The sequence below is a fragment of a genome, unplaced genomic scaffold, assembly GCF_019419815.1.
Source record: "Pyrus x bretschneideri cultivar Hongxiangsu unplaced genomic scaffold, Pyrus_bretschneideri_v1 Contig69, whole genome shotgun sequence".
In the NCBI taxonomy this organism is placed as follows: domain Eukaryota; kingdom Viridiplantae; phylum Streptophyta; class Magnoliopsida; order Rosales; family Rosaceae; genus Pyrus; species Pyrus x bretschneideri.
The window spans coordinates 1,817,392-1,889,480 of NW_025999808.1; the positions used below are offsets into that span (position 1 = coordinate 1,817,392).

At 38.1% G+C, this 72,089-nt stretch overlaps 1 protein-coding gene across 1 annotated transcript; it reads left to right on the forward strand.

Annotated features, from left to right (window-relative positions):
* Positions 1 to 35,866: 35,866 nt before the first annotated feature.
* On the forward strand, positions 35,867 to 50,631 carry LOC125472284. Its single transcript, XM_048573512.1, has 5 exons — positions 35,867 to 36,161; positions 48,677 to 48,939; positions 49,110 to 49,307; positions 49,454 to 49,669; positions 49,962 to 50,631. Exons 1-5 carry the CDS (start codon positions 35,867 to 35,869, stop codon positions 50,220 to 50,222), a joined length of 1,233 nt encoding a protein of 410 aa, XP_048429469.1. The 3' UTR covers positions 50,223 to 50,631.
* The last annotated feature ends 21,458 nt before the right edge of the window (positions 50,632 to 72,089 follow it).

The following is a 72,089-nucleotide window of genomic DNA, read 5'->3' on the forward strand; positions in this document are numbered from 1 at the left end:
ATGGCTGGTGGGGAAAAATCACTGTTGGGCTGTAGTCTTCCCTAGTTGGGCCTAGAGCCCACCTCAGCTATAAGCCTGGAACCATCGCTGGTATGGGTTGGATGGGTGTGGATCTTATATATTCTTAAGGTTTAGGACATTAGATTTCGGCGTAAGGGTTTACAAGTTTTGAAAAGGTGATTGTGCCAATATATTAAAGGGAACTTTAATGTAAAGCTCCCGATACTGTTTACTTTAAAGACAAATCATATTTTTACACTAAAAAATTAATTCTGTTACTATTCACTTTACCCTTTATTTTGTCCTTATCGTTAAAACTCAAAGTTTTCAAGTCCTTTTCATTAGTTTTCCTTATATTAAATTGAGTGAACTTACCTAAATTGTCAAGAAAGGCACCCTAATTGAAAGAAGTTTCATTGCAATATTTAATCGAAACTATAGGAATATATGAACCAGGGGTGCTTTTTTTAATGGAATTTCCAATTCTACCATTAAATCTTTTTATTAGAACCCGAAAATTTCTGAGTCCAAAAGTTTTCAAAAAAAAAAAAAAAATTGTAAAATTGCAATATATTTAAAAATTTCGAGAATTCTGAATTTTCAATCTAATTTTTTTTTGAAGTGTTCTGAATTTTTTCTGAGATTTTTTTTTTCAAAATATTCTAATTGTTTTATGGTTATTCTTATTTTGTAATCATCTTTTATAATTTGTTGTTAGTTTTGGATATATTTATTTGTGTTTTTATATTAATCATACACTTATATATTAAAAATGTAAACATATATACCACAAATAATGCGAAATTAAATGGGACTTTACATGGGATGGATTTGTGGCACCACTTTTTGTACACGACTTTTTTTGGGGCCCACTTTGTAATGTATTTAAATGATCAAAACTATCTATCTTTTAAATCTTTCCCAAAGATCATGTCTACCAAAAATCACACAAATCTGAAACCAGATGACCATTGGATTAACGGTTTAGGATTTCTTTGTAGAACTGTATTTGACACATCCCGACCTAGAAAGTCCACTTGGACCTTGAATCGAGCTGTGCTGGCCGACACCTGGAAGGTGACGAAGCCATAAAATGTGATAGTGCATAAAAAGTGAATAAATTTGAATCTAAAAGTGTCTAAGTACCAGAGTGCGCTACGAGTGGGAGCGAACCCATTTCACACGCAATGTCAGAGCATAAGTAAGGTACAGTAGTGTGGGTAAGAATCATACCCTTAAAAGTAGCCACCAATACTAAGATTAGCTATATATCCTCGTCGATACGAACCCAGCAGTTAAAACCTGAAGGGGTACAAAACAGAAAGTGTGAGTAAGCAGTAAAACCAAGCTTCCCAAAAATATTACCTTTCTAATAGTAATAACCCCTCACTGTAATTCCTTTATCGTTTTCTATAGGACAGTACAACATATATACATATATCCAAACCATACTTAGAAATGACCAAAACCACGGTTTGCCATCAACTCTATCATACATTAATAAGTAGGCCAAATGAATTTAATCAATACAAAGTGATATATCAGTCAGAGTCATCTAAAATGACATGTACAACTTATCCATATCTCATCAATCATGGCTAGCATATAAGTTGGAGTCACCTATAGTGACCTGTACGACTTATCCATATCTCATCAATCCTGGCTAGCATATAAGTCGGAGTCACCTATAGTGACCTGTACAACTTATCCATATCTCATCAATCCTGGCTAGCAAATAGCTCAATAAGTATACATGCACACGAGTCGGAACCACCTAAAGTGGTCTGTACGACAGGATTGGATGTAAATAAATACGCTCAAGTGCTACGATCACGTGAAGACTGTGCGAATAATCGCAGGTCACCTACGAGTCGGAACCACCTAAAGTGGTCTGTACGACAGGACTGTGCACCTACCTTGGATCTAAAGTGAGCGTAAGGTGTGGGAGGTGAACATCACGTGAAGGACTGTGCCTTGGCCACATGCGGGAGCACTAACACCGGGGTGCAGGTTTATGAGCTCTCAATGCATCTCAATATAACATGTGGAACTCATGGCAACCAGTACGACAGTATCGAAGTTGCCTAACACATAACTGTAGTCATGCTATAACTCAATCGATTCAACTAATACCATAGACTCACCTGAACTTACCTGGGTGTCCTAAGTTCACCTTTGCACTTGAAAGCATTCCCAATAATTATATGCAAGTAATATACATATGGATATATCATGATGCAATCTAATACTCAACCATGTCGTAGCATTTTCAATTATAAACAATACGGTGAGAAGTGTACAATCAATAACGCCCTACTCCCAAACTACTTATTTTCAGGGATAATTATCCATGACAACCCAATTAACACTAATTTAGCTAACTAATTCATAAAACTAAAACTTGCCTTTACCAATTTCCTTCGCATTACTCAATTTCCCAAACAAGGCTTTTGTCTCAAATATTTTATGGCTGCATCTAACGTCTCGTTAGACTGCCTACGTACCCTAAACAAGGATCAAGCCATTCGTAGTTCATATAGTACTTCAAGCATTCGTAATAATTATATATGAAAGTAATATGCCTAATCAATTTAAAAGTGTCGATAGAACTCTCAATAATATGTACGATAAAAAGGAAAAGATGCACTCACCTGGAGTCCACGCTATGATTCTCTAGCGCACGCATCGAGGCGTCCTGAATGATTGGTCCCTATGACCAATTATCAAATCACATCTCAGAACTCTTATCCGTAGAATATGTAATTCACATAAAACACAACCTCAACGACATTCTAAAATAGTTTGAGACCCATTGACCACAAGTTAACAGTCGATCAAAGATCGACGATAGGGTTTACAAACCTGTATAACTTGACCCAGACGATCCGCATATCAGATTTCCAATCCGCAACTCCCAACGATCCACAATATGTTTCTAGAATAACATATTAAAATTTCATTACGATCCAACGGTTGGATCTCCGCCATTTGCCCAAAACCAAGTGGACGTGAACATTTATTTTACTAACTTAAAAATTCAATTCGGGAAGATCCGTACATCGGATTCTCGATCCATAAATTCCTATGATCTTTAAATATTACGTATTATAATGTACCCAAGTTTGGTGACGATCCAACGGTCGGATCGTCGATTCACATTTTCATCAAGCAATGTATCGTAATGAATTTAGGTTCCAACAATCAACCTGTCATTCAAATAAAAAAACTGTATTCAAGACATTCGACATAACCTAAAAATAGCATTGGCGGCCCACTGGTCACACGCCGCCGAGGGTGGCGGTCGGCCGCCCCGACTCGCTGGAAAATCCAACTATTTCCAAAAATTCTCAAACTTCACAGAAATGAAGATCTCAGTGAGTGGAGCAACTTTCATACCTGCCACGAAGTCCAAAAGTGGACGGAAGATGGTCAATTTTTCCCACAAAGCCGGTGGGTGCCTAAAACTTCCCGACGTCGATTCGTCGTCTACGGTGGTCCAACAGGGTCAAGGTTGGTTGGGTTTTGCTCCTGGGATTATGGGCTACAAAGCCCAAGTGGTGGCATCGGCCATCGCTTTGCCGATTTGCCGGAAAATCGAAAAGGGTGGCCGGAGCACCATTGATTTTCGTCAACTTTCGTGGCCTCAAACCGCCACTTACCATGGTTAATCAAGGTGGTTCTTCGGTGGGTTTTGTAGAGGGGAATGAGAGCTTCAAGATGGTGGTGGTAGCATCGAAAAACTCCACCGGAGTTGGCCGGAATCGGCCTTGGAAAATGAGAACTCGTGGTGGGTGCGGTGGACGGGAAGCCACTTTCTTTTTTCTTTTTTTTTTTTTTTTTTTTTTTTTTCTTTCTTTTACCTTAAATAACCAATTTCTGATTGGGGATTTAATTTAATTAACACTAAACCTTGAATAACCAATTTCGAACGTCCGTAACTATACCGTTATAATCCGGACTCGCAAACGGCTTTCGTGCTTTTGGTGAGGATGGGAGAGCCAACGAGCAGGTGGCCCTTGCCTTCGACCTTCAAACAAAAGTAAGTGTCCTCCATATGTTCACTATGCTTCTTTTCTCATGACTGAATCATCCTCCTTACTTGATATGCTCATTGTTCTTTGGTTCTTTTTGCAGGCTATGTTGGCCCATTACTGAGCACGCAACACCTACTAGAAATTATTATTTGCCCACGAATCTTTTCTCAACGAATGCCATTTCGTCGGGCCAAATATCTTTACCCAACGGAATACAAATGTTTGTCGGGCAAAAATGGTCAACGTTTTGGTTTCTTCAGAGGCTGTGCCTTGACGAAAGTAGTTCGATTGGTAAAGAGTCCTTCGTTGGGTAAAATTTTTGCAACGAACCATCTAGGTTTTATCACATAAAGGTATATTTTATGATTTAAGCATTTAGGATTTGTAATTTGTAGGGAATATAACTATTCATCAGCCAAAGGTGAGGGACATGATTGGCATATCAAATTCCTTCGATGGTTTTTGCAGTCTACAAAATTAATTTCAACAATCCAACCGTCAAACTTGTTTGCATATACTCCGATATTGCATACGCCAAAAACCACTAAAGCAAACTTTTGGCCATTAGGTAACAGGACAAAATCCTTTGATAATTACAAATGAAAAATCACAATTTAACGGTTATTTTAGCTTCGATTTTGATGATTTTTACAACTACACTCTTCCATCCTAAAAGAATACAATGAATGAACCTAATCATCAATATAAAATATTTACACTAGTGGTTACCATAAAATGTACATCCTAATTAATGGAAGTAAAGAATAAACTCTAAGTGTTTGTTAAATCTATTGTTTTGACGGGATATACAGTCTATAAAACTAATTTGAATAATCAAACTGTCAAACTTGTTTGTATATACCCCAAGATCATATATACCAAAAATAAACTTTTAGGGATTAGATAATGGGACGAAATCCTTTGACGGTTACAAACGAAAATCAAGATTTAACGGTCATTTTAGCTCTGATTTTGATGATTTTTTATAACTACACTCCCTGACCCTAAAAGAATATAATGAATGAATATGATCACATTTTAAAATATTTACAATGGTTACCACAAAATTTACGTTCTACTTAATGAAAGTATATAATAAACTCTATATGTTTGTTAAAATATTGTTTTGACGGGATACGCATTCTATGAAACTAGTTTCAATGATCCAACCGTCATATCTATTTGTATATACTCCAAGATCGCATACACAAAAAATCACCTGAAACAAACGTTAGGAGATTAGGTCATGGGACTAAATCCTTTGAGGGTTACAAACCAAAATCATGATTTAACGGTTATATGGCCTATGGTTTTGATGATTTTTTTTTAAGGATGGTAATTGAAAGTAAAATCACACACTGAATTGACCTAACCATCAGATTCGATGATCTTTTACTTGTTTGAAATTAAATTTAAAAAGTAAAGGACTAATAAATTTCATCCGCCGACCAAACATACAACGATTTGACAGGCCTCACTTCTAAATTCATCTGGGAAACCTAAAAATTACCCCTTCCCCCCGTCCACCCAAAAAACATTTTTTTTGCCGAAAATTAAATTTGCCACTAGAATTAAAGTTTACCTAACGAATTCGTCGTTAAACTTCATTTCCCACCAATTTTTCCGTCAAAATTAAACTGTTTCAAGAAACCTTTGCCTGATGAAAACTTTTGTCGGACAAAGGTTAAAATGTTATAACCCCCTAGAACCTTCTTCTTCTTCCTCATCACGGTGCAAGTTGCAGACTCTCTCTCCTATATGTCTTTCTCTTTTTGCTCTCTCATCCTCCAAAGGTATGTGCTTTCTCTCTTGTGAATTTATAGTTTTAATTCGACCAAGTGTTATTGAAATGGTTGTCAAATACTATATTACATTATCACTTCTAAATAGTTGTCAAATACTATATTACATTATCAATAAGGAAGCACCCATATTATTGAAATGGTTTGTTAGCAGAGATGCTTCCAAAGGCGCCGCTGTACCTCAGTTTCGTGTCAGAGTGACCATTTGGCCCCCCAAAGGCACCCAAACAGCTACTGACGAGTCAGTGGGCGGCTCTAGTACTTATGCTCCATTGGGTAGGGTAGCCCAAACTGCCAGGCGCCTCACAATCCCAAACGGCATAAGCCTATGGCAACCCTAACCCAAACCCACCCTATTGGTGTTGTGGAGGGTGATTCGGCAGCCATCCAACAAATTGGAGACGGAGAACTCCCCACCAGGCCGAGGACCAAAGTTTGGAGCATCTGTAAAGGGTGGGTGAGCAACCAGATCACCAAATATCGCAGGCTCAAATCCGAGTCCTTACAACTAGGGCTGGGCACGGGTCGGGGAAAGAATAATCTTCCATAAAATATATATATAATTTTTTTTTTCAGTAAGTAGGAAGGGTAGAAACTTCTGCTTTAAGTACTTAATAGTCTCAAAAAGGAAGGGTAGAAACTTCTGCTGTTGTGAACTGGAACTGGAACTAACAAACATATTGCCACTCAAATCAACATCAGTGACCTCAGATAGCATAAAAAATTCCAGATCGATATGCCCATTAAGCATGTTCCTATGCAAGTCAAGCATATCGAGACTTGAAATTAACTCAAACCCTTATTTTATTGATAAAGCCATTCAAAAATTCCAGATCGATATGCGGCATGCCCATTGAGCAGGTTATGTACATGTTTCATAACCTGCCAATTTCCATGAAATGCTCCACTGATCTAATTTGCATGAAACATTCAAATCCAATTTACATTCAAATCCAGTTTACATAATCTAATTAAAAATACCCAACAAAATATTTGAAATTGGAACATAATAAAAGTCAAGATTCAAGAACCCCACAAAATCCCTAAATCCTAATTTAATTTTCAATCCTAAATCCCTAAAACATAATACCTTGAAACTGAAAAAGACCGTCAGCAGAGCTGGGCTTCCATGCAAATCTGAGTCAGACAGAGGAGATGATTGATTCATCGTTTCCAGTTGTTCGTCCCTTCGAGTTCGACAGAGAGAGACCGACTCCATTGTCTATCCCTTCGAGTTCAACAGACAGAGACAGTTTGGGCCCAAAATAATATTATTGGGATGAGCCTAGATTTGTGTTCGATCCAATGATCTTCTGGGAATACTATAGGCTAGCCAGGTTGTCATAAGCCACCAATCAGGTCGGCCAAGTCCTATTGCAGGAATGAGTGATTTGGATAAATACAAGGGTTGAATCTTTATATTACCAGGAGTGTTAATGCTGAAGGCACTAGGAGTCAAAGAATGAATCTGGTTCATTATGAAAATGGGTTCAAAGTCCCAATTGAATTAGGAATAGCTTAGTCCTAGTTCGATCAGGATAAAGAGTCCAAGTCCGGGTGTGGTTCTAATTCGGCTAGGTACAGGTTCATTACTATAAATAGAAAAGGAAGCGCACCATTCAAGCATCCCTCCAATTTAACACACAAACTGCCATGCGCAAACTCTCGCTCTACGTGAAACCTCTCAACAACCTTGAGATTTTTATTTTCTTTTGTCCGCCAACACATCTTCAGTTTGGATAAACAGCATTGTGAAGGCAACCGGCGAACATCTTCAGTTTGGATAAACAGCACTGTTGTCATAGAATCAGCCAACCGCGGAGCACCTTCAGTTTGGATAAACAGCACTGCATCGAGGCCCACTGATTGCCTATCCAAGTCTTGGTCGAGAAGGATTTTCGAATCCTTATTAGCAGAGGTTATCTCATTAGCCTTCTCGGTGAAGTGAGCTGTTACAGGTTACTACATTTGGGATACTGAAAGTCAAATTTAATATTAAACTTCACAGAACTAGCAGCTGATGCGAGAATTATACGCACACAAATTAAACCCTCTTTTTATCAATTGTAGTGAAGAATGTAAGTAGGGATCGTCCTGGACCGGGGATTAGGAGGGATTGTTAATCACTTGGATTTGACTCAAAAACGTAAAAACACAATATAAAACACCATACTAGACTCAAAGAACGCAAAACTAAACTTTAAAACACTAAAACAAATCAAAAGACTCAAAACAGCCCCAAAACACTCAAAACTGCCTTAAAAACACTTTCTGGGCAGTTTTGAGCACTTTGGTGAATCTGGACGAATTTGTGTAACAAATTGAATCAAAACACTTATAAACACAAACTAAGACACTTTCTAACTAAATTGGACACTAAAGTAAAGGGGCATTGAGGTTTTGACGAAATTAAACTAAATGCACAGATTGTAATTAAAGGCAGATTGTAAAAACGAATTTGATGGAATTGAATGGATGGGAAGCTAGCTAAGGGGTTCATCTCCACACATGTTATACTTGGATATAAAACGATTTCCAATTGCTTTTCAATAAACCATGAATTCTCAACGCCCCAGATTAACCGTGAATTGCACTAATTAACCCTCAGATTTTCCTAACGTTATTGAATTGGATGATTGCATACGACAACCCAAAACATTCCCCACAAGTCCCCTACATGATTGCATAATAGAGATACAAGCAAGAATCATTAAGTTCTATGAAAACCATAAGCATTGACGAAGCACTTGTTACTATGATTGCATGAAACTTATGCCAAGAATTTACTTAACGCGATTGAGATCATCAACCTTTACTACTTGTGAATATAATTCCATAACGATTAGGTGAAATTTCCTTATATCCTAGCATCCAATTTATGCATGATAATTAAGCGTGCACTCTCAACCAACACACACAAATCAATGTAATTCACATAGATAAGTAAATTGAATTCACAACTTATGAAACGCAATTAGAAGTAATCAAATCATATCGCAAGCATAAACATGTATTTCGAATCCCCCCCTAGCCAAGGGGGGGTTTAGTTCCTCATACGCACAAAACAAAGAGAATTGAAATTAAACATTGAAATCAAAGGAAAAGAAACACCTAAAAATTCCAACAACTCAAACTTGAATTGTATGAACGTTTAGGCCCTCTTATCTTCCTCTTTGTTGCGGCACAAGGTCTAAGGATAGGTTTTGGGGTGGTATTTGTATGGAGGAATGGATGTGTGATGGTAGGGTAGTGTTTTGGAGGGATGGGGATTGGTTGGAGTGGCTGCAATGGAGGAGAAAAGTGTTTGGTGGCTGCGGCAAGGGTGTGGGGAGGTTTGGACGAATTTCTGGAATGAATGAATGTGTATGAGAGGTGATCCTTGATCTAGGGGTTAATATGAGTATATATAGGCACTAAAAACCCTAGGGTAATCAGATATGGACTTGAATTAATTAATGGGAAAGAGTGGGAGTGACAGCTAGGGTGAATGATTAAAGGGGTTCTGCTAGGTTGGAAATGCATGTGGAATGGCTGGAATGAAGGGGGAAGCACGGCACAAAGAAAGGAGAAGATTGAATGTGGTTGAATGGTTGATTTAATTAATGGGAGAGCATGAGAGTGACAACTAGGGTGAATGATTAAAGGGGTGCTGCTAGGTTGGAAATGCATGTGGAATGGCTGGAATTGATGGAATAATGCACGGCAGAGAAGGGAGAGCATGTGGCTAGGTTGGAAAGAAAGGGAATGTCTTTTATTTCTGAATTTAGGCAAGGATTTAGGAATATAAAAGGGTATGTGAGTTATGGCTGAAATAGGTATGAGAAAGGAAGGTGTTTAAGTGTTTAAAATAGGGAACAAAGCCCTTCCTTGCACGGCAAGGAAGGGAGACACAAGGAAACACACGGCATTGTCCTAAGGTTGCAAGGAATGTTGTTTTTGTGACCTAGAATAGATAGGAGCCTTTGATCTTGCTGAAATATGGAGTCTTAAAGGATTAGGAAAGATTAAACCAAAATAAGAAACCTTGGCTTAACTTTCCTACTTCAAGTAGGAAACCTTCTTTGACTAGGATTCCTCATTTGATTAGGAATCCTCTTGTGATTATGAATCCTAACTTCATTAGGTCTTCAATTTCGTCCATTCCTTTTGCTCCAAAATGCTCCAAAATGCACTTCTTTGCTCCTTAAGCCCTTAGAACCTGAAAACACACAAAAGAAGCATAAAGGACTAAAATAACTAAAGAAACACAACGTAAATGCACGAGAACAAGCCAATTAAGTCGCATAAATATGCTCCTATCAAATTCCCCCACACTTAGCTTTTGCTAGTCCTCGAGCAAAACAAATAACCTAAACAAAACGAAACGAAACAAAACAAACCAAAGACAATCTAAACCTTCCCACGTTGCCTCAAGGATTTCCAATGCACATGACATGTTAAAAATCATCATTCCCACAGATTTTGGTTATCTTTACACTTAAGTACATACTTAATCATAGTCACCACATACTAGTTCACAATTAAGCATTTAAAACCATGTTTTGAATGTAGTAACATGCCTTAGAGAATTTGCTCAATTCCTTACAAGATATGCACTCATTTTTCACTCAGATTTTCTAACTACACACCCTAATCTAGTTACATGTGAGAAGATTGATGTAAACATGAAAACGAACACTCACATATATGTATCACAAAGGAAGCAATTTCTGGAGTTATTAAGCATGTTTAGGTATGATCTCATGAATGGAATGCTACTACTTAGATGTGAGAACCAGTGACACCATATGCTCATACCAAGTTCAAACTCCACAAATTGAAACACATAACACTCAAGATTGAAGTCACGGGTTGTAATGGGGCTTGGGGTGTTTGGATAACAAAGAAGGGATATGGAAAACAAAGGTTCTTAAAGAAATAGTGAGCAAAGCACTTGAATCAACTTAGAATTCACTTTTGAATGAAAACTCAACTTTTGAACAAAAAGGGAGAATTTAGACAATTTAGGGCCAGATTTGGTGTTTTGGACCCTTTCTTCAACATTCAACACTTAATCACTCATTCTTTCATCTTTTCAAGCTCTTTTCCCTTTCTTTCTTTCTTTTCTTTTTTTTTTCTTTTTTCATACGTTTTTCACAACTTTTTCTTTTCTTTTGAATCTCAAAACATACATAAACACTTGAGAACAAACATTCTCTCCCCTACACTTATTTTCTTTCATAATGTAACTCAAAAGGAATTCATTTAAGTCATGCTCACTATCTTTTAAGAACAAGGGTGTGGACTGTCCTAAACTAGGCTAGGTGAGGATAATGTGGGTTAACAAAGAATAAAGGCTAAACAAGGCTCAACGGGGTTAACTTAAACATATAATGAAGTGGGATACACGGCAATTTGGCTTTGGTGGTGGTCACTACACAACTTCTTCTTCAATATGTGTTATGCAAATCAATAACATGCTTCGAATGAAATGGGCATGAGTTCTAGCATTTGGAACTATATGATGAAACGCCTTCTAAGTAGTAACGAAGCAAAGAATAATGAGACCAAGCAACGACTTTTAGAAAACAATAATGCACAGATTTTAACTCTCCAAATAACGTTTAGGCTCAAGTCTCACAAGGTTGTAGCGTTTGTTTGAGTTCCTTCCTTCAAGCATGTTACAAAAACGAATTTTTCTTTTATGATTGCATGTGAAGTCATACATTATAACCATAACCAAGAATATACCAACAGTAAATCAAACTTTTCTCCATGTTTATAACTCTTTTTAACAGTCATGCAATTACAAACCGAATCCTCATCATTGTGTTGGAAGGTACCCTAAGACACAAACACACAAAAATGACTCAAAACACTTTTTTTAGACTTTTCAAAACATGTTTTTCAAATTTTTATGTGATTTTCGGAGTTATAAAACAAAACACCCTAAAACACTCTAAAACAGCTTAAAAACACTTAAAAACAGCAAGGAACAACATTGGAAGTTATGGGTGATAAAATCCCACGAATTTGCCTCAACATACTTAGTTACCCCCCCCCCCCCCACACTTCAATCAAACATTGTCCTCAATGTTTTAAGCATAGATTCACACAAAACATAAGTAAACACATAAACAACAACTAAACATACTAAACATGGCAGAATGTAACTAACAAAGAGAAGACTTTAGGGATGCAAATCTGGTTATGGAGTGTAAATTCCATCTTCTCCTTGGTGATAGCATTGAGGCTTGATGTTGGTGATTCCACAGGCTTAATCTTGAACTGGGCTGGAGGATTCTTTTGTTCAATCTTTCCAATTCGTATTGAAGAGGGTTAGATGATAACTCAGCATATGCAGTTGTTGCGCTTGTCTCCACATGCTTCAATGTATCATTTTCACTTGCCTTAGCTGTTCTCTAAGCAGATGTGGTCCTTTCTCTGGAAGTGTATCAACCGTTGAAGATGACTACTCGAGAGCAACGCTAGGTAAGCAACCAGGGAATAGATTCCAGGTAGTCGGTTCCAGATCGGAAGACTGACTCCAAGTGCCGGCTGATTGCTCTCTTTCACTTTGTTATGCGAGTAAGAACAAGGACAAAGGAAAAGACAGGGAAAAAGCATGATATGAGATACCTTTGATTTCGCCCTTGATGATATGAGATACTTTTGCTTTTGAAGAAGCAGCGAATGAATCAGCACATATATTTGTTGTGCTTGTCTCCACATGCTTCGATCTACCGTTTTCTCCTGCCTCATCTGTACTCCAGGCATCTGGTATCTTCTTTGGGGAAGAAGAAAAATTGAGTATTTCGAGAGGCTTTGCTGGGAGTGCGCCCTCAGAGGTGAGGAAGAGTTGGGCATTTTTTTTTTTTGCAGGTCTGCCTTGCCATAAAAGATGAAGGTCGACGTATATAGGGATTTCCCAATAGCAAGTGGTGGTACTGTTCCTTTACCATTGTCGACAAAAGTTTTGATCCAGCAAATCCGGCTTTTTGAAATTCAAAGAGTCATGACTCTTCGATCCTGGAATAAGCGGCCCAGCTTTTGAGGTTCGGAGGGTGTTACCTCTTTGATTTCTGAACAAACGCTTCTTCGATTTTTGAGCAAGCGTCTCTTCGATTTCTAAACAAACGCTTCTTCGATTTTTGAGCAAGCGTCTCTTCGATTTCTGAAGGAACAACCCTGTTCCTCCTTCTTTTTTTTTTATAGACCTCCACGTGTTTTTAACTTTGTCAGAGATCTTTTGACAAAGTTGCACGTTTTATCTGAAAAGCCGAGATTGTGTCTGAAGAGTGTTGACGAACTTTATGCAGGAAAATCTGGCTTTACGCAGGAAAATCCGGCTTTTTGAATCGGTGGTTGTGTCGGCTCTCCTTTTTATAGAGGTATCGATCACCTCCAACATGCACACTTTGAAGGTTGCCCATTCGTGAAAATCGTCTCCGGCCCTTTTGAGATTTTGCTCCATCCAACCCTTCTCTTTTAACATCTTTGAAAATGGCTAACCCATCTAACATTTGCTTAGATTTGAGTCTCAGCAGTGATCCGGGTGCGCCGCGTCCGGTTAATGTATGGTGCCCGTCTTTCTTATCTTCTAATGGCCCTCTTACAGGTGAAGACTCCGTGATGAAGGATGTAACAACAGCTACGATAGTAGCTAGGAACCTCCTCACTCCTAAAGATAGTAAGCTGTTTTCAGGACGGTCCGATGAGTTGGCCGTTCAAGAGTCCCTAGCTCTCAGTGTTCAGTGTGCGGGCTCTGTGTCCAACATGGGCCAACGCCTACTTGCTAGATCCCGTCAAGTTGAATCATTGATGGCGGAGGTGGAAAATCTTAAACAAGAGATCCAACAGCTTAAGCGCGAGAATAGAGGTCTGCACATGCTTGCAAATAATTATTCGACGAGCATGAAGAGGAAGCTTGATGAGCTGCAAGAATCTGAAGGTCGAATTCAAAGTGACCGTCAAAGGTTTGCGGCTTTCTTCCAGAGGCACATTTTTCCTGCGTCATCTAGCGTTCCACCAAGTATTGAGGCCTCGAATGATCCATCTTCGATGCCTCCCGCTCCTGAAGTTCTGCCAAGTAGTGGGGCTTCACGTAAACAACCTTTGTGAACTCTCCACATTTTTCCTGCGTCATCTAGCGTTCCACCAAGTATTGAGGCCTCGAATGATCCATCTTCGATGCCTCCCGCTCCTGAAGTTCTGCCAAGTAGTGGGGCTTCACGTAAACAACCTTTGTGAACTCTCCACCTTATTCTTTTTTTTTTTTTTTTTTTTTTTTTTTTCGCACTTGTAACTTCTCGGAGATCAATGGACATGCTTTATTTTATTCAGTGTATTGGGTTGCCTCCTAAGTAGCGTTTTCTTTATCGTCTTGCAGCCGGACGATGGTATGCTCATTCCTCACTTAAGGCCCATGGCATGGAGGGGTATGTCCTCCACGACATACTCAACAAAGTTCTCGTAGTACGGCTCAATGAATGGGAGGGGATAGTGATCCTCCCTGATTCTGGCGTTTGGATTCCTAAATTCCTTGTAACTGATCCCACCACCTTGAAATTGATTGGGTACCTGCACCAAAGAAGGTAACAACCTATTAGTTGAAATGGGAATCGGAATTGGGATTGGAGACTTACTAGGATGTTGTGGCAATGCCCCAAGGGCAGCCACCCTCTCGCCAATTTTAGCACAAGGCACTGCCATATTGGATGTTTTTAGGGTAGTGGCATGCTCGTTGTGCTCCAATCCAATTCCTTCCTCGATGGTGATTCTAGATGCATCCTTCTTGATTGGTGTTGAACATTCCTGCCCTATATTTTTCATTGTACCAATGGCAAAACAAGAACGAACATCATTAGTATTCTCAATGGATTCAGAAACTTTAAAGTTAATCGTATCACCACCAAACTCCATAGTTAAGGCTCCCTTGGCCACATCAATCTTGGTGTGGGCTGTTTTCATGAAAGGTTGTCTAAGTAAGAGTGGCGATGGTGGAGAGTGGGTTGAATCCTCCATGTCAAGCACATAGAAATCTGCAGGAAAAATCAAGTGGTCTACCTGCACTAAAACATCTTCCAAAACTCCTCTCGGGTATGCATTAGATCGATCGGCTAATTGAATAATGACACCATCATTTTTAAGCTCTCCTAGATTCATAGATGCATAAACAGAGTATGGCATGACATTAATTGATGCACCTAAATCTAGCATAGCATGTTCGAACCTTTTATTACCAATTACACAAGGGATGGTGAAACTACCTGGATCTTTGCATTTAGGTGGTAACTTTCTTTGCAATATTGCAGAGACATTCTCACTTACATGTACCACCTCTTTCTCCCCAATCCGTTTCCTTGTTGTACAAATCTTCTTCAAAAACTTAGCATACTTTGGAATTTGCTTTATTGCATCAAGGAGTGGGATATTGACATGCACTTTCCTAAACGTCTCCAGGATGTCTTTTTCATCCTCCTCTATCTTGGCTTGCATAAACCTGCTAGGAAAGGGCACGTTTGGTGGAATCACATTAGAAACAATTGAGTTTGGACCTACCTTACATTTGTTGGACGACCTAGGAGCTTGAAGTGGTTGCGGCAAAGGTTGCTCCACCCTTGCCGTGGCTTTGCCCTTGCTCTCTTCCTCTTTCAGCAACCTTTCATCCTCTTCTTGGCTTGATTTTGGTGGTTGTAAGGTGGTTCCAACTTCCTTGCCACTTCTTAAGGTGATTGCATTGGCGGTTTCAAAACCACCCTTTGGATTGACTACCGTAGTGCTTGGTAACTTACCATTTTCACGGAATTGTCCCAAAAAATCGGCCATTTGGCCCATTTGCTTCTTTAGCTCATTAACCTCCTTTGCTTGGTTCTGCATTCCCTGCGCCATTGTGGTTAGTAACTGATATGTTTTATCGTCATTCATAGACGTACCTGAGTTGGTTTGGGATGATTGTGCTTGATAAGGTGGTTGTGGTGCCATTGGCCTTGGAAAGAAACCCGGGGGTTGTCGGAATCCACTTTGTTGGGCATATTGTGGTGCATCTCTCCATCTGAAATTTGGGTGGTCACGCCATCCTTGATTGTAAGTATTGGAGAAAGGATCACCCCTTGGTTGGTTTTGATTCCCATAACCCACGGCATTGGCAGATTCCCACCCTCCGTTCTCAATTAATTAAGGGCATTGATCAGATTGGTGTCCTTGAATGGAGCATACACCACAAATTGTAGCTCCTTGCGCTTTGGGGCCTTCAACAAACTGCGACAACATAGACGTAAGGTTAGCCATTTAGGATTGTAACTCAGAAATAGAACTTACCTCATTTACATGATGTGGCCGTGGGGTGTCTCTTTGCCCAACACCTTCATATTGTTGTGCATTGAGTGCTCGATTAGCAATGAGAGTTTTGGCATCCCTGGGTGTCTTGTCCACCAATGCTCCTCCCGCTGAGGCATCTAGCATTTGACGTTCAATAGGTAGAAGTCCCTCGTAAAAGTATTGTAGAAGTAGTTCCTCCTTCATTTGATGTTGTGGACATGAAGCAACAAGAGATTTAAAACGTTAATAATAAGTAGGAAAGGATTCACCTTCATCTTGTTGAATTCCACTTATCCTTTTTCGTAGGAGGATGACTCGAGAAGTTGGGAAAAACTTCTCCAAGTAAGCTCGTTTCATGCTCTCCCATGATGTGACAGTTCCGGGAGCCAATTCGTACAACCAATCTTTCGCTTTCTCTTGGAGAGAAAAGGGAAAGGCCTTCATCTTCAAGATGCTCTCATCTACGTTCACCGGAGTCATGCTTGAGCAAACGACTTCAAACTCCTTCAAGTGCTTGTTCGGATCTTCCATGGATAGCCCATGGTACTTCGGAATGTGATGTAACAGGCTTGACTTCAATTCGAACTCGGCAGTCTTGTCTTGAGCCGCCCTTAGGTATTGGATGCACAAGGGTGCGGCATTAGCCAATCCCGAAGCGGAAAGCTCCTTGATTGTTCGGTTGTCCGCTGCCATGTCTTCCACTTCTTCAAATTCAGAAACGGACTCGGAACTTGCACTTGATTCACTAGGTTCCAGGTTTTTCCTCTTACGTCTCAACTCACGCTCAAAATCATCGTCAAAGTCTAAAATATGTTCATGAACCGGATTAGAACTCCGAGTCATAAACAAGTACCTAAAACAAGAAACAAAATAACATAAGAATCTGATCTAATAAGAAAACGAAAATAACAATCCAAAGGATTAGCAAAGTTGCTAATCCCCGGCAACGGCGCCAAAATTTGATGTGAGAATTATACGCACACAAATTAAACCCTCTTTTTATCAATTGTAGTGAAGAATGTAAGTAGGGATCGTTCTGGACCGGGGATTAGGAGGGATTGTTAATCACTTGGATTTGACTCAAAAACGTAAAAACACAATATAAAACACCATACTAGACTCAAAGAATGCAAAACTAAACTTTAAAACACTAAAACAAATCAAAAGACTCAAAACAGCCCCAAAACACTCAAAACTGCCTTAAAAGCACTTTCTGGGCAGTTTTGAGCACTTTGGTGAATCTGGACGAATTTGTGTAACAAATTGAATCAAAACACTTATAAACACAAACTAAGACACTTTCTAACTAAATTGGACACTAAAGTAAAGGGGGATTGAGGTTTTGACGAAATTAAACTAAATGCACAGGTTGTAATTAAAGGCAGATTGTAAAAACGAATTTGATGGAATTCAATGTATGGGAAGCTAGCTAAGGGGTTCATCTCCACACATGTTATACTTGCATATAAAACGATTTCCAATTGTTTTTCAATAAACCATGAATTCTCAACGCCCCAGATTAACCGTGAATTGCACTAATTAACCCTCAGATTTTCCTAACGTTATTGAATTGGATGATTGCATACGACAACCCAAAACATTCCCCACAAGTCCCCTACATGATTGCATAATAGAGATACAAGAAAGAATCATTAAGTTCTATGAAAACCATAAGCATTGACGAAGCACTTGTTACTATGATTGCATGAAACTTATGCCAAGAATTTACTTAACGCGATTGAGATCATCAACCTTGACTACTTGTGAATATAATTCCATAACGATTAGGTGAAATTTCCTTATATCCTAGCATCCAATTTATGCATGATAATTAAGCGTGCACTCTCAACCAACACACACAAATCAATGTAATTCACATAGATAAGTAAATTGAATTCACAACTTATGAAACGCAATTAGAAGTAATCAAATCATATCGCAAGCATAAACATGTATTTCGAATCCCCCCCTAGCCAAGGGGGGGTTTAGTTCCTCATACGCACAAAACAAAGAGAATTGAAATTAAACATTGAAATCAAAGGAAAAGAAACACCTAAAAATTCCAACAACTCAAACTTGAATTGTATGAACGTTTAGGCCCTCTTCTCTTCCTGTTTGTTGCGGCACAAGGTCAAAGGATAGGTTTTGGGGTGGTATTTGTATGGAGGAATGGATGTGTGATGGTAGGGTAGTGTTTTGGAGGGATGGGGAGTGGTTGGAGTGGCTGCAATGGAGGAGAAAAGTGTTTGGTGGCTGCAGCAATGGTGTGGGGAGGTTTGGACGAATTTCTGGAATGAATGAATGTGTATGAGAGGTGATCCTTGATCTAGGGGTTAATATGAGTATATATAGGCACTAAAAACCCTAGGGTAATCAGATATGGACTTGAATTAATTAATGGGAAAGAGTGGGAGTGACAGCTAGGGTGAATGATTAAAGGGGTGCTGCTAGGTTGGAAATGCATGTGGAATGGCTGGAATGAAGGGGGAAGCACGGCACAAAGAAGGGAGAAGATTGAATGTGGTTGAATGGTTGATTTAATTAATGGGAGAGCATGGGAGTGACAGCTAGGGTGAATGATTAAAGGGGTGCTGCTAGGTTGGAAATGCATGTGGAATGGCTGGAATTGATGGAATAATGCACGGCAGAGAAGGGAGAGCATGTGGCTAGGTTGGAAAGAAAGGGAATGTCTTTTATTTCTGAATTTAGGCAAGGATTTAGGAATATAAAAGGGTATGTGAGTTATGGCTGAAATAGGTATGAGAAATGAAGGTGTTTAAGTGTTTAAAATAGGGAACAAAGCCCTTCCTTGCACGGCAAGGAAGGGAGACACAAGGAAACACACGGCATTGTCCTAAGGTTGCAAGGAATGTTGTTTTTGTGACCTAGAATAGATAAGAGCCTTTGATCTTGCTGAAATATGGAGTCTTTAAGGATTAGGAAAGATTAAACCAAAATAAGAAACCTTGGCTTAACTTTCCTACTTCAAGTAGGAAACCTTCTTTCACTAGGATTCCTCATTTGATTAGGAATCCTCTTGTGATTATGAATCCTAACTTCATTAGGTCTTCAATTTCGTCAATTCCTTTTGCTCCAAACATAAGCTATCCATTCCAAGTCCAATTTTGCTCCAAAATGCTCCAAAATGCACTTCTTTGCTCCTTAAGCCCTTAGAACCTGAAAACACACAAAAGAAGCATAAAGGACTAAAATAACTAAAGAAACACAACGTAAATGCACGAGAACAAGCCAATTAAGTCGCATAAATATGCTCCTATCAGCAGCCTTATCTTCAGGCTTTAGAACCCGAAGGCCGAGATGTGTTCCTTCCTCGGCTGCAGTCGCAAGATCAAGAAGTCAGCAGCCCGTCTAACGTGACATCAACACATTTTACTCCTCAGCCGAGCTTGGCCGATGAGTTGTCACGCCTCGCACACAACCGAATGACGTAGTTAGCTTATTAATTACTCGGCATGCGTGCCACGTAGGCTTGGTAGTTTTTAGGGTCAACATTTTGGCACACCCAGTGGGACACAGTGCTAAAGCTATGAAGTTCATGACCATTGAGACACAATCAATAAAAATGAAAATAGGGATAGGTAAATCAACAACTAACCTTCCAACTATGGTCCGAAACCCAGATCATGATGGCTTGTCACAACCTTAGAATTTTCCTGCTACCATCACACCTGAAGCCATAAGTGCAACATGCCAAGAAAAGGAAGTTAGTTTCGGCGGATAGGCTCGTGATGTGGAGAACACCACCAGAGCGACAAAAAGTAATTTTTGTTAAAGGAATAATCGAGGACTACGAAAAGGATGGTGGCGAAGGTTCTGATCCACCGACTAGATCGTTTCTCCAGAGAAGACTTGAAGAGCAATCTCAGAATTTCAGTCCAGAAATAAAAAGCATACTTGAGGTAATACGCAGTAATGGCGAGTCACACAACAAATTGCTTGAACTATTGGGTAGTAAAGTTTACAAAAGTGGACATGTTGATCGTTCTCGACAACTTCCACTTAAGAGTAATCTGTTATTAATGATAAAAGCCGAGACAGGATCTGCTCGGCTCAAAATGATCGACTTGGAAAAAAGAGGAGGATTAAACAGTAGATCAGATGGATTCGACCAGAGAGAAGAAACAACATCCGTTGATATGATCGAGGTCCAAAGAATGATCGATTCGGCCTTGACAAAAGGGCCGAAGTTTATGAAATTCATCCATCCATACCCAACTTATGTAGAGAAGTTCAAATCTCCTAAAGGCTTTAAGATCCTAAATTTCAGCCTTTTAGCTAGAGAATTATCCTTGTCCTCATTAGAACATGTAGCTTGGTTCACTGCACAATGCGGAGATGTTAATAGTGACTTCCATAAACTGCGACTATTCAACTTCTCATTGATAGGCTCAGCATTCGCGTGGTACATCAACCTCACACCTAACTCCATCCAAAGTTAGGAGGAACTGGTCGAAAAATTTCATGAGCAATTTTATTGGCCGGGGATGGTAATGTCAGTTTCTTCATTAGCCAGGATGGCTCAAGAATCTGATGAGTCACCGATGGATTATCTTACAAGGTTTAAATTGGCTAGAAATTGGTGCCGAGTACCTCTCCCTGAAGTAGAATTTGTTAGGCTCGCTTTGAACGGGTTAGATGTGGAGTACAAGAAGAAATTCCTGGGGAAAACTTCTGTGACATGTGCGAACTAGCTCAACATGTCGAGCAGTACGATTATTTACTCTGAGAAGAGAAGGCTTCGAAGTCTCTGTCTAGAGGAACAATTTACAAAAACCCCATGGTCAGTTATGCGTTGGCCGAAGCTGAAGAATATGCCAATATAGACGCGGCTGAAATAATAATCGACAAACCATATATATGCAAGGCGTTGGCTCATGCCAATCCCAAAGATGCCAAGACTTGCTCAACCCTTGAAAAGTCTCCCGTTAAAATAGCGAAAGTTTATACTTTCGACATTACTAAGGCCAACGCTATCTTCGATCAATTGCTACTTGCCAAAATTATCAAACTTCGGCCTGGGCATAATATCCCCAAAGCCAAAGAATTGAAAGGAAATACGTATTGCAAGTATCATAACTAGAACAAGCACACAATGAACAACAACATCGTGTTTTGAGATGTCATCCAAAGTTGGATTGACAATGGTAAACTCAAGTTTCCAGAAAAGAAAATGGGTGTCGACATCAACCCATTTCCTACGGCGATAATAAACGTGGTAAATGCTCATTTTCCTAAAGACAAAGGCAAATGAAATGCCGAGTTCGTTCCAACGCAACACGTCCCAAAGCAGAACTCCCCACCATGGCTCAAGATTGATTTATTTTCAAATAAGCCGCCTAGAGATTTTTCAGGACCAGCTATCGTCGAGCCTATGTCAGACTCCATCGCAGAAAAAGCGGATGGACCAGTAATTTTATTTAGTCGGTGTAAAGCAAATGTCATCTTCACCGAGCCAAAAGAGAAACCACATCTAGTTATAATACAACGGCTGTCTCCTACGGCCATAACGACACCTCAAAAGGTGCTCGGTGTAAGACAATGCCAGAGAGTTTTCAATAGGCTCGGCCCTCAAACATAGATCGATGAGCAACCGTCGGCCAGACGGCGCCTTGATTTTGACACACCGTTTTATAACAAAGACTATTATGCACTCAACTCTAGTAGCTCGAGTTTTTCCATGAGCCAAAAGACCTTCAAGCCTCCTAAGCCACGCGACCAACGATGGTATAGTTACAATTCTCCTACTGGCATGTATACCACACTCTCCAAATCGCAGAAACACCAACGCCAACAAATAGACTGCATGGCCTATCGACAAATGGCTTAGGCTACCTCGACTACCAAATGGCAGCCGAAAGAAATAATAGACAACGAAGATGATTGATAGCCTTCAGCAATCATGGCTGAATTACTTCACGGAAAGAAGGTGATCAATCACAATTTTAGGACCACGATTAAAGAGTTTGAGATGCGCATCAAACTCCTTCTCCGGCCTGGGGAAATGAAGGCTCGTTTCGAACATCCCAGGAAGGAAACGGAAAGCAAACTTCCTCCATTGCCTTCACAAGAGACATTAATAAAGGTCCGACGAAATCAACACCCCCTAATTCTCGGCAAAGCCTTAGAGTACATGCGGGAATTTCATAAGAAGTATTCTGCTAATGACTTGTATGGCTTACCAAAAGCGTGTCAATAAGTTCTCGACCTAGCATTAACTTGCCCTGATGTTGAGCAGATTATTCAAAAGACTACTGATCTAGGAATGAAGGCCAGGTTCTAGGCTCGAGTTCTCGACTTCGAGGTCGATCCATATACTGATATAGATATTACCGAGCTTCCTTTCTCCCTCGAAGACCTCCATTATTTACGATACCATTTTGAAGTTTTCTCAGCCATATCTCTTTTCAGCCTGACGGTTGATGAGAAAGAGCGCGTGGCACAGCTAAATATTTACCTAGACACAAGGGATGCCCGAATTGCCTATCAGGTACATGCCCGTAAGGTGTCACAAGGACGAGGCCGGTCTCCAACGTCGAGCAAACTAAGGGATAGCAATCAGAATGAAACGGGAATGCTGGATGCACCACAGGAACAATTACTTGAAAAGAAAAATGATCAGGTCGAGGACACTTTAAAACAGGACACTTTGCTCGATAGTCTAGAAGACGACAACCATAACCCAATGAGCCCTTCAGCTCTCGACAACATAGAAATTAGCATGGTCCACGTTCTACCTACTGAATTTTAGCTAACCACGTCCCAACCAAATTTCTTGGATGGTGATGTGGTTGCCGAAGAAGCAACGTAAGTCGACTTAGTTATCATGGAAGAAGACGAGCAAATAAGCAAAGAAGACAAACTCAAAGTAGCTCTTACTGAGTTGTTTCCCCATTCTTCCTCAACCAATCTCCATCATTTAAAGTTGTTGTATGCCATAACTCACATCAAATGATATCCAATCTCCAAAATCTTCGTCAACTGCAGAGCAATGGTCAACATCATGCTCGTCTCCATCATGAAAGCACTACGTCACTCTAACGACGAACTTATCCCATCAGGAGTCACCATGAGTAGCTTTGTCGGAGACAAATCCCAGACCAAGAGGGTACTTTTGTTAGAAGTCAATATCGCAGGTCGCAATCACATAACTGCATTCTTCATCGTCGACTCGAAGACTAAATATAAAACATTGCTTGGTCGGGATTGGATCCATCAAAAAGTCTGTATCCCTTCATCGTTGTATCAAGTCCTTATATTCTGAGACGGCAAATCGGTCATGGTTCATCCGGCAGGAAGTCAGCCAGTCGAAGCTAACATAATCCAAGCACGTTACTACAACAACCACGTCTACTGCATCACCTTGCACGGTCTCAACGATGAAAGACGCCCGACTCAGATTTCGATTCAAAAAACCATTGAGGTTAGCGCTGAGACTGTTCAACAGGATTCGACGAGACTCGGGTTGGCTGGCCTCATTATCGATCCTAATGTTTGATACCAAACACGCTAAACGCCGGGCTGCGGTTTCATCTATTATAGAACGACTATTGGCCCACTGGTACATTATTTCTAAACAGCCGAATTTGGACGTAAACCTCGTGAAGTTTCTCGCCGAAACAAATAATGATCTTATCTTATCCCTTGATAAAGTTCAAGCTGTCCCGGCCGAGCTCAAAGACAGTCGACCCCAAGTTAAAGACCTATTAGAGGAAATAAATGTTGGAACAGCCGATGACCCTCGACCGTTATTTGGTAGTACATTGTTACCCCAATCCATGAAAACTGAACTTTGTTAATTACTCAACGAGTTTAAAGATTGTTTTTCTGATGCCTGGTCTAGATCGAAACCTTGTCGAGCATAAATTACATATCAAAATTGGTTATAAGCCTTTTCGCCAACCCCATCGGCGATTCTCGATCGAAGTAAAACTTGGCATAAAAGACAAGCTAGTTCGGCTTTTAAAAGTCGACTTTATTCGGACAGCTCAATATGTTGAATGGTTAATAAATATTGTACCAGTGTTAAAGAATAGCGGTGCTCTACGCATTTGCATCGATTTTTGTAATTTGAATCTGGCAACCCCCAAAGACGAATATCCAATGCCAATTTCAGATTTGTTAATTGACGTCGCAGCCAATCATGAAATGTTTTCCTTCATGGACGGCCATGATGGCTACAATCAGATCTTTATCACCGAAGCCAATGTTCACAAAACTGCCCTTCATTGTTCGGGGGCACTCGGGATATACGAATGGGTAGTCATGCCATTTGACCTTAAAAACGCTGGTACCACGTACCAACGTGCCATGAATACCATCTTCCATGATCTGATCGGTACAATCATAGAGGTATATATCGACGACGTAGTCGTCAAATCGAAACACCATCGAACCCATTTAGATGACCTTCGTCAAGCTTTCCTTCGTATGTGCCAGCTTGGCCTTAAAATGAACCCAGCCAAATGTGCCTTCGGCGTATCAGCCGCCAATTTCTTAGGTTTCCTTGCATCATCGTGGCATAGAGGTGGACGAAAACAAAGCTCACACAATCATCGACGCTCCACCCCCGACGACCAAAAAGTAACTTTAGTCTTTACTTGGCCAGATAAACTTTCTTCGCTGTTTCATAGCTAATTCAATAGGAAAAATGAAGGCGTTCTCTAGGTTTTTGAAACTCAAGGATTCGGACAAGTTTGAGTAGCGTGAAGAACATCAAGCGACTTTCACACAAATCAAGGTTTCCCTTACAACCCCACCCATCCTTATACCACCTCAACGTGGTAAACCTCTTAAGCTATACATTTCGACAACCGAAGAGTCCATCGGTTGCCTTCTCACACAAGACAACGATGTCTGGCGTGAACATGCCATCTTTTGTCTCAGCCAAAATCTTAACTCACTTGAAATCAATTATTCAACTGCAGAAAAACTCTGCCTAGCACTGTTTTTTGCTGCATTTAAACTCCGGCATTACATTTTCCCTTCTATCACTCAAGTCATCGACCAGACTAATGTTATTCAGTATATGCTCATTTGACCAATGGTCAAAGGCCGAATTAGGAAATGGACAATGGCACTGTTCGAATTCAGTGTGTAATATGTGCCACAAAAAGCCGTCAAAGGGCAAGCACTAGCCGATTTCTTAGCTCAACATCCTTCTCCATATGGTTTTTGGGGCAACGACGTCAAAATCGGCATGGTGGAAACACTTGACAATTATTAGACAATGTATTTTGATGGTTCCAGTACTTCAGCCTCAATTGGTGTTGGAAGCGTCATTCAATCCCAGATCAACACCGCTGGTATTTTTCTCTCAAGCTTGATTTTGATTGTACAAATAATCAGGCCGAATACGAAGCCCTTATCATTAGCCTCAATGTCTTTCATGACTTAAGGGCAGCCCGCGTACTCATCCTTGGTGATTCAAAACTTGTAATTAACCAACTTAATGGAACTTTCTGCTGCATGAGTTGTACTCTGGCGCCCAATCAAATGGTTGCCAGCTATTTAACCGAGTTGTTCGATGATATCATGTTTAAACACATCTCCAGCGTTCAAAATACCGACACAGACGAGTTGGCTCAAATAGCTTTCGGCGCACAACTCTTGGGAGGCAAGCTAGGCCGGGCGATACCTGTAGTACGACGATCACACTCGTTCTTGGTCAATCAACAAGTTCTCCAACACGATCACGTGATCCGTACACGAGTAATGTCCTTACCTTCGTTGTTAGAACGAGGAGATCCTGTAAACGTGTGCGCTGTCGAGACATTACCAGATGATTGGAGAAGGTCAATCATGCGTTATCTCGATAACCTCAATGACAAACACGACCTCAGAATAAGGGCCCATGCTTCAAATTATGTGTTGTATCAAACTAAGTTATACCGAATTGGTGAGGATGGTTTATTGCTATTATGGCTAGGCCCACAAGAAGCTGCTCAAGTAATTGCAGAAGTACATGAAAGAATTTGCGAGGCTCATCAATCTGGGTTCAAGATGCTTTGGCTGCTTCGACGACACGGTTATTTCTGGCCGAGTATATTGAAGGATTGTATCGAGTACACACAATGATGTGTAGAATGTCAAATTCATGGGCCCATACAATGAGTCCCGACATAATTACTTCAGTCGATCACCAAACCTTGGCCGTTCAGAGGATGAGCCATGGACATAATCAGCAAAATTACGCTATCTTTCGAATTAGCTAAGCATGCATGGATACTTGTTGCAATAGATTACTTCACCAAATGGGTCGAAGCAAAGTCATATGCCGAGTTGACGTCTAAAGAGGTTTGTAATTTTGTGGAAGAAATTATCATAACCAGATTCGGAGTACCAAAAACAATCATAACAGACAATGGTACAATCTTTACATCAGACAGGTTTAAAGAGTACACGGCAAGTAATAAAATGTTGATCGGCATTCTTGAAAAAATGATAAAAGAGAAGCCTGGTATGTGGCATTTAAAGTTAAATGAGGTTTTATGGGCATATCAGACTTCACTACGGTTGGCAATAGGGACGACCCCGTTTGCGCTAACTTATGGACACAACGCGATGTTACTGGTCAAGTTAAGTATAAATTTGTTGCGAATAATTGAACAAAGTAGTATGTTCAGCCTTGAATACAATTTGTCTATGAGACAAGAGTTAGAAGACTTGGAGGAAGCTCGGCTCAATGCTTATAATTTGTTGGTGACACAGAAAAAGATTGCCGAACGAGCCTATAACCAACGATTAGACAAAAAACATTCGACGAATGAAAGTTAGTTTGGCAGACCGTGTTGCCTGTAGGAATCAAAGATCCTAGATTCGAGAAATGGTCACCGAATTAGGAATGACCGTTCATCGTCCATAAAGTTCTTGGCAAGGGGGCATACCACCTTAAAGATCGAACCGGTCTAATTCATAAACTACCAATTAATGGGAAATTTTTAAAGAAATATTACCCAGTTACTTGGGAAATGCAAGAGTAAAAGTTCATTTCATTAAGTTCGCGAAAAGTGTGTACAAATAGAGCTGGCCGACCAGTTTACAACTAAACAGTTCTACGGTGATGAAGGAAGAAATGCTTTAAGGGCAGCCTTCAACTCCAACCACCTCACTTTACCCATTGTGACCTCAGCTTGTTGATTTCTCTTATCCATCTTTAACTGCTCGATTTGCTTCATGCTAGCCATGTATTTAGTCAAGCAAGATTTATTTGACTCAAAATCCTTTGCAAGCTCTAAGGCAACTGCCGACCTTCGATTTTGGAGTTCGGCAATTTGACGATCAAGGTCGGCCAGTTGTTCTTTCTTCACCTTTAGTACCTCAACCTTTGGACGAAGAGTTTCTTGAACGACCGTTATAGCCTTCAAATCGTCTTCGGCTCGAATAGCTCTCTCGAAGATACCAAAATAGTCTCGGGTTCATTCTAGGATAGAAGATACTCGGGTGACAGCTTCACTGCTCTGACGGCTGTCGGCTGCAAGGTCATTCAAACATTCTCCTACGAAATTGAGGGCTTTGCGTTCAATGATTTGAGAGACCGAGAAGGATAAAAGCTCTTGTAGCTTGGCAATGGCATTGGTCTCTGCCGAACCTACTGTAGCAGCAGAGGGACCGGCCGTCCCTGAAGAGCTAGCAAGGAGAGCGTCAAGTTCAACTTCCCACGAAGCCTGCATTTAGGATATATGTATGTTTAGAAAAATCAAGCCCAAGGAATGGCAAAAATGGGAAAGTTTGCTCTAAGACTTGCCAAGAAAACACTTCTACCGTGTTTGCCGGTTCATTGCTCGAACCTAGGTTACTTAGTGGTTGAGCCCAATGTTTAAGGGAGCCTTTTATCTCACGCGGTCGATGGAGGATATCCACATTTGACGGCCATTGAGGTAGCAAAGAAAAATAGATAACACCCTTTGGTGCGTAGAATTTTCAGTGAAATGAATAATCAGGCACGTGACATTTAATATTTTTCTCGGTTTAGACCTGTTATAGTAAAATTAACTAGAGAAAGTGATTAAGCCTTACAAAAGCCGAAGTAACTTTTTGAGGAGGAATGCCGAGATTTTGATCTTAAGGATGAACCGGAGTCTTTGTTGTTACTTCCGGTTCAACCAATGGTGCCCTTACAAGATCGGGACCGACTTCGACTGAGGGAGGCTCAACTCGACTAGCCGCTTCGACCACCGGTTGGAGATTAAGAGCAATTTTCTCGGCCGACCGAGGCTTCTTCACCAGCTGGGGACTTTCACTCTCATCACCGTAGATAATAAAAAGGTCAATCATTAGACAAGGAGTTTCAAATAGAAGAACATTATAAATTTTATGCCTCTTCTTCTAGGATAACCGCCGTAGTTTTCTTTAGGTCAGGGAAGGAGTTTTTCTCAGCCAAGGGAGTCCTTTCCTCTCTAGGGTGGCAGCCATCAGGCCGGTTTTGGCGTGAGCAGCTACCGGTGCTGAAGTCACAAGCCGCTTGACAACTAAATTGACGGCCGACTCAATTTTTGGGTCTAGTTGTACCGCGATCGAAGCCTCAACGACAGAAAAAATGAGAGAATCGTTAGGGGCAATTGTTCTTGTAGCTTGACTAGAGATAACATGAATCTACTACTCCCCTTTCTTAGCCAATTTCTTGACGCGTTTTTTAGGTCAGGGAGCGTCTCCCGCCTTTTCGGCTTCCGGGTAGGACATTTACTCGGCGAAGTAGGCACAGCATCTGCCACCTTTTTTGGATGAGGGGCAAGTTTCTTCTTAGCTACGGCCATCATGACTACCTCAGCATTCTTGATGGTATGGCTACCTGGAAACATTGAATCCAGGTTAAGTTAAAGCTCGAAGGAAAATAAATGAACGAGGAAAGTAGAAGGTATATGCCTTGGGCCATTTCTTTGGATTTTGGAGCAAGAACCTTCTTTGGGCGACCGTCAAAAAGTTTTTTCAAGATTTCTTCGACCGGTGTGTGAAATAAGTCCTTGGTGTAAGCTTTCTACCACTCGGCGAAGGTGTCAGCACACCGAGATTCTAGGTTTCTTGGTCGAAGGCTTTGGTGCGCCAATCGGCAAACTTCTTCTCAGATGTTCTCCACTTAAAAGGGAGCGAGATGAAAGGAATAGGAGGAGGCACCCTTGGAGATAGCCCAGTTGGCGAGCCAGGAAATTGGGGTGGTAGACCTCCCAACTACCTCGCTGAGCTTCGCAGCCATAAGGTAGGTAGCGAGTCAGGATAAATGACCTCCAGGATTCCCGAACATCAGTATCCTTGGCCGTTTCCCATGCCGACTGTGGAAGAATAATGTTAGATGGGTATGTCCAACAACAGCAGATTTGGAATTCATTGTCGAACAAATCTTTTAAGCCGAAGAAATATTTGAATATTTCTTCGGCCGAGTAAGTGGGGATGGGGCGCTAAGCTAACTCCAAACCCATAGCTGTGGAGGAACTAAAGCCTGGGATTTCAGGCCGTAGGGTCGAGAATTAGACTTGCAGCTAGAGCTGGAAGACCTAGAGTGGGCAATTTTGATGGGGGTCGATTTTCCCCAAGGTTGCTTCAGCCAAACACCAAGTAAGGTTGCCAAGCACAGTTGGGCTGAGAGTCAGGATGTGATCGCTAGCCAGGGCATCAACCAAGCACTTATTCAACTTGGCACAAAAAAAGAGATTTCTTGTACCAGTAGAATAAGAAAGCCCTATGTTCTCATTTCTTGAGGTTTTCCCCTTTTGAGCTAGCGAAGTGAGTGATCAAGGTGTTGTAATAAGAAAGCACTTAAGTTTGGATAAACATCACTGTTGCCGTAGAATCAGCCGATTGCAGAGCACCTTCAGTTTGGATAAACAGCATAGCGTCGAGGTTCACTGATTACCTATCTAAGTCTCGATCGAGAAATATTTTCAAATTTAAAGTCGAATTTAATATTGAACTTCGTAGAACTAGCAGCCTTACCTTCAGGTTCTAGAACCCGAAGGCCGAGACGTGTTCCTTCCTCAGCCACAGTCGTAAGATCAAAAAGTCAGCAACAACCCCAACGTGACATCAACATATTCTACTCCTCAGTCGAGGTCGGCCAATGAGTTGGCACGCCCCACACACAACTAAATGACGTAGTTAGCTTATTAATTACTCGACCTAAGTGCCACATAGGCTTGGTAGTTTTTAAGGTCAACAAAGACTGATAATTGAGAGAGATAAGAGTCAGGGAGGACTCTGGGAGAGAGAGATCGAGATAGAGGACTATGGGATAGAAAGATCGAGAGGGAGGACTATGGGAGAGAGAGATCAAGATGAAGGACTGAGGAGAAAGAGTTTCAAACTTTTAGTTTGAGTGTGTATGTGTGTAATTTGAGTGTATGTGTTTATTGGATACGATTCGGGTCGAGGGCCCGTGTCTTCATAAAATTGAATCCGCCCTGCCTCTATGTTTACTTGGACCCACCTCATTTTGTAGGTAAAATAATATGGACCCACCCCGTACCCACCTCGAACATCTATACCCACCCCTACCTGTGGGCCCAGGGCCCGTTTGCCCACCCCTACTTACAACCTGAGTTATTGACGAGTGAAATAGAAAGTCAATAGCTTGTTGACTCACGGCATGGGTGCCATCATTCGCACCAAGTGCACCATTTTCCCTAATTCATGGGCGAAGCACACACCGAGGTCCATGCAAACATGATGAGACAAATTTTGGTAAATGTAGAACTTTCTTAATTTAACTTTTTTACTTTTACTTATTTAATGTTTTTTTAACAATAATATTTGGGTTTTTTTTTTCTCTATTTTAAACAAACTTCAAGATAAACATGAAGGAACCAGGGACTACCGAGTACATAAGCGGATTGTGGAAAGAGAGGTACAAGGAGTGGAAGTACGAGCTCCACTGCTACTACAAGACTTGCTTGATACAACTCATACTGATGCACTCGTGAAGTTTCAAAAAAGGTTTGATGAGTAGGAGTGGTTATGCACTCATTTTCAAAGCTCAACATTTTTGTAAGTTTTATTTATATTTTAATTATACTTCAAATTTTTTGGGTTTTTTTATTTAAGTTTTTGTAGTTTAATTGATTTTTTAATTTACAGCATAAATCAGATGCAAATAACGGTAATTGGGAAAGGAAGTTGTACCTCCATCACTCTGGTTCTCAGCCTTTATTTTATCAGGAAGAACTATTGGCGAGGGGTTCGCATTTTCCAGAAGTGGAGGTTTGGAGGATACATGTGCCAATAATGGCTACCAGATCGTTGACGACATTTATGTAAGTATTCCATTCTACGTTTTAAATTCAAATTTCATTACACTAAAAATAGTTTAAATTATGATCGATTATCTTAATTGGTTTGCTTTTTCTATTGTAGGCCTCTATGTCATAGAAGAAGGACGAGTAGCTCACTAATGGAGGAGTTGACACCTGATCCATATGTGTCTCTATAGTTGTTGACGGACGGGGTTAGTCGACTGAAAGGCAAATAATTTTGTGACCTAGGAAGGGGTCAAGTTCGGAACCTTGGGAGTCTTCTTCTTCATCTAGCTCTCATCTCAAACCACGGACTGTAGCAATTGGAGATGAAGCCACTGCGTCAAAGGAAAGAAGCTAAGAGCCAAATAAAAGAAGCAACGAGCCAAAGAGAAGAAGCGTGATGAACATACTCGACAATACATTGCTAGGATAGCCCAAGCTATGTTAGCTTTTGGCATCCACATACCGAAGCCCTCGAGCGACCTTCAGGCACCATTCCACCAGCCACCTTAGTAGCCACCTAAGTAGTTATACTCTTGTTTTTTTTGCTTTTTTCTTTACATACAATTGTACGAACAATTTTATTTAATATTTTCACATTATTACTAGCCATTGTGAGGCTAAGTCCACCCCCTCCCCTTTAGTGTAGATAATATCATTTGTTAAAAAAAAAGTAAATTTTTTAAAGTTGTGATTAATTTTAGCTTTTTAGATTAATACACTTAGAATTAAATAAAATATTTAAATTACCAGTAATGCTAGGAAAACTAAATTTGTAAACTAAATGACATAGAAGTTAATGATTGGATTATTACTTAAACGTTGATAAACATGCTCATTTTCTATTGGTGACACATCATTTAGTTTGCAAATTTAGTATTCCTAGCATTACTCTTAAATTAAATATTATTTTGATTTAGAAAATTATAAAAACAATAATAAGGTTAGCCTAACGAATATTTTCATCGAGCAAACATTTATTGTTTTTTATTTTTTTGGTTTAAAATAGTTACCCGACAAAAATTTTGTTCGAAATTTTTTTAATAGTATTTACCTTCCAGCGTTTGATATTTTAAAATTTTAAAAAGTATAATATTAATATGATAGTTGTCACATCTCGACTTGAGGTCCACCACATCACGGGCTCGCTCCATCACTGTCGCACGATATTGTTCGTTTTGGGCCCCGACCACGCCTTCACGGTTTTGTTTCTGGGAACTCGCACAAGAACTTCCCAGTGGGTCACCCATCATGGGAGTGCTCTCGCGCGCTACTCCCTTAACTTTGGAGTTCCCATGGAACCTGAAACCAGTGAGCTCCCAAAAGGCCTCATGCTAGGTAGGGATAGGAATATACATATACAGATCACTCCTCTGGGCGATGTGGGATCTTACAATCCACCCTCTTTAAGGGCCCAACATCCTCATCGGCACCACGCGACCAGGGTTAGGCTCTGATACCAAATTTTCATATCCCAATCTCGGGCCCCCACCACATGCCAAGCCCGCTCCACCACCGTAGCACGATATTGTCCGCTTTGGGCCCCAACCACGCCCTCACGGTTTTGTTGCTGGGAACTCACACGAGAACTTCCCAGTAGGTCACCCATCATGGGAGTGCTCTCACGCGCTACTCACTTAACTTCGAAGTTCCCATGGAACCCGAAGCCAGTGAGCTCCCAAAAAGCCTCATGCTAGGTAGGGATGGGAATATACATATAAGGATCACTCCCCTGGGCGATGTGGGATCTTACAATAGTGGTATTCACACACCCACTTTTACCTTTCACACACCCTTATTAATTTTTGTCATTGATCTTCTTTAATTCATTTGATTAGATTGTCGAAAATTGAGAGGTGTGTGTGACAAGTTAAAATAGGTGTGTGGATAGTACAACCTTGGTGATCAAAGATATCCACATCTAATGTGACACTAATTTGTATCACATATATCTTAATCAGGGTATGGATGATATAAGAATCGAATTGCATTGTAACTACTATCAAGGTTGGAAAAAGTATCATGATTAAATCACATATACTTCTATCTAATCTCAATAGCCTTAAAATGCTGCTAAATGCCGCTAATGGTTTGTAGAATTAAATTAATTCTTTATTAATTTTACTGTCGGCATTTATTCGAACCTAATAGGTCACACACATATTAAAGTTCTAACAACATTATATGAAAAATGATTAATATAATTAATTGCTAATTATATTAGATTAAAATAGGATTAAGTACATAAAACCAACCAAATAAGTACCCAACCTATTGAAAATGTCATATCCATTGAGCCCCAATAAAGTTTTCAAGCATAGATTATATTCAAACTCACAAACTTGGTATATCATGGTCAACATTAATGTTAGTTGCCTAAAAATCTAAATTTCAAACATAGATTATACATTATAAAACCCAATGATCAAACAGGTATTGAATCGAATTGAAAATGGACCCAAATTGAAATTACATCAGGAGGACAATCTTCTAACAAATGTTAAGGTTAAGAATTCAGATAGGGTTTCAAGGAGTTTGTTTTTGTTCATGTGTTTTCCTCATATGTCGATTCACGACTCGTAAAGCTTTCAGTTCTTTTTTGTGCGTGGGTAAGATGATGGTGGCCGCATCATGGCATTCCATACCATTTCAGCAATCTCCATGACCTTCTTCTCAATGTTGGGGGCTTGAGTTGTAAGTTGGAGTTGGTGGTTTTGCTTTGGGTTTGGAGGTGATGGCATGACAATGGTGGTGGTGACTATTAATTTAACAGATTTTAACTGTAGTTTAACGGATGTGATATTTTTAATAGGTTAGGTACTCGTTTGGAATGATAAAAAGGATTGAGACCAATTTGAAATGACACTAAAAGGTTGAGGGGTTTTAGGTACTTAATCTATTAAAATGTTTGGGCTTGTTCAACTTATATTTTAATTAAGATAAGCTTTGAGTTTTACTTAATTAAAAGAAGACAAGTCACAAGTCCAAGTGTGTAGAGGAATGAATTTGAAGCATGGAGCAACGCCCTTGGCGTCAAGCCCAATGCTAGGGTGTGGTTAGGGTAGGATATTTTAAATACCTTGTGCTCTCTCACATGTCCCTATTAGTTAAAGAGTTAAGATTTGTCCTTCAGAGCACTCTAGTCGAATTCTCTTATTGTGCCGCCAACCAAACGGAAATCCCCGCGCATCATCCGTTGTGAGCAAATCTTACTAGCACAATTAAATCTCTTGCGCATCATCGGTTTGTTAGTTTACTGGTGCGGACATAAGATCAACATTTGGAGAGCTATACATGAGTCAATCACGAAAAGAATCATTGAGTTGAGATTGTGGACACCCTCAAGTATTACATGGTCATTCTAAAAGTATGATCCACGCAACACGCTCTAATTGGGTGCAATTTTTTTTTTCGTTTTTTATTTTTTGAACAAACAATAGTATTTACATTTTTAAGGGGTGGAAGAGTAGGTTAAGCCTTACACTGGGCTAGCGACACTCCCTCTCCTTTAATGTTGAAAATATCGTTTGTTAAAAATAAAATAGTTTTTAGTCATTTGGTTTTCTGTACTTGGTTACAAGAAATTTTGTGATCTAACTCACATGAATACTAGGACAAAATATTTTTAATGATTAATCTTTAGTTGTTAATCCCAATTTAAATTGTATTGACAAAAAAAAAATTCCGATGTAGATAGCATAATTTTGTTGTGGGTAGGGGTGCACTTATTTATAAAATATCTTATTTTGTTTTGTCATTTGGAAAAAATAGAAAACAAAATTAAGTGAGATTAGTAATTGGGACAAAGCTTGATTAGGACAAGAGATTATCGGGACCTCAATATACGTGAATTAAAAAAAGAAACAATATATGTCATGTCTCGTGTCACATAATTACTTCAAAATATAAACAAAAAAGGGAATAGGTATGCCCCAAACCCAAATCACTAGTAATAATTATACTTAATCCAAATATTGGAGTAAAACTCAAATTTTAAGTCCTAAATTTATCTCAATTTGTTCCAATCGCCCTCTATGGATGGTCTTTGGCAGAAAACATGGAAGGTGATGGTTCCTCATAAAATTAGGTTGTTTCTTTGGCAAGCTTGCCGTCAATCTCTGGCAGTGAGACATAATTTGGAAAGGCGTCGAATTCGAGTTAAGAATATATGTGAATTATGTGGAGCTACTGATGAAACAGAAGCACATATATTTTTTAACTGTGAATTTAGCCAAGCATTTTGGTTTGGTACATCATTACAAATTGATATGAGCTCTTTTGGGGCACAAGACTCTCAGGGGGGATGGAAAATACTCTTAGACCGCGTGGGTTAGGGGCATGATGTAGATTCAGTGCTACAACGAAGTGCATTTGGTTTGTGGCGTATATGGAAATGTCGCAATGAAGCTATTTTTAACGATAATCGTATCTTGCCTCATATTGCAGTTGAGTTGTGGTTACGTCAAGTAACCGAGTTTAAAGCAAAGGGATGGAGGATGTTTCCCAGGTTGAAGTCAGCGCAAAGGGATGGAGGAAACCTGAATTTGGCAGGTTAAAATTAAATACTGATGCGGCATGGCAGAAGGAAACAAAGGTAGGTAGAGTGGGTTGGGTCTTTCGTGACTTTGCCGGAATTCCAAAGATGGTGGGAGGAAATGGTGGGGAGTATTTCTTATCGTCAAATATGGCTGAGGCGGCAACCATAAAACAGGGTCTGGAGATGTCTGTTTTAAGGGGATTTCATGCATCCGAGGAGGCATTGGAGGTGGAGTCTAATTCAAAAGGTTTGGTTCAAATGTTAAATAAGGAGATTCAAATTGATGTGTTGATGGAGGTCTATTTAGTTGATATTTGGAATATGATGCAGTCATTCCAATCGGTGAAGTTTATCTTTACCCCTCAACAATGCAATCGTGCAGCCCACATGGTGGTGGCGTATGTTCTTAAGCATGGCGGGAGCTTTGGTTGGGATGAATTAGGACCTGAATTTTTGTTTAATGTTCTAGCAGAAGATGCAAATGTTTCCATTCATATTTGATTATTAATACAGTTCTATCCTTTCTGGACATATCCTGACCCGGATTGTCTACTAGGACTTCGAATCGAGTTGTATTGGCCGACACCTGGAAGTTGACGAAACCATAAAGTATAGTGATGTGAAATATATGAATAAATTTAAACCTAAAAGTGCCTAAATACGAGAGTGCGCTGTAAGCGGAATGAACCCATTTCACACGTGTCAGAGCATAAGTAAAGTACAGTAGAGTGAATTGAAAATCATACCATCGAAGGTAATCTCTAATATCAAGATTTGCCACGAATCCTCATCGATACGAAAACTCTGCTACTAGAACCTGGAGGGATAAAAAAAACAAGAGTGAGTGGGCCTGAAGATAACGCTTTAATAAAGACTTTCTAAACGTTATAATCCCTCGCTGTAATACATGTATAGTTTCCAGGAAATCATACTACGTATAAGTATGAAATCAAATGTAAATCCACAGTAAATCCAGTAATATTCCAAATCACTACATATCGGCAGCAATATATAAAAAAATCAGGTGCTCATCAATCTATGATAACACACGAGTAGGAGTTGCCTAACGCAACCTATACGACTCATAAATCAATATATGATAACAAATTAGTCGGAGTTGTCTAATGCAACCTGTACGACTCATAGGCAACCTGTACGATAGTGTCAAAGTTACCTAGTATTGCAACATGTACGACAATGTCAAAGTTACCTATTATTGCAACCTATACGACAGTGTCAGAATTGCCTATTATTGCACCCTGTATGCCAGTGTCGGAGTTGCCTATAACAGAAATATAGTCAAACCATAACTCAATCATTTCAAATAACACCCTAAACTCACCTAAACTTACATGTGCGTCTCGCGTTCACCTTAGCACTTCCAAGCATTCACAACAATTATATGCAGGTAATATGCATATGGATATGCCATGATGCAATCTAAAACTCAACCATATCATAGCATTTTAAAATATATATTAACATGGCATAAAATGCATAAATCAATTTAAAAGCATTTGTGGAACTATCAATCATATATATACTATAAAAAGGAACAAACTCACTCACCTGAGGTCTGCACCACGACTCCCTAGCATGAATATCGAGACGTCACGACCGATCATTACCTAGAACAAATATTCAATCACGTCACAGAACTCTTATCAATAAAACACGTAACTTACATAAAACACATCCCAATGACGTCCTAGAATGATTTGAGACCCATTGACCAAAAATCAACCATCGGTCAAAGATCAACGGTAAGGTCCACAACCCTACGTAACTTGATCTGGAAGATCCATAACTTGGATTTACGATTCATAACTTCCAAAGATCCACATTATGCTTCTAGAACAACATCCTAAAGTTTCAGAATGATCCAACAATCGGATCTTCGCCAATTGCTAAAATGATGTTTTATTTTACGAACTTACAAATCTAATTCGAAAAGATCCATATGTCGGATTCCTGATTCGTAAGTTCCTATAGTCCTCAAATATTACGTACTATAAGGTACTAAGGTTTGGTGATGATCCAACGGTCGGATCGTCAATTCATGCAAGGACCCCGTGACGACCAACTAGGTGGTCAACTAAGAAACTACATTAAAACATCGTAATTTCACTAAATGGATGTCAAATGTAGAATTGGATCATCCAAATTAGCCAAAGATGGTTAGGTGGGGTCATGGCCCACGCATCACCACACGCGGTGGTTGGCCGCCACGTTTGTCGGAAAAATTCCACTATTTTTAAAAATTCTCAAATTTCATAGAAATGAAGATCTCAAAGAGAGGAACAACTTTCATACCAGCCACGAAGTCCAAAAGTGGACGGAAGATGGTCAATTTTGCCCACAAAGTTGGCGGGTGCCTAAAACTTCCCGGCGTCGATTCGTCGTCTATGTTGGTCCAGCGGGGCCAAGGTTGGTCGGGATTTTCTCCTGGGATGATGGGCTACAAAGCCCAAGTGATGGCATCGGCCATCGCTTTGTCGATTTGCTGAAAAATTGAAAAGAGTGGCCGGAGCGTTGTTGATTTTCATCAATTTTCGTGCCTCAAACCACCGCATACCGTGGTTGATCAAGGTGGTTCTTGGGTGGGTTTTGTAGAAGGGAATGAGAGCTTCGAGATGGTGGTGGTGGCATCGAAAAACTCCACCGAAGTTGGCAGGAATCGGCCTTGGAAAATGGGAGGTCGAACTGGGTTGTGTGGTGTGCACGGGTTGAAAGGGAAGGGGATGAAGTTCTTCTCTCTCCTTCTTGATTGGTTGATCCCTCTCTCTAATTTCTGATTGGTCCTCCTTCTAACATATCTAATTGGTCACTTAAACAAAATAGCTGATTGGTCCCCTTATTCATGCTTAAAATCTGATTGGTTTCTTTCCCACAAGGTGGGAGTTCAATTTATTTATAGCTAAACTTTAAATAACCAATTTCAAACGTCCATAACTATATCATTATAATCCGAACTCGCAAACAGTTTTCGCCTATGAGTTCGTGGCAATGATTACTACGCAAATACTCCAAAAGAATGACTCATACATCTCTCTAAACAATGGCCAACGGAAGTCAAAATCCTTGCCTCTAGAGCATTTTCGTCAATTCACACTTTTAAAATTTATAAAATGTAAAATTAGGGACGGGTTGTCACAATCTACCCACCTTAAAAAATTTCATCCCCGAAATTTAAAATCACTTGCTATGCATTAAAATACTTAGGATAGAAAGAAGATGTATAAAGAAGAAATCAAGTTAGAGCGCCTGGATAAAAGAGAATGACATTATGTCACGATCGAAGTGCAGTGATTCCTCTTTCATGCCTCCAAACTCAAACTTTCCTTCTCCTTTTATATAATACTATAATACAATACTTTTATAAAGTAGAAAGTCAAAATAGGTATATAATAACATACGCCAAACTACGTGTATATTAGTGTAAGATTTAAAATAATTGCACTGAAATCCAAACTAAACATAAAAAAAAAATTCACCTACGCACTCGTTGCGTTACATATTCCGAAGATAAGCATGTTAAATCTTTGGGTCGAGCCCAAACAATGAATAATTAATTAAATAAGTAAATACAAATGCTAACATAAAATGATTTACTTGTCTACTTGCTTAACGAACCCAACGAATAAGTTATTGATATTACGGTCTGCAGCCCGCAATACCGACAACTCACTATTGTCTCAATAAGCAGGTAACAAATTTCTGAGGGTGCAATATTTTGCTCATGCACTACCCTCACAGGTAACATCAACAATAATCATAATTTCTATATCGTAACCTCGATCATTCAAATACCTGTTTGCAGTACTCATCTATCAAACATGTTCCGTGCGTAAAATCTCTATACCAAGGCTCAAACAATACCATAGCCAAACCAGAAATGTAACCGTAGTTACACATAAACTCTAACCAAGGTAAGTGTCTACCATGATTGGCTAAATTGTAAAATATTCAAAAGCAATATGTCCTTCAATATCCAGATAGTTCATTCACACTAACCATTAGTCTGAGGATGAAATGTGATACGTGACAAAGCTTAATGCATACAGCCTTCAAGAAGGCTTCCTAAGACTTGGAAATGAAACAAGTGTCACGGTGAGATATAGTAGCAACATACACACCACATAACCCAACAATGCAGTTCATAACACTATAGTGAGCAAGTTCATATTGAATTTTCCCTCGAGTTTAGCAAAACTACGCCAATAAAAACAATCAAGAATTTGAAAGTCCAACAAATCTAGAATACAAGGAAATTGAAATTAATGTATGACATCTCACTACAACGGTAGCTTCTGAAACATTCAATCACCAATGGTTAAGATTCATTTAGCAGAGTATTTGTTGAGTGATTGAGAATTTAATGTTCACGACTAACTATCAATGCCCTAGCAACTCCTCTAGACAATTTGCTTGTTTCAAAAAATAATACAAAGTGTAGTAGGGTAGACATGGACCCCAAAATTGACTAGAATACCTTTCAACACAAAGAGATGAATATGGAATCCCCATTAGAATAGACGCTAGTCTAAACACCTGAGAAATCTGATCATCTCATGAATGAGGAATTTTACCAAGTGGTCAAAAATGTAGTCCCTCTGGACCAATGAAAAGAAAATGGGTTATCTTGTCAAGTTGATTTATAGACATCGAAACATCATCATCATCTCCACATGTACAAGATACCTCGTACCGAAAGTGTATGATGATATTTCCCAACTCCCTTCATATACAAGAAGTGATTATGACTATTCGCACCATTTCTTGATATCTCGCAAGTAACATCAAAACATTACATGTAAACTCCAACTGAGGCGAGATAAGACAAGCCGAAAGTGTTCAAGTATACATATGTCTTTTGCTGCATTAAATAGTAATTACATTTGCAGAATCGGAATAATACACGATAGTGCAATCGTAGAAGTTGATTTAGTTCTTCCATCATCACTATCAAAAATTTTGGCTTAACTCAAATGAAGATGTTTGAGAAATCTAAGGTTGGTAAAGGTTCTAGACACGTTCTCACCGAGAAGTGTCATCTGATATTTTAAATGAATATAATAGCACTTGACTCCAGTCATGAATAGGATAGTTCATTTCGAATGGTTTTAACCGTTGGAAAGTATAAGCGATTCTCCATCATGTTGACTCAACACAACCGAAACATCCAAAAAACATGTCATCATGGGTTTCCAAATGATCAATGTCATCGAAAGGTGTAAAGAAAAGGTAAGGTGAGACAACAGTTCATTTGTCTAAAACTTTATTCATGATTAACATCCCAAACCAAACTAATTTTCCTTGGTCGACAAGACCAAAGTTTGTCTCGAATTTCACAGCACTTTGTGAGAATTCCAACCTTCTTCCGCTACTACGTTTTTGGAGAAAAGAAAAGAATGTCATTTACAAAATCACATCTCCCAGGAGAAGTACCACTTTACACAAAGGTAATATTTGAGAAATTTGATATGAACCCAACTATTGATAATTGGAGAACTTAATCTCGTTACTAGAATAGGTGAGATAGTCATCTACAAGACTATTATGAATTCATCAACTACACAAGGAAACTAGATTTACAAAGGTTGGTCGATTAGACCATCAATTCAAAGTAGAGGATCGTCATCCGAAGAAATCTAGGTACGATCTTGAAGCTCAATCTTTCACCTTCACAGATAAGTTTAAGATTTCCAAGATAAAGTGTTTAATAACTAAGTTCTTTCAATGAAGTAGGACTTGTTTGAAAAGTCATAAGGAAAACTGATATAGGAGTTATTCGATAAGAAATAGGGAGAATAAATGTGGTGTTAACGAGGTGGATCAATGGTGTATTCTACTTCTCACATTCAATAGCATCCCAAGTAAAATTTTGAGAAATGACACCAAAGCTATACATCCTCAAAACGTACTATACTACTAAAAACTTTACGACACGAACTAAAAAGGTCTTCGCAGCTTTCTCGACACTCAAATCACCCTAACAGTGAGACATCAACTCATATTTCGATTCTACTATCTACCTGTGAAAGTGATCAAGAGGTGGCTAGTTGAAGAAGGTTTGATTACCTAAATAGGTAATATGGTTAACACAACCGTGGGTTTACTGTCTTAAAACAGAGTTTGCCCCTAACTTTTCGAGATTTAGTTTCTTAGGCTCTAGCAATAACTGTTAGTCAGTCTTTTGGTAAAGATCTGGTACTAGGAGCTGGTGCCATAATTCTAGGGAATATACTTACGACTTCGGGGATTTCTACTGACCGTAGATATAACAATTCTTACTCCTATGCCAATGCTCATCAAAATGACGAGTATAGCACCAAAAGTAATGTGGGAAAGTTGTATTGGTTGGAGTGTTCTAAAGAAAATAAAATTTTCTAGTAATCTACTTTAGAATGGACTTAAACGGAAGTCAATCTTCCTTTTGAAGATCCAGAATGATCACTAGTGTGCTTGGAAAAATTTGTGCTATCGGGGACCAAAAGTGATTATCCCAAGATGTTCCTTCGTCGAGTGCTACCCCTGTAGCACCACATTGTCACTCAAGACATCTTTGGAAATTTTGATGAAAATTAAAACTTCGTAAGGATTCTAATATGTGAAACATTAACGGGTACTGCCAAGAAATCAAGACTATCGATGGCTTCCTAACTCGAAAAGTTTGGAAGAAATGACTAGATAGTAGTGGAATTGGTAGGAAATTCTCCCCTTGGGATACACAACTATCAATATAGCAGCCTTACTTCAAGGCTATCAACTTATCTCAAATCTACATCCTTCCTTGGCATGAAATTTCTTCCCTTATAGTTTAGAGGCATTCGCCAAAATGATCTTCTAAAACATCGACAAGTCGACAAAACTGCCCACAACTTAGGAAAACTAACACATTTTTCATACTCGACGAGGTGGCAAGATTCGGAAATTAGGTTTAAGAATTAAGAATGCTTACATCACGCATGTGATGAATGCAATATTCCCTAACTTATGCCCTGATACCAAACTAACTTATCACGACCCAATTGTCCACTAGGACTTCAAATCGAGTTGTACTGGCCAACACCTGGAAGGTAACAAAGCCATCAAGTATAGTGATGTGGAATATGTGAATAAATTTAAACCTAAATGTGCATAAATACGAGAGTGCGCTGTGAGCGGAAATGAACCCATTTCACACGTGGCGTTAGAGCATAAGTAAAGTACAGTAGAGTGGATTGAAAATCATACCATTGAAGGTAATCTTCAATACCAAGATTTGCCACGAATCCTCATTGATACGAAAACTCTGCTACTAGAACCTGGAAGGATAAAAAAACAAGAGTGAGTGGGCATGAAAATAACGCTTTAATAAAGACCTTCTAAACGGTATAATCCCTCACTGTAATACATGTATAGTTTTTAGGAAATCATACTACGTATAAGTATGAAATCAAATGTACATCAACAGTAAATCCAGGAATATTCCAAATCACTACATATCGACAGCAGTATATAAAAAAATCAGGTGCTCATCAATCTATGATAACACACGAGTCGGAGTTGCCTAACGCAACTTGTACGACTCATAAATCAACCTACGATAACACATGAGTCGGAGTTGTCTAATGCAACCTGTACGACTCATAGGCAACCTGTATGAATCATAAATCAATCTATGATAACACATGAGTCGGAGTTGTCTAATGCAACTTGTACGACTCATTGGCAACCTGTACGACAATATCGGAGTTGCCTAGTATTTCAACCTATATGACAATATCGGAGTTGCCTAGTATTTCAACCTATATGACAATATCGGAGTTGCCTAGTATTGCAACATGTACGACAATGTCAAAGTTGCCTATTATTGCAACTTGCACGACAAGGTCAAAGTTGCCTATCATTGTAACATGTATGACAGTGTCGGAGTTGCCTACAACAGAAATATAGTCAAGCCATAACTCAATCATTTCAAATAACACCCTAAACTCACCTAAACTTACATGTGCATCCTGCGTTCACCCTAGCACTTCCAAGCATTCATAACAATTATATGCAGGTAATATGCATATGGATATGCCATGATGCAATCTAAAACTCAACCATTGATAGGAGCATATTCATGCGACTTAATTAGCTTGTTCTTGTGCATTTATGTTGTGTTTACTTAGCTATTTTAGTGTTTAAGGCTACTTTTGTGTATTTTCAGATTATAAGGCCAAAGTGTGCAAGAAGATGCAAATTGGAGTATTTTGGAGCGAAAGAGGAATGAATGAGTTGAAGATTTGAAGAAACGACGAATTCCTACTCCAACGATGAATTCTTACCAAAACGAGGAATCCTACTCAAACAAGGTTTCCTACTTGAAGTAGGAAAGTTAACCCTAAGTTTCCCGTTTTGGTAACCTTTCCTAAACTTAAACGTCCGTATTTTCTAGCTACTTTGAAGGCCTTGTAAGCACTTTAGGACACAAAACCAAGGCCCTAGCCCAATTACACAACCTTGCCGTGCCTTAACCCTTCTTCCCTTTCCTTGCCGTGCAAGGGGGGGCATTTTTGTCTAATGTTATGTAATTAAACCCTATTTCCCTCTCCTAACCTAACCCTAGCCGCACCCTTTAATCTTTCCCTCTTTAATTTCTGATTTTATTTCCTAAATTCTAGAAGCCTTTGAATTTATTTTCGTTAATAAAAATAAGCTAGGAACCAAACATATTTAAAACTCTAGGTTTTACATACTTAGCCGCACCTTTCCATATCCTCCCCTTTAATCCGTAGCCTTCCATTTTATTTTCATTTTTATAATAAAACAAAACAGCCACAAAAATCCCATTAGCCTTACAAGGCCGTGGCCCCCCCATTTATCAAAGTTAACCCTAATTCTCATTAAAAAAAAACCGTGGCTGCCATTCTATCATGCACCCTAATTTCTATCTAAGCCGTGACTCCCATTCCATAATCATACAGCCGCAGCCACCCTTCCATTTGGCCCTGCAATCCGTGCCTTCCCCATGAATTTCCAGCATTCTCCCTAAGCCGTATCCACCCTAAGTCACACACAAAAAAAACTGCCGCATCCCACCACCCAAAAACTGAACAGCCGCAGCTTTTCACCACCCATTCCAGCCATTTTTCCAACCTGTCCGCTGCCTTCCCACCCTTGCAGCCACCATTCCACCATTCCACACCATAAACCTCTCTGCCGCAGCAAGGAAGGGAGAAGGAGGAGCTTGGACGCGCAGAAATTCAAGTGGATTCGTTGTGCGTTTTAGGTGTAATCCATCCTTTGTTCGTTATGTTTAAATTCAATTTTATTTTTCTTTCTGTGAACATGAGAGGCTAAATCCCTATTTAGCTAGGGGGTGATTCGAAACCATGTTTATGCTTGCAATATGAATTGATTACTTTTGGTTGGAATTTCATGAATGGTGATTTCAATTTGTTTAACTGCTTGATCGATAACTTATTTATGTATGTTAATTGAGAGTGCACGCTTAATTTTCATGCATGAATATGACGCTAGAATATAAGTGAATTTCACCTAATAGTTATGAATTTATATTCACAAGTAGTGGAGGTTGCTTATAAACAATCGCGTTAAATAAATTCTTGGCATAAGTTTCATGCAATCATAGTAACGAATGCCTCGTCAACACTTATAGTTTTCATGATGCTTAATGATTCTTGCTTGTATCTCTATTATGCAATTCATGTAGAGAACTTGTGGGGAATGCTTTGGGTTGTCGCATGCAATCATCCAATTCATTAACTTAAGGAAAACTTGACGGTTAATTTAAGCGGACCTAATTAACCCGGGGTGTTGAGTTTCATAATTCATCGAAAGACCAACTGAAAATCAAATTGTATACAAGTGTGACATGTGTGGAGAAGAACCTTCTAGCTAGCATTCATCCATATTTTCATCACATTCATATTTACATTCTGCCTTTAAATTACAATCGTTGCATTTAGTTTAATTTCGTCAAAACCTCAATCCCCCTTTACCTTAGTGTCCACTTTAGTTAGAAAGTGTCTTAGTTTGTGTTTATAAGTGTTTTGTATTCTTTGAGTCTTTTGATTTGTTTTAGTGTTTTATTGTTTAGTTTTGCATTCCTTGAGTCTAGTTTAGTGTTTTAACGTTTGTTTTACGTTTTTGAGTCAGTTTCCAAGTGATTTAGTAATCCCTCCTAATCCCCGGTCTAGAACGATCCCTACTTGCATCTTTACTACAATTGTCAAAAGAGGGTTTTAATTTGTGTGCTTAATTAGTTAGCATCAACCATATCATAGTATTTTAAAATATATATTAACATGGCATAAAATGCATAAATCAATATAAAAACATTTGTGGAACAATCAATCATATATATACTATAAAAATGAACAAACCCACTCACCTGAGGTACGCACCACAACTCCCTAGCAGGAATATCGAGACGTCATGAACGATCATCACCTAGAACAAATATTCAATCACATCTCAGAACTCTTATTAATAAAAACACGTAACTTACATAAAACATATCCCAATGACGTTCTAGAATGATTTGAGGCCCATTGATCAAAAGTCAACCGTCGGTCAAAAATCAACGGTAGGGTCCACAACCCAACGTAACTCGATCCGGAAGATCCATACATCGAATTTCAGATCCGTAACTTCCAAAGATCCACATCATGCTTCTAGAACAACATCCTAAAGTTTCGGAACGATCCAACGGTCAGATCTCCGTCAATTGCTAAAATTAAGTGACGACCGATGTTTTATTTTACGAACTTACAAATCTGATTCAGAAAGATCCATATGTCGGATTCCTGATCCGTAAGTTCGTATGGTCCTCAAATATTACATACTATAAGGTACTAAGGTTTGGTGACGATCCAACGGTCGGATTGTCAATTCATGCAAGGACCCCATGATGGCCAACTAGGTGATCAACTACGAAACTACATTAAAACATCGTATTTTGACTATAGAATTGGAGCATCCAAATTAGCCAAAGATGTGGGTCTCAGCCCACACAATCCCGCAGGCGGTGGTGCCAGCACCACGGTTTGCCAGAAAAATTCCACTATTTCTAAAAATTCTCAAATTTCACAGAAATGAAGATCTCAAAGAGATGAACAACTTTCATGCCGGCCACGAAGTCCAAAAGTGGATGGAAGATGGTCAATTTTGCCCACAAAGTCGGCAGGTGCCTAAAGCTTCCCGGCGTCGATTCGTCATTTACGGTGGTCCAACGAGGTCAAGGTTGGTTGGGATTTTCTCATGGGATGATCGGCTACAAAGCCCAAGTGGTGGCATTGGCCATCGCTTTGTCGATTCGCCAGAAAATTGAAAAGAGTGGCTGGAGCACTGTTGATTTTTGTCAACTTTCGTGGCCTAAACCCGCCACGTACCGTGGTTAATCAAGGTGGTTCTTGGGTGGGTTTTATAGAGGGGAATGAGAGCTTCAAGATGGTGGTGGTGGTGTCGAAAAACTCCATCGGAGTTGGCCGGAATCGGCCTTGGAAAATGGGAGGTCGAACTGGGTTGTGTGGTGTGCACGGGTTGAAAGGGAAGGGGATGAGGTTCTTCTCTCTCCTTCCTGATTGGTTGATCCCTCTCTCTAATTTCTTATTGGTCCTCCTTCTAACATATCTAATTGGTCACTTAAACAAAATAGCTGATTGGTCCCCTTATTCTTGCTAAAAATCTGATTGGTTTCTTTCCCACAAGTTGGGAGTTCAATTTATTTATAGGTAAACTTTAAATAACCAATTTCAAAAACGTCTGTAACTATACCATTATAATCCGGACTCGTAAACGGTTTCGCCTATGCGTTCGTGGCAATGATTACTTTGCAAATACTCCAAAAGAATGACTCATACATCTCTCTAAACAATGGCCAACGGAAGTCAAAATCTTTGCATTTAGGGCATTTTCGTCAATTCACGCTTTTTAAATTTATAAAACGTAAAATTAGGAACGGGTTGTCACATTTGTCAAAAAAAAAAAGAGTTTTAACCCATAACTCATTTTTTGGGCAAATTTAATTAAGATTTCTCTTTTGAGTTAGTGGGTTGACCCCACCATACATGTGTATTAATTTCAGTTTCATATTTATAAATTCATTGAATTCGACGAGTGATATCTATATGATCAAATCTAACGGTTAAAAAAAAGAACTAACGGTCCAAATTTAAATGCAACGGCTAAAATAATTTTAAAAAAAAAATCTTTTGTTTGTTTCATATTCTTTTATGGTGTTTCACGAGTTTCATGGTATTGGTTTAATAATTTTTTTAATATTTATTAGAATCTAAATGTTTCTTTGATTAAAATGTTCATAAAATTAAATTATAATAGTCTATATTATTATTATTTTTTTAAAAAAGGTTACTTTAAGAAAAAATTATTCTAAATTCATTTTTTTTTTAATTCTAAATTCATTCTATAATAATCTTGGGCTAAAAATTTAACCGAGAAAGGTTAGAGCAGAAAAATTATTTCTGGATTAAAAATTTTAAGTTTTAACTCAAAGGTTAGAAATGGTCTTAGGGACAATAAAAATTCTAAATAATAGAATATAGAATAAAATTAAAAAAAAAAATGGAAAAGAAAAGGAAAAGGAAAAGAAAAAGAATAATGTATATGAGAGAAATGACAGGACGAAAGTGGGGAAGAAAATGAAAGGGAAATAAAAGGGAAGGGAGGAGGTGGGTTCCTTGCACCCAACGCATATCTCTTAGGTTCGGCTTCGGACTCAGCTTCGGTGTAACACTTGGTGAGGATAAGCACGACCCATCTCTCTCTCTACCGCCATCTACCACTCTACAAGAACCCATTCCCTCCCTCACCGTCTCTACTCTTCCTTTTCTATAAACCTAAAAAACCCTCATCCGTTCTCTGACCAGAACACATTTTCTCTCTCTACTTTCTCCCTGCTTTCTCATCTCAGCGTTGAGAAAACCAGTGTTCCTTTCCGTTCATTCAAGCTGGCGATCGAGAATCAAGACACCACGGTCAGAGAAATCAAGCCCAAGAGCAGGAGAATCATGGTAAAAACCCCACACTCTCATTTCTGATTTGCTTTTCTGGGTCTCACTCTCTCTCTCGGCATTCAAATTTTGGATTCAATGCTCTGTTTTTCTGGGTTCAGATTGTTTTTTGTCACAGATTCTCGTGATTTTCCTTGTGGGTTTTGGGTTCTGATTGAGTTTTTGAACAGGGTGCTGGAGGTCCTGACGAGGAGGACAACAGGTGGCCGCCATGGCTGAAACCTCTACTGAAAGAAAAATTCTTTGTTCACTGCAAGCTCCATGCCGATTCTCACAAGTCTGAATGCAATATGTACTGCTTGGATTGCGTGAACGGCCCTCTCTGCTCTCTCTGCCTCTCTTACCACAAGGACCACCGTGCTATTCAGGTACTCAAATTTGCCACAGATATTTGTGCTTTCCCATCAAATTTGGCATCTGCGTTTATTGAGAAATCACAGTTCCCCAATTTGTGCGTTTAATTTTGAGTTTTTAGTGTCAAAATTGATGGGTTTTTGGTGATGAATTTGTACAGATAAGGCGGTCGTCTTACCATGATGTGATAAGGGTTAACGAAATTCAGAAGCATCTGGACATCAGTGGAGTCCAAACCTACATTATCAACAGCGCCAGAGTTGTGTTTCTGAACGAGAGGCCTCAGCCTAGGCCCGGCAAAGGAGTCACAAATACCTGTGAAGTCTGTGAACGCAGCCTCCTCGATTCCTTCAGATTTTGCTCTCTTGGTTGCAAGGTATTTACATTGTTCTCCTTTTCCGTTTCACTTTCCCGTTGGTTGGTTGTTTGGTTGCTGAGAAAATGAAGGAAAGTTTCGAACTCTCCAACCAAAAATCAAACCAATGAGTTAATACCAAATGTCACGCATTCATATGAGTTGACTTCTTCATTGCCTTGAATGCCATAAATCATTAGTTTTAATATGAATGTTAAAACATTGAATTCAATCATTTGAAATCCAATAATTCAAACTGTTGGGTTTTAATTTCCTAACTAATTAATCTCAATCCATTGCATTTGCAAATCAGATTGTGGGGACGTCATCCAGTAATCCCCAGAAGAAGAACAAGTACTCGAAGGCAAGGGCGGGTTCCGATTCAGATGACTCATACAGCAGTAGCAGCCACGGAATTGCAAGGTTCAAAAGCAACAGCCACCACAGCAACAACAAAGTTCAGAGCTTCACTCCATCAACGCCGCCTCCAACTTCTGCTAATTACAAAGCGGCCAAGAGAAGGAAGGGCATTCCCCACAGAGCCCCAATGGGAGGACTAATCATAGAATACTGAGACTCTCTCTAGCCCTTGTACTTTTTGGTTTATTACCTTTATACCTCACTTATACCGCGAGTTTGTCACAAACGCCCCTCCAATAGCTTGAGCCTATTTCTCAAGGAGGCCTTGTTTTTGGAGAAAATTAGAAAAACGCCCACTTAGCTTTCTGGTATTGTACAAAGAAACCATATGGGTTGGAAAAGTAGACAATAAGACGGCAACAAAAGTGGACGAAAGTGCGGAGGGTTCTAGAAATATAAGATTATACATAAGGTTTTGGGGGTGAAATTGTAAATAGAGGGTTTTTTGGGTGGCCTATTTAGGGTTTTAGAGGTAGGGCAAAAGTCAATGTACTCCTTTGGGAGGAGGTGGGGGGATGTCTATTTGTGGAAAGTGAAATAATATATTTTATATTTTGTATTTTTATTTGGTGTTATTATTTCCGCTTTTAGAAGTTTTTGACTGGTAGATGTGAAAATTTAATTTCCAAGCGGGGCCCACGTCGGCGGCCTCGTGTGGTCTGGGTTTGTAACGGGGCTTTTCTGTCACTGCGGAACACGTGTCGGGGGCGGATTGGGCAAAGGAAGTGCGGAAGTCGATCTTGATCCTCGGAATCATAAAGTGGTAGCAGCCGCCCTCCGTTTTTTTATGATCTTTTATTGGGTCATAAATTCGGAAAAGCGGTTCTTAAGCAAATTGGGTTACGTTTCTTGTGGGGGCCACAGTTGTGGAGAAATTTGGCCGTTGATTTGATTGTGCACGGTGATGTTGGGCTTTGATCTGTCCACTTATGGGCAATCATGGTGGGACATGTGACAACGACTCTAATGCTTTTGTGAATATTTTTTAGTTGTGAAATGCTTAAGTAGACTCAAAGTGGGATGCTTAAGAATTTCTGATACTTTAACATTAAATTTTGTGTTAATATTACTAAAAATATGAGGTATAAAGAGTTTATAGAAAGTCATACTTTTAAGACAGTCTTCTTAGTTTTATGCATTAGAAAAATGTGCGAGGTCATGTTTATAGACCCTGGTAATTAATGGTAGAGTTTATTTTTTAATAATTTAAAGAACAGATTTAACTGTTTGAGGTCATGTTTTTAAACTTTGTGGTAATTAACAATTGAGTTTATGTTTTTTTAATAATTTAAAGATATAATTCAACTATCAATCGCTATATCATGTAATGTTAAAAATATATAATTTAAGTAGACAATCTCTCTAAAAGATTATCCGATTGAAGATTATAGTTGGTGTGAATTACAGTGAATAGTTGGTCACTGCATTTTTTTGGAACGGTTAACTACATTTCATACTTTTGGTTTAAATATAATTTTGAAAAACTCAATAAATAAAAAATAAAAAAAGATATATTTCATTCTTACATAAAATAAAGTTTAGATTAAAGCCTAAAACAAAATTTAAAATTTAGTTTAGTACTGGAGCATGTTTAAATGATAGCATTTATATTCTCTGTCATTTTATTTCAACCAATGTAGTCTCTTTTTACACCGAACTTAAATTTAATAGTTAATTGTCTATTTTACCCTATTGCATAATTACTATTAAGTACAAAATGAAATTAATAATAAAATTCAAATTTATCAATAAACCCATTAAACCCTACAATAACTTCTTGTTTATCCTACGTTCATTCTAGCTAAAACCCTAATAGGTCTTGTAAAGAAAAACAAACTTTTTTATTGATGGATGGTGATTTTGAAGTTTTGAATCCTCCAACTAAGGTATGATTCAATTTATGAATATTTTGTTCATTTGATTTCAATTTTTTTTTTTTTAAGTTTAGAAGATGAGTATTTGAGTTTCAATTTTTTTCATCAATCCCAAATGTTTGTTAAACTTTCTGCAATTCAAAAATTCTAAGGAAAAACTTCTTACCAATATTCTTAGATTATAAACTTCCTTGCTTGTTGATAAATATAAGGGATGAATTGTTTGATTTGTTACTTATGCACATCAGTAGAAATAAAAAAGGCAAATGTTTGAGTTTGGTAGCAGAAAGAAGAAAAAGTAGCCATGGAAATGCTATTGGGAAGAGGGGGTGGGGCAATGACGCCTCTTTTTTCTTAAAAAAAAAAAAATATTCAATTACAGATGTTATTTTATAAAGGGAATGAGTGTAAAGATCATTTAACATTTTGAATTGGGTTTGAGAGTGTAGTTTTGGTAATAAATTTGGGTTTAAAGAGAGATTAATTCTTTAATAAAAAATAATATGGGTAAAAAGAGTAAGTTAGATGTAGAAAGAGGTTACATGAGTTCAAATAAAATTTCTCTTATTCTTTTCTTAGGTCTACATTTGTTCAAGATAATATATTTTTGTATATATATTTAGGTACATTTATTTATTATAAATATATTCTATATAAACATTTAAGTACACAAATTTATTATAATATAGTTAGGTGCAAACATTTTGGCACAAACATTTAGGTACACTAATTTATTATAATATATTTCAGTACAAATATTTAGGTAGAGAAATTTTGATACAAGCAAGTCAATTTAATGTATTTCATTACGGTCATTTATATATTTTTATGTATTTATATAATTTTTCATTTATATAGTGATATATGCCATATATGCTCATCTTTCAGACACACTTCCTAGTTTAGATTCACAAAAAAAATCTCTCATTGGACACACTTCGTATTCTAGACATATTATTAACCAGATTTTCTTTGCTAGTTAATCCTAACCATATAAATATTAAATCGCAATTCGCCATAGCCTAACTTTTTTGTCCTTCAATTATGACAAAGCTCCAAAAAAACAACTTATGATTTTTCAATAGTTTGCACGTACCCAAATTAAAGAACTCAAAAGAAAGTAGGAAGGCTGAGTGATGATGTGTTCGGAAGAGAGACTGACTTGAATCGCAGGATTACACTGTTGCCTTGTGTTAATATTAGAAAGACATTATGTATTTTTATATTATCGGTAAAATATTATGTATATTTGTATTATTAGCACAAAACGTTTAGTGTGTGTAAAAGATGCTGAAGAGGACAGGAGGTGACAGGTGGTGGTGTTCATTCAATGTGTTGTTAACCTGCTTTTCTTTATACGATATTTCATTGTTTAAGAAGGCTGGACTTGGTATCGACGCGTTTTGCCTTTCTCTCTCTAAAACTCTCTCTCTCTGAAACACAAACCTAGGAAACTTTCGTCACTGAGCCTAGCCTTTAGCTTGGGTGCCGGAGGCAACCACCCCTCCTTCCTTTCTTCTTTTCCTCTCTCTTCTCTGTTTCTCTTGAGTTTTTCTCAGTTTCTTCTTTTCCTCCCTTCTCATCTCCTCCACCCTTTGCCCTCCATTCCTTATCTTCCTTCCTTCTTTCTAGTTTTCTACCTTCCTTTTTATTTCTTGGTTCTTCCCTGAGTTTTATCTCAGTTTTCCTTGAGTTGAGTCTCAACTATCCCTTGAGTTTGTCTCAGTTTTGGGCATCATGCCCCTTATTTGACTTTTTTCGCCTGCTTTTATTAATTTTTTTCTTTTAATTTTCCTTCCTCCCCTTCCTTAGCCATGATATTCCATCCCCACCCCCACCATGTGCTCGAATCATCGTGCTCCCATCAAAAATGGGATATCAGATCCACTTCCCTCCCTCACTTACCCTCTCCCAATCGGCATGCCGGATCGCCATCTAGGCCAATTGTTATGAAATGTTCCAAATGTTCCTGTAAATTCTTGCTCCTATTGGATCATTTGTATCTATATGCATCAGGATCCTGATTCATGGATCTCTCGGTTTGAGAAAGAAAAAAAATAAAAAGATCAAACCATTTTATGACTCTTTTTAAAATTTGATAAATAATGGTTGATCGTATATTTTCATTATAGTTCTATGATTCAGAGTATCACTTCCTATTTGATCTATTTTAAATTCCATATTCAAAGTTGCGATCGGATCTATTCATTAAAAAGAATCAAATTCAATACATTTCTTTTGTACCCATAGGTGTTATATAGGATTTGAATCATATTTCATATTAATCTATATTGATTGACTGCCTCCATTATGTTGTTGCTAGCAAGTACCACTATTTTTTATTTTTGATCTTCGAAATCATTGCCGCAGGAGGTATGGACCTTTTTTTTTTTTTTTTTTTTTTTTTTCTGATCTTTTGATATAAAGATTCATTCTCTTCATAAAAAAGAGGAGGTAGAACCAATAAAGATTCATTTTTTTTATTCATTCTTGGAGTCAAGGTTCTAAAAACCGCTAGGCGCTAGCCAGGTAACAGGCAAAAGCCCAGCACCTAAGCAGCGAGCAAGGGCCTAGCGCCTAGGCGGATTTATCTAAATTTATTATATATCTTGTAAATAAGTGCCTACACTTAAAATATAAATATATATATATATATATATATATATATATATATATATATATATATACTTGTATGGATAATAAAAGAATGATAAAATGCAAAAATAGAAGTAGAAGAATACACAAAGTACATCTATCCAACAAGTTCAATATTTAAAAAACAGTAAGCATATAATTGTAATGAGGAGTATTCTTGGCTGATAGACTAAATTCTTTTTGTTCATGATCCTTGCATTGGATTGGACATAGACTAAATTATTTAATGTTGTTGTATCTAGTTTTTATTTATTTATTTATTTTTATGTATCCCCTCAAAAGTTCTCCAATTCATTTCACAATCGGATGAACTTGTAGTCAATCCATCCTTTGCAAATTAGGTACACCATTTCCATAAGTGCCATGAAACTAAAAAAAACAAAAAAGCACACAATTAATAAAATATAAAAAAAACCAAACCGCCTAGCTCCAGACTGATTTTTAGAAATGATTTGCCCTAAATCGCAGTGGGTCTTCGCCGCCTAGCGCCTAGGCCGATTTTTAGAACACTGTTTGGAGTTAAATAACTCATTCAAGATTTATTTTGTGATCCAATCCAATAGAAAAGGCAAATCCCTTATGATAAACCAAATCCTGGTCGATAATATACCCCCTTAGCCTCACTTTCTACCTATAAGATACTTTGTTGTATATATTTGCAGGGTCCATGAAGGAACTTGAATTTGGTGTTTATTTTCTCGGTTCGGAGTTTAACTTCCTCCAAAGATGCGACGACAACAGTCATCTGGGTTATGCTGCTTGAGATTAAGGATTTTTGTTTGTTTGTTTTTGCAGTCTATGAATATAAGCTTGTGTAAGCCTCCAATTGTATCATGAGTTGCAGCTTTTATTTTGTTTGAGCCTTTTACTTATCTATTTTTATTTACCTGGCTCTTTTGAGCCTTATACTAGTTATCAATGTAGTTCTCTTCTTGACAAAGAAAAAAAAAAAAAAAAAAAAAAAAAAAGAGGCAAAAGAGTGAGTTTAGCTGCAGTGAATAGTTAGTGCTAGTTATCAATGTAGTTATCTTCTTGACAAAAAAAAAAAAAAAAAAAAAAGAAAGAAAAAAAAAAAAAAAGGGGAAGAAGAAGAGGCAAAAGAGTGAGTTTAGCAGCAGTGAATAGTTAGTGACACGTTGTAATGTTGGTGCAATGTGGAATGTGCCCATATCTTGGAGTGAGGATTATCGTTAGATCTTTTTTTATAAGGATTCCAAGGATCATACAATTATATTCGTTCATTATATATTATGCGGTTAATTTTTATTAGGTATTGTTTATATTTAATTTTAAATAAAAAAATTTACAATCATTTATGACCGTAAGATATACGATAAATAGATATGATTAAAGAATCTACAAAATATTCACAAAGAGAATCCAACGAGTATCCTCCTTGCATATCTTGCTCGCATTGGGTGAAGCGTAAGCAGCCACGTGTCGGTTAAAGGTCTGGCAACTTGGCTATTTCCAAGTATCTAGAAATGGCGACACATGTGCTTTGAAATTTGCTTTTTTATATGTTATATTTTCATTCAGGTTTGCAGAGGTCACTGCAAGGAAACCAAATTTCTTCAATTACATCTACACTGATGATTTAGTGAAGAAACTTTACCAAATGCAGATGCAAATTACATTAAGCAGACAGTTTCTCAATTATAGGAAACGGGACAAGCGGCTCTCTATCCCAATAATAGAGATGAGTACTAGCCTTATATTACGATGTAAGTTCGAACTCCATCTAGTTCCTGATCTAATAAATATAGGGATGTATTATCCATACATCTTTTTTTACTTCTCACACCTTTTATTAATTTTTATCATTTGATATTCTTCAATTCATCCGATCCAAAGACCTAAAATTAGAAGGGTGTGCGAAAAGTAAAAAAGAGGTGTTTGTATATCACACCCTTAAATATATCGTTCGATAAAAAATATTATAAGAAATCAGGGGGACACAAATTATCATGTTTTTTTTATTTTAATTTTTTATTTTATCGTTTTAAGAAACCGGAACGGCTGAGCTCGAGGAAAACGGGGAAGCCATGAAAGGAATTCTAAAATTTGTTTTTTTTTTTAAATTTTGTTGGTGTCTTTTCAGTCCTTGAGTGTTTGACGTATTTATATTCGACTCAATTATTTTTAGCCTTTTGGTCAGTTATGGATAGAGGGATAAAATCGTCTTTTCAGATAATTTTGGTCTACGAATAAACAATATAAATTTATTGTGAATCGTTCATTACGCTGCTCTGCTTCGGACAAATATAAATATTACGCTGCTCTGCTTCGGACAAATATAAATATATATATTTCTAATTTCTTGTTTGTTCCTATCCAAGTTTCTCTTTATCAATGTCTGTCAGGGAAGGGTCAGCAGTCGTCGTAGGTACGTAGAACCAGAACATTCTTGTACAATACCAAAGCCTAACTAGCCTGTGACGCTTTATATTCGGTAGTGGGTCCCAGTCTTCTTCAAACCCTAGCTAGGGTTCCATAAAACTTGAATTCCAAATCACCTGCAAAAAATACAGAGTAAAAAAAAAAACACAAAACTCATTAGTCTGAAGAACAACTCAGGAGTTTCGATAATAATAATAAAACTGGGTAGCCAATTTGGGTTGTCGCTTATAGTTTGCTTAAAAAAGCAAGGGAGGTTCAAACTTGGGCTGCTAGCTAACCCAAGACATAACAAATTAAACTATATAAATGATATATATAATCTGTCATGTTAAAAATGTGCATGCATGGATATAAATCGAATTAAATTTTTTTTAGTTAAAGCATCTTCATGGAACAAGGAAGGTGGGTTTAGGCATATATATGTTTGATTTGGTCTGGGACATTCCATGAACTTATATAGAAAATTTCCCACTCTTGCGGTTATGCCAACTTCAGTATTATTTACTATAACTTTATTAACCTTTCCGGTCATTCTAAGGGAATATGGATTCTCGTCGGATTCTTTTTGTGAAGATTCTGGAGATCCGTGAATCGTGTCCGTTCATCATATATCGTGCGGTCAGAAATTATTTTAAATATTTTTATTTAAAATTAAATACAAACAGTACCTGATAAAAACTGATCGCACTATGTAAGATGAACGGACATGATTTACCGATATCTAGGATCCTCACCAAAAGGATCCGAAGAGGATCCTGAGTGGCACATGTCGTGGGCCAAAAGAATTACAGGCTCTCACAAATGCCTCTAACTATGCTTCCAAAAGTACGCTCGACTTGATGATGGATGGTTACCAATGGACCATGAGCAAATCATTCTAGAAAGACCATTTCGGAATGTGTATTAAAATGACCTTCAAATTTCTTGTTTGAAGTCCATTCTAGAAAGTCCATCTAGTCCTACTTGCTTGTGATAGAAGCATATTTATGCGCTTTAGTTTGCTTGTTTTCTTGCATTTATGTTGCTAGTACTTAGTAATTTTAGTACTTTAAGCTATTTTCGTGTGTTTGTAGGTCCAAAGGGCTAAAGGAGCAAAAAGATGCATTTTGGAGACTTTTGGAGCACTTTTGGGCTAAGGATGGATAGCTTATGCTTGGAGCCAAAGTGTTGGACGAAATTGAAGACCTAATTAAAGACCAATGTGTTGGAACCTTGTTCCCTTTAGTTTTAGGACATTTAAACCTTTCCTAATCCCAATCATGCCATGCATAACACACCAACAACAACCTAGCCGTGCATCCCATTCAACTTTGCACATGCATTCATCATCATAACCTAGCTGTCATTCCACTTTAATCCACATGCATTCCCTTCATAAATCAGCCACATGCACACTCAATCACTCAACCCATCCTAGCCGTGCATAACATTCCATTTCCACCACTTTCCAACCTAATTCACATGCATCCCATTCTTTAATTCAGCCACTTAATCATTCAACCACATTCACATTCATCACCACTTCATCACATGCAGCCACACTTCCATTCTAACACATTGCCGTGCACATGCACCCTAGATTCTAATAAGCCACTCCACATGCACCCAAGCCACATGCACTCCCATCCATTTCATCATTGCAACTATTGCAGAAAATACCCATCATTGCCGTGCATCCCCTCACCTTCCAACCATTCCACATGCATTTCCAACCCACATGCACTTATTCCTCCATCATTGCACCACAATCCCAGCCATTTCCCTTTGTGCCGTGCACTCCCATCCCATTTCAGATTGCATTCCATTCATTCCAGCCAAGCCACATGCAATCCCTTTAATTAATTCAACCTAGCTGTCAAAGCACATGCACATTCACCCATAATCATTCACACCTTGCAGCCACATGCATTCCCCTTTGCATTTGCAGCTTTCCACCAAGTTCCTAGCTGTCATATTCCCTTTTCTTCACCTATAAATAAGCATCCATTGCAGCCACAATTCCCATTCACTCTTCCATATTCAGAAAATCATCCATACACACCAACTTGTGCCGTGAGTTCCCTACTAATCCAAACACCACCAGAAATTCAGCCATTCACCACTCATTATCCTACCACCCCACTCCATTCTACATCATCCATAATCCCAAAACTCACCTTAGACCTTGTGCTACAACAAAGAGGAAGAGAAGCGGGCCTAAACGTTCATACAATTCAAGTTTGAGTTGTTGGAATGTTTAGGTGTTTCTTTTCCTTTGAATTCAATGTTTAATTTCAATTCTCTTTGTTTTGTACGTATGAGGAACTAAACCCCCTTGGCTAGGGGGGGAATCGAAATATATGTTTATGCTTGCATTTTGATTTGATTACTTCTAATTACGTTTCATAAGTTGTGGATTCAATTTGTTTAACCGTTTGATTGATAACTTATTTATGTATATTTATTGAGAGTGCACGCTTAATTTTCATGCATGAATATGACGCTAGAATATAAGTGAGTTTCACCTAATAGTTATGAACTTATATTCACAAGTAGTGGAGGTTGCTTATAAACAATCGCGTTAAACGAATTCTTGGCATAAGTTTCATGCGTATTCCATAGTTATGAATGCCTAGTCGATGTTTATGATTTCCGTTGAACTTAATGATCTTTGTTGAATGTCTCTATCATGCGTATTCCATAGTTAGGGACTTTGATTAGGAATAATTTGGTTGTAATCTGTATTCCATTCAATCCAATGAATCTAGGGAAATCTGAAAGTTAATTTAAGCGGATCTAATTAACTCGGAGCATTGAGAATTCATGGTTTATTGAAATGCAATTGGAAATTTTTTATTATGCAAGTGTAACATGTGTGGAGATGAACCCCTTGGCTAGCATCCATTCATACTTTCATCATATTCATATTTACATTCTGCTTTAATTACAATCTGTTCATTTAGTTTAATTTCTTCATAACCTAAATCCCCCTTTACTTTAATGTCCAATTTAGTTAGAAATCAATTTAGTTTGTGTTTATAAGTGTTTTGATTCAATTTGTTACACAAATTCGTCCAAATTCACCAAAGTGCTCAAAACTGCCCAGAAAGTGTTTTTAAGGCAGTTTTGAGTGTTTTGGGTGATGTTTGAGTCTTTTGGTTTGTTTTAGTGTTTTAAAGTTTAGTTTTGCATTCTTTGAGTCTAGTATAGTGTTTTATATTGTGTTTTTACGTTTTTGAGTCAAATCCAAGTGATTAACAATCCCTCCTAATCCCCGGTCCAGAACGATCCCTACTTACATACTTACTACAATTTGACAAAAAGAGGGTTTAATTTGTGTGCGTATAATTCCCGCATTAGCTTGTCTCTCAAAGATCTGGTCATTTGGAGTTCCAAACCATATTGTAGACTCCTGGTTAGAGTTCTGAATGCATAACCGAAAAGTTAGATGACACATCCCGGCCCGAGACCCCATCACATTCCGGGCTCGACTCCACCGTAGCACGATATTGTCCGCTTTGGGCCCCGACCACGCCCTTACGGTTTTGTTTCTGGGAACTCACACGAGAACTTCCCAGTGGGCCACCCATCATGGGATTGCTCTCGTGCACTACTCGCTTAACTTCGGAGTTCCTACGAAACCCAAAGCTAGTGAGCTCCCAAAAGACCTCGTGCTAGGTAGAGATGAGAATATACATATAAGGCTTACAAGATCCACTCCCTTAGGCGATGTGGGATGTTACATTAGATGCAAGGTAGAATGCACAATATTTTGCCTTATCCCTAAAAGGACTTAGATGCCTTAAGAAATATTTTGCTAAGTTTATTTCACTCAAGTCTTTAATCTTGTTAGAGTAAAATACTTAGAAGTTTTCATCCTTTTCTTTAATATCGCGAAATATAATTTAATCTGACAATCTTCTTAAATGGCACTCTTTGTTTATATTGTGGTGCTATATATTTTTCTTCTTAAAATAGGAATAAAATTGTGGTAGAGAATTTCCACCGTTTTCAGCCTTGATGAAAATATACCTACAAAACAATCAACAATTTTCATATTGTCCTTTTGAATTTTTGCTGGTTGGACAAAAGTTGATATCAGTTTTTGTTTTTGTTTTTTTTTTTCTTTTCAAAATAAGGGTAGTGATTTTGTTTTTAACAAGTATGAAATACTCTAAGTGCTTTAATTGTTAAATTTTTACTTAAGAGTATAAATATAAAAATATAACAACTAACTAAAAAAATTTAGAATATCTTAAAATTCCGGAGCACTATACAATTTGCGTTTGTTAAAAAGTATCGTTATAATTTACCATTTCTTTTTCTTTCTTTTCTTGTTGGTGGTAGCCAAGTAGGAGCACACAAGAAAGGCTCCACCATCTCCACTTTAGTTTCTTCTTTTTCCCCAAAATAATCAGACTCCCAACTTTATATTGTTAAAATATATCATCATGCATGAAACTGAAAGCATCAATCTGATTATGATATGCGGTTTAAAATGTTGACCACCCTTCTCTAAACTTGTTTGTCCTATATGCAAAGATGGGCCCCACCTTAATCAAGTTGCCTAAGCCATGATGTGAGTTGTTTACCAACCCTTATCTGATGAAACCCTAAATCATGCCAACACCATGCTTTTGCTGATCATCCCTGATTCCTAATTTTTAATGTTCGTTTGTATTTTTCCTTAATCAGCAGCACTAATGGCTTGCTTTGATTGGCTAATCTCCTGTCAGGTCACCAACAATACCTTATTTTTTTCTCATTGAAGTTCAAATGTTCAATGCAGCTTCCATATACATGACTTCTGCTTCTAGAAAAATAAAATAACCATTTTCAAGTGATTAATTATTGCCACTAGATTAATTTCTCGGGCATTGTTTGGCGGCATTAGGAACGGATTTTTCTATTAAGTCGGCATATATGTGTAAGAGCCTAAGAGGGTCGTTTTCGAAATGGTTTCTTAATGAACGGTTAATTGCAGTTTTATATTGTAATGTTGTTCCGAATAATTGCAAGACAGGTCTATAAACAAATCAGGAAGAGTAGAAGCCAGTTCATTTATTTATGGAAATATCATATGACACGGTTAGAAAAACTATAAACGAAAATCTGATTTTCTCTTAATCTAGAAATCGAAAAGAGAGAAAAAGAGAAAAATACAAGAACTCGACTCACTCTTCTTGTTACTTATAGAAAAAGTAAACCAAAAAACAGAATGCTGGAACCTATGCATGCCACGAAAACTATGGGACTTTTGATTCCAATCCTCCACTGCTACTTGCTACCTATATACATATATGACAAAAGAGGCTAAATATTGGCTTGAAAATGATGGTGGCGAATCGATGCTAATTAATCGGACCCTCACCAGCATCAAAAGGATTTAATTGTCTAAAACCCTTACTGCACTGAGCTTTGTTTAGCATGCCCTATACTAATTAAATCATATCCAATTTTGTAAGCCCTTATTAGGAATAGTCCAATTATTAGGAATATCCAATTTTGTCAGCCTTCTTTATCATAAACCTACAACAACTTGCTCATGAACATGAACATTATCAAAATAACAAATTCATTTGTAATCCATAATTATATATCAAGACCGTACGTAGGTATACTACACATACCTTGTACCTCAAAAATAGGTATATAACACAAATTTATTCCTCCCATTGCTGGAACCACAATTCAATTCTTCCTGCTACCTTTAACAGCGTCAAGAAAACCAACACCTCCATAAACCCACTGAAACTGAACTAACAATCCTCTTTGTCAAGCATGCAACCGCAAATCACCGGGAACCAATGCCAGAACATACCTGACATGGAGGTAGATTACAAACCACACTCCTTGGATGTCGGTAGATTGACAACCACGAAACCCAATTCGAAAAAACCACCATAACATACAATGGCAATTGATGTTAAAGTCATGGATACTTTAATTGTCGACGTGGTGTTTGGTCTACTTATATTAGTAGATTTCATGTAAAACTGGCTATTGAAAATGGACCCATGTCAAACGACCCCTAGTAAATATATGTACATATGTAATATATGTGTGTGTGGAGATGAATTTTTTTGGCGCCCCTCAGAAATTAAGTTTCCTGTGTCGATGCACCATTTTCCAATGCCACCCCTGTAAAAGAGCTCTCTAGCTATTTTTGTGAAAGCGGACGTGGTTTTTAATTTATTATATGGCTTGTTATATTAACATCCCGTATATTGTTAAATACATATATTAACATCCTGTATATTATTAAATACACCTAATATTTATTTTTTTAATCAAAGTTTATTTTAATGCACCCCACATACTTTTTCATAATATTCTCATATCCCACATTTACAACCTACATCATAATTTTCTACATACACGACACATTCTTTATATCTTAAAAAAGTTTCTTTGACCCACGACTTCTCCAGCAAGAACTGCCACGCCATGCTAAATTTTGATTAAAGAAGTAACACAGTACATTGATTAAAAACTTCAGGTCACAACATTTAGAAGAAATGCCAGTGCTCCAGTTCCTCCATTTTTTTTCTGTCCAGACTTCAACCCAGGATAAGCAGGACAATGTTTCGAAACCTGAAAGATGTGTATACAAAAGAAAGGGACAACCTTTCCGAGCTCCCCTTTTCTACAGAGACTGAAAATAACTAAACAGTGCTTTACGCTGTAAATGTAGTTTTTTCTCCTCGAAAACATGTGGGATACTGAAGAAGTTGAAATTCTATTATAAAACCAATTGGTAATATGGAAAGTAGCTCAACCTCTTATAAGCTCTTGTATGATTTGACCCCTTACCAATGTGGGACTTTTGTCCTCACATTCTCTAATGCCCCCTCACATATGACGAATTTTCAAGCTCAACAAGTGGACAACTCACACGGGGTACGTGAAGAACATGCAGCTATTGGGCTTCATACGTAGGCCAACCTGTTCTGATACTATATTAACAGATGAACATCAATTCAAGACTTTGATAATCAAGGAAGAAATGAGAAATGTTAGAAGAAGAAAACTTAGAAACTTATTACCGTTTCATTACAATTGGATAGATCAAACCTTACAAGAGAGGGAAAATGCTTTATATACTACAACTTTAAAACTACCAATAGTAACATATAAGCTATTGCTGATGTGTCACATACACTCAATACCCTCCCTCAATCGAAACTGGGAAGCCCCAGTTTAAGATTGCTTGAATATCTGAGAAAGTCAGGTCCATGTAACCTTTTTGTGATAACATCTGCAACTTGGTCGTTTGTAGGAACATATTGAACTATCAAATCTCCCTTCTTTACTCTTTCTTGGATGAAATTAATGAAAATATGTTTCCAAATGCTTAATTCGAGAATGCTATATAGAGGAAGAGGAAAGCACGGAGTATGGAAATGAAGGAGGAGGAAAAAGAAAGCACAAAGTATGGAAATGAAGAGAGGAAGGCACTGAGGAGAAAGAAGTAGAAGCAGGAAGACATTTATAGTTGTTTAGTACATTTTTACCCAGCAAACACAAGTAGAAAAAACATCTTACGTGACGATATTTTGTGTGACGAACAATATTTCGTCGTGCAAGACGTACTTAAGCGAAGAAAAATAAACTTCATCACTCAAAATAGAGCGACGAATAGTTTCGTCGCGCAAGAACACTTCGAGTGACGAATAATCTCAAAAAATTGCGTGATGAAGAGTTTTGTCACTCAAGAACACTTTGCGCGACGAATAATCTCTAGCGTCGCGTAAAGTGAGCAAAAACTTGCGAGACGAAATGGAGAATTTGTGCAAACAATATTTCATCGTGCAAGTTCTTGTCAGTTTTGACCATTTACTGCAGGTGAATCTGAGGAATTAATACCGCATTTAATATAGGTGTTTGCGCGACAAAGGATTCGTCGCACAAAGCTCCTAACCCACCTATAAATATTCGTTTTTGCTGTCCTGATTCTTCACAATTCTATTATCCTTATTCTTCAAAATTTTGTTCGTGCTAAGATGGCGGATAAGAACAAGGGTGAAACTGTACGTGATGCCAACCCACACGATTTAAGAGATCATTTTGAGTTTACGCATGCGATTGCTGTAGCCATAGGGAATAATTGTCCCACTGCTGAGTGGTGTTCTTGGGAAGATGTACCTGGGAATGTGAATAAGGCTATGATGGATGAAGTATTAGTGAGTATATTATTCTTGATGGATTAATAATTAAGCTTGTGAAATTTTTAGTTATATGTTGAAATTAATTATTTGCATATATGTGTAACAATGTAAGTATATTCTTGATGATGATACGAACGAACAGTTGATGAAGTTGATGGATAATGCATTGGAGGGAGGTTACAACCGATGGCGTTATGAAGTCTTGTGGAATGGACCAAGATCATCCAAATAATAGTTTTAAATTTATGTTTTGTACGACAATATTTAAATTTAAGGTGTTTTTTTATGTTACGTATTCGGACTTAATTATGTTTCAATTATGTATTTGGACTTAATTAGGTTTCAATTCATGTTGGTTTTTTTTTATTGAAACCTAATGTAAGCACCCTATCCTCGGTTTATATGTGTTTACAATCTTCAATGAATATCATACTTGTGCTGAAAATAATTGTATGGATTAAGTAATTAATTATATATAGACTAAATATTTAAGGCATTAATTATTTATAGAATAATATTAAGTATTAATTATTTATAAAATAAATATTTAAAGTATTAATTATTTTTAGAATAAATATTTAAGGTATTAAATATAATACCTTAAATATTTATTCTAAAAATAATTAATATTTTATTCATCGCACAATATTTTGAGTGATAATAACTTCGTCGCATAAGGAATCTTTGCGTGACGAATACATGTATTTGTTGCGCAAAGCACGGTTAACATGTGTTCAAACCTTTCAATTAATTGCGCATTGATGACGCATTTTGCGCGACGAACTTATAATTTGCGTGACAAATATTTTCGTCGTGCAAAGGTGTCCTAGTGCTATATAAACACAGTTTCAGAGCCCTAGTTTTCAAAAATTAAAAAATAATGGCCGATTCTGGAAAAGGTTTTGGCAAAAAAAAAACTTGTAGTGCAAATAGAGAGGTATCGACGGAAGCAAGTGCCGTACTTTGAAGGTAAAAATTTGGATGAGGCGTACGCTGAATTTAAGTATGACAATGGGAATTTGGTGCGAAAGGATTGTTCTACCGAGTTTGAGTCTTGGAAAAAAGTCCCTGAGGAGTTGAAGAAATCCATGCTGGGAGAGTTATCGGTAGGTTTGGTAAATAATGAACAATTATTTTTGTTAAAACATAATATTTTTTAAATTACTACTTTGTTGTTATTGGCATTAATGTAGGTTCATTGGGATGTTGATCAAACCGATGAGAAGCAACAAATTTATGTGGATGGGCTTTTCAAGTAGAGTTTTCGGCAGTGGAAGTTTGATGTGTTGTGGGCGGAGGATTAAAGTTGATGGGGGTTGTTTTTTTTTTTTTTTTTTTTTTTAAAGGATTTTGTGGACTTTATATTTAATTTAATGAATAAATATATGTTATGTGGATGAGTATTAATATTTGCATTAATTATAATTTCTATTTGGGATAGTAAATTAATTTTGTTAATTAATTTAATGTTTAATTAGGTTTGAGTTTTTGATTTATAATAAAATAATATTTTACAATATATACAAATAAAAAAATAGAAAAAAAAATAAAAAATATGCATTGCGCGATGATACATTCATTCGTCATGCATTGTGTTGAAAAGAATAAATTGTAAAGTAAAGGACATAAAATAAATAAATGGTAAACTTGAGCGACAAATACTTCTTTGTTTGTCGCGTAATGGTGTTTGTGCGATGAATACCTATTTCGTCGCACAAAATCGTTCGTCCAAAAGTGAACTTTTTAATCTGGATTCAGCCATGTGCAGAGGCAAACTACAAAAAAAATTGTAGATTGTGACTGATAGGAGCATATTTATGCTACTTAGTTATGTTGTTTCCTTGCATTTAGGGAATTAATTACTATTTATTTCAGTCTTTTAAGTTATTTTCGTATGTTTTTAGGTCCTAATGGCAAAAGGAGCAAGAAAGGGCATTTTGGAGCTAAATGGAGCATTTTTGGGCATGGATTGGATAGCTTAACCGTGGAGTAAAGAGGATGGACGAAATTGAAGTCAAGAAGGGCTAGGAAAGGCTACAAATCCGGTAGAAGAAGTCCAAATGCAAAGAAGATAAGGAAGAAGCAAGAAATAAGGAATCTTATCCAACCTTATCTTATCCTATCCAAATTAGGTTGTGCCTTAAATCTAGCTAATTAGAAGGGATTAGGTGCATATTTAAACACTTAGAACAATTTCTAGAAGCTTATCCATTTGTTTTGCCGCATAAACACCATTTCATATAGGTTTAGGAATTGCAATCCTCATTCTACACTTATATCATGTGTCCTTGGCCCTTTATGTTTAGGAATCTGCCCTAAACCATTCCTTCTAGAAACCTTATCTCATCCCTACAAAGATGCCGCACCTAACTTTCTAGAATTCCCTAAATCCTAGCCGTGCATTACCTAGTCCATTCCCCATTTGGTTTCTGCCTTGAATTAACCCTTTTTCAATGGGATTGTGCAATCCTTTTCCTTCACTAAGTGTGCCTAATTAGCCTATGTAAACAGCCCTATGCCGCACCATTCATTCATCCACTCACTCATTCATTCATTCATACTTTCATCCATCAAACACCACAATCCATTCTACACCACCCTAGTGCCGCAAGCAAGGAAGCAAGGAGAGGAGGACTTGTGCAATTTGCCATCCAAGGGAGTGCCGTGCATGCCATTGGAGTGTGGAGCGTTTTTCTTGGTTCTTTCTATCCTTAGTCCTAGTTCAATGTTTAAATTTAATTATCTTTGTTTTGCGAACATGAGGAGCTAACTTCTTTTTAGTTAGAGGAGAATTTGAAGCCATGATTATATGATATGAATTGATTACGTCCGGTTATTATTTCTTAAGGCATAAATGTGATTTGCTTATCTAAGTTATTAAAACTGGTTGATGTATGTGGTTTGGGGGTTAACACTTAATTTGCATGCATAAACTTGATGCTAGAGTATAGGGGGGTTTCACGTAATTGTTATTCACTTATATTCACAAGTAGTGGAGGTTGCTAGTCACAATCGTGTTAAGTAAATCCTTGGTATGACTCTCATGCGTTTCATAGTGATGAATGCCTTGTCAATGCTTATAGTTTTCACAAAACTTAATGACTTTTGATATGTATCTTTGTTATGCATCTCATATAAAAAACTTGAAAAAGATAATTTGGTTGTAATGCGTTTTCATTCAATCCAATGAAATAAGGAAAACTTGAGGGTTAGTTGTGCGATGCAACTAATTTGGGGCGTTGTCATTCATGGTCTAAAGGAGTAATAATTGGACATTGGTTCGTATGCATATATCATGTGTGGAGAAGGACCCTCTAACAAGCCTTCCACCCATTTATTTTACTTAAATTCGTTTTTCAAAAGTGTTTTCTACAAAGTTTTTGTTTTAAGTTTAAAATTCGTCAAAAACAATCCCCATTTCACTTAGTCTTCATATTTGAGTCAAAACTTGTTTTCCTTGAGTCTTTTGAGTCAAGTCAAGTCCTATTTTCGTCCAAAACACTTATTGAGTCTAAAATTGAGTCTTTTTGATTATTGGTTGCTGTTTTAAGTGTCCAAAGTTAGTTTTGAGTCTATAGAGTCTAGTTTAGTGTTTTTGAGTCTTATTTATATAGATTAGCATCCCTAGCTAATCCCCGGCCTAGAACTATCCCTACTTACATATCTACTACAATTGTCACAAATAGCATTGGATAAATGCCCTATATGAAATGAGTCGAGGTTCAAAATGACATCTCAGAATAGAACGACTAAGATCCCACAAAAAGTTATGCGTTATCTGCCCCTGAAACCTAGGTTGTAGCAATTGTATACGTCAACGCATACTACCACAAACATGAGATGGCATAAGGAAAAACAGGTAGACGACGATATAATGTAGCATCCTGCAGATAGAGAGGCATGGAAAGAGTTCGATCGAACGTTCCTCAAGTTTGCTGCTGATTCTCATAACGTTATATTGGGACTTACCACTGACGGATTTAATCCGTTTGGGGTTTTAAATCAACACCATAGTACTTGGCCGATTTTCGTATAATTTGCCGCCAAGAAAATGTATTAAAAAAAAATACATGATGACGACTCTATTGATAACTGAGGATCCTGCTAGGTCAATCGATGTATACTTACGGCTGTTGGTGGATGAGCTAAAAGATTTATGGACACACGGTGCGCACATACGATAAATGTACTGGCATGATGTTCACTTTGCGGACTGCAGTGATGTGGACTGTGAACAATTTCCCCGCATATGCAATGGTTTCCAGGTGGAGCACTAGGGGTTATATGGCATGCCCTGTATGCAAGGAAGACGTAACATCTAGTTGGCACACCGGAAAAGTTTGTTACCTTGGTCATCATAGATGGTTGCCTTGGGACCACGAGTGGCGAGAGAAGGATAAAGAGTTTGATGGGAAGAAAGAGCATTGCCTCAGACCTAGAGAATGGTCTGGTGCTCAAATTTTGGAACAGCTTAACCGTTTGGATTTTGCTCATTTCGGGACCAGTGTCTGTAGGACAAGACATTCTACACATATGAACTGGACGCACAAATCTATGTTTTTTAAGCTCCCGTATTGGTCCAAACTAAAATTGAGACATAACCTCGATGTTATGCATGTTGAGAAAAACGTATTTGACACATTGGTCAACATAATTCTAGATATTAAGGGCAAGACAAAAGACACAATCAAAGCTCGTCTTGATTTGGAACGAATGGGAATACGACGGGGTTTATGGATGAATAGGGACAATGATAAAGCCAGAAGGGATCTTGCATTTTTTCTCAATGAAACCGAATGACAAGAAAGAATTTTTAAAGCTTTTATTGTCTGTAAAGTTTCCCGATGGGTATGCTTCAAATATCGCGCGTTGCGTGAACGTTGACAGGGATAAATTAGCCAATCTAAAGAGTCATGACTGCCATGTGGTTCTGCAACGCCTACTTCCTGTGGGTATTCGACATCTTTTGCTAGCCAATGTAGTGAAACCAATCATGTTGTTGTCCAGTTTTTTTTTTTTTTTTTTTTTTTTTTTTTTGCAATTGACGTCAAGAATGTTGCAAAAAATGGACATTAATCAGTTGCGCCATGACATTGTGCAAGTTTTATGCAAGTTTGAGATGATATTTCCTCCAGCTTTCTTCACAAGTATGATACATGTGATGGTTCATGTACCAGATGAGGCATTGCTTGATGGACCAGTCAACTTTTGATGGATGTATCCAATAGAAAGGTATATATTCCTCATCTTTTTTATTAATCAATATCAAATATATTACGATTAGTAATATGTGTATCGTATCGTTTTCTTTTGGCAGGCTTCTCGAAGAGTTGAAGAAAAGTGTACAAAACAAAACGAAGCCCGAATGATCCATTATACAAGCTTGGGTGGCATATGAGGCGCTTACATTTTGTGGAATGTATTTAAAGGATGTTGAGGCAACTTTCAATCATCCTCCTCACAATAATGACGGGGTGTGAGAAAGGAGAAACTTTCGGTTTTTGCCCAAATTGCTCGATCATTCGGAGATCCGATTTGTGGCGAGTCGTTTTCCAAGAAGGACATAGAGGTAGCACATTGGTTCATACTCAACAATTGTGATGAGACACTGTCATACCTAGACAAGCATGAAAATATGATGAAGCAAGCACATCCTTCACATTTGTATGCCAAGAAACACCGTGACTTGTTTCCACAATGGTTTGTTGAATATGTAAGTTTAAAGTGTTTTGTATTGGACATATATATTGTACCAATTAAGTTGCTCGAACTAACAAATTTAAATGTTTGTCTAATATTAAGTGAATCAACTGAAAGCATCGAATTCCCCCGCGCATACTAAAGAGTTATATAATTTGGCGTTCAAACCAATTCGCTTTGAATTGTACTCGAGTTGCCATGTCAACGACGTCAAGTTCTTAGCGGGTGCACGAGATGACAAGTTGTGTATGCAAAATAGCGGTGTTCATGTCCCCGGGGGAGGCGAAAGTACAGACATTGAATTCTATGGTAAACTAACAAGTATTGTGAAATTGCTTTAGAAAGACCGGTGCCAAGTGATCCTATTTAAGTGTCGATGGTTTGATACAAACCCCAATAGGCATGGAAGTGTGAAAAAAGATCATGGACTACTATCAGTGAACACTACCAAAACTTGGTACGATGAAGACCCTTACATCTTAGCAACCATGGCAAAACAAATTGTGTATCTAGATGACCCTAAAGCCGGGAGGGGTTGGAAAGTTGTTCAGAAGATGGATCATAGGAGCATGTATGCTATGCCAGAACAAGACCGTACTGACGACGACATCGACAATGTTGCTGACCAACGTCTTGAATCTTCGATGGAAAGTGGTGCAGAAACACTCCGAGATACTAATCTTATCCAAGAACCATTTCAGATAGGAGTATCTTCAATCGAAATACCGATTCAGTCGATCACAATTGACCTCGGTAATATTCCACAATACGATGGTCTAATGCGCACAAACAACGATGGTGACATACCTATCGATGATGAGGAATGGGACACTGAAAATAATGATAGCGACGAAAGTGAAATTTATTATAGTTCGGATGAAGATGAAGGCAATATATTTGTAACTTTTTTTGTAAAACACATGAAATGGTTAATGCATTATATAGAGTGATGGAAAAAATGGTATGAATGATTCGCATTTTATATGTGAATTACTTTTTAAATAAATTTGGTATCTTTGTATTTTATAATAAATTGTAAACAAAATACAAAAATTTAAAAAACCATTTTAAAACATAATTGTGTGATGCATAACAATTTTTGGTCGCACAAGCTATGACACACCCCGACCGAGATTAGGGCATGCTGGCCGTCATGTGAAGGTGACGTAACCATGTGCACAGTGCGGAAGCTAAGAATAATATTAAAAGTACGAATAAATAAAAACCAAGCTATACACTAGGAAG

What these genes read in the sequence shown, in the direction of transcription:
- LOC125472284 (XM_048573512.1), top strand. Translation starts at nt 35,867, where the DNA reads ATGGAGGATGTTTCCCAGGTTGAAGTCAGCGCAAAGGGATGGAGGAAA. An exon ending in CCAAGAGCAGGAGAATCATG is followed by an intron (nt 48,940 to 49,109) that starts GTAAAAACCCCA and finishes GTTTTTGAACAG; the next exon opens with GGTGCTGGAGGTCCTGACGA. An exon ending in TTTGCTCTCTTGGTTGCAAG is followed by an intron (nt 49,670 to 49,961) that starts GTATTTACATTG and finishes TTTGCAAATCAG; the next exon opens with ATTGTGGGGACGTCATCCAG.